At 41.6% G+C, this 72,089-nt stretch overlaps 2 protein-coding genes, 1 non-coding gene and 1 pseudogene across 3 annotated transcripts; 2 read left to right on the top strand and 2 right to left on the bottom strand.

The window, feature by feature from the left end:
- The first annotated feature begins 2,752 nt into the window (after positions 1-2,752).
- Positions 2,753-9,868, top strand: LOC136138862 (glutathione-specific gamma-glutamylcyclotransferase 1-like; annotated as a pseudogene).
- A 1,911-nt stretch (positions 9,869-11,779) lies between these two features.
- Positions 11,780-55,182, bottom strand: LOC136139127 (AP-1 complex subunit beta-1-like). Its single transcript, XM_065898024.1, has 11 exons — positions 55,146-55,182; positions 50,909-51,014; positions 47,422-47,557; positions 45,247-45,492; positions 44,362-44,369; positions 33,961-34,153; positions 21,310-21,351; positions 20,316-20,462; positions 17,224-17,369; positions 14,061-14,190; positions 11,780-11,827 (listed from the first exon to the last, which is right to left on the bottom strand). Exons 1-11 carry the CDS (start codon positions 55,180-55,182, stop codon positions 11,780-11,782), a joined length of 1,239 nt encoding a protein of 412 aa, XP_065754096.1.
- Positions 55,183-67,041: 11,859 nt separating this feature from the next.
- Positions 67,042-69,232, top strand: LOC136138776 (peroxisome assembly protein 12-like). The gene is made up of 3 exons (XM_065897613.1): positions 67,042-67,164; positions 67,458-68,011; positions 68,833-69,232. The coding sequence occupies exons 1-3, from the start codon at positions 67,042-67,044 to the stop codon at positions 69,230-69,232; spliced, it is 1,077 nt and encodes a 358-aa protein (XP_065753685.1).
- Positions 69,233-71,381: 2,149 nt separating this feature from the next.
- Positions 71,382-71,478, bottom strand: LOC136139580 (Z30 small nucleolar RNA). Its single transcript, XR_010657101.1, has one exon. It is a non-coding gene; the product is annotated as a Z30 small nucleolar RNA (small nucleolar RNA).
- Between the last annotated feature and the right edge of the window lie 611 nt (positions 71,479-72,089).

Here is a 72,089-nt window from a genome sequence, read left to right as displayed (position 1 = left end):
GGGGCGCTATAGGCAGTCCCGGGGAGGACAAGGATGCCCTGTCGCAGAAAGCTCTGATGCGCTCTTATAGCAGGTCTGTTCACATTTGGGTACCCGTGACAACGTGGGTGCACTCCTCTCTCGGGGTCTGGTTGGATTGGAGGGCGTGGGATCTAAACACCACCAGCTGTCCCCGAGGAAATTAGGGGCTGCCAGAAAAAAACGAAAGAGCCAAAAACCTATGCTCCTTATTCCGAGGTGACACAAGGCCCTCCAGACAACCACCTGGTGTAACCACTAGGAAGGGCGGATTTGGAGGTGACTTCAAAAGGAGTGGATGGTAACAAGGTGAGGAAAGGGGCTCAGCAGCCGGAATGCTGTGCCACTAGAAATGGGGGTGACTTGGTAAAAAGCGGTATCGTCCAGAGACAGGGTCTGGGAACCTCTTCTTGCTGATTGGCGACAGTCTGGATATTCCAAGGCATACATTGTTTTGCGATTTCAGTGAAAAACAGTGGGGGATTCTTCACTTAGAGAGTGGCAAAGGAAAAGACACCAAGGTTGGGTTCTTCCTACACACTGGCAGCACCGCAGCAGGGGTGGGGTGAGCTAATATCCCCAAAGCTAAGGACCCACACCCTTAAAATTACAAGAGTGGCTTTGGCAGGAGTGCAGGGCCCGGAAATAGGGTGGAAAGGTGCCTGGGGATATTGGAACCACATCCTGGAAAATTTGAGGGTCTTGGCTTTGGGATAGTGTTAGTGGGGGACAGGGACACTGGAGATCAGAGAAGGGGGAGTTTTCTGTGGGGGGCAAAGGTCGAGGGTCCGGTCAACTGAGAGGTACATAGGCTGCTGGGTCTGGCGAAGCTAGCACGAGGCCCAAGGGTGGGAGCTGGTGCCTGGGGTGGGGGTCGTCTAGGGCTTATCCTCAGGTCCGGTGGGTGAGGCGGCGAGTCGGACCAGAGAGTCAACAGCATGTCCTGGTGAGCTAGTGGGCTTCTCCGGGGGGGCCCAGCGCGCTCCGGGAGCCTGCTGGTTTTGGGGTGTCTCCTCCCGGGGCGCCATGGCGGCACTGGCCAGCAGCCTGATCCGGCAGAAGCGGGAGGTCCACGAGCCCGGGGACAGCCGGCCCATGTCGGCGCAGCGGCGCGTGTGTCCCCGCGGCACCAAGTCCCTTTGCCAGAAGCAGCTCCTCATCCTGCTGTCCAAGGTGCGACTGTGCACCCGCCCCCCACAAACAGTGAGCTCCCCTTAGTGAAGGCCCACATTGACCTGTCCTATCTTCTTCTGTGGGCAGGGATCCTGAAAAACAGGGGCAGATGTCACCAGGTCCACCGTCGTGGCAGGTCAGGCAGTTTTTGTGTGGGTCCCCGATGGGCATCCATGCAGGGAACAGGGCCCAACTTCTGCCCGGCTGCCTGGCAGAAGGCTGGGGTTGTTCTAGGGTCCATGAAGGTGGGTCCACATAGAAGGTACCGGAAGAATCTGAGGCTGAAATTACATATTCCCTAATGATAGCAGGCTGCCCCCACCCCCAACCCTTCCTACTCTGGGTCTCAGTCTTCTCCATAAGATGAGCAAACATGCATGCATTTTTATGCCACAAACTCATCACAGCTTGTAATCAATGACAAGCTTAGTGTCTGTCTTCCCCTCTAGAATGGAAGTTCCACGAGGACAGGCTACGTCGGTCTTGCTCACCGTTGTGAGCAGTGGCTGTGGTATCAGAAATATTCACCATATTGTGAAAGGGAGGGAGGAGGGGAAACTGAGTGGGCAGAGGGAGATTGGATTCCTATTATCTAAGGGCTCTGCGTTACAGGGGCAGGGCTAGAGAGAAGAACCGGAACACTGTGCCCAGTCTCCAGAGGAAGCTGGGAGAGTGGACTGAAATCGCTGACCCACATCACCGGAGCAGTGGGTCCTCAGCTCAGAAAAGCAAACTTGTGTCTGTCCTCTGGACTTACTCTTTACAAGCCCCGTGCCCCTTCCTTGTGGGGAGATGGGCAGAGGTAGGAGACCTCCCTGCTTTCGTCCTCCTCTTCCTGGACCCCCACCCCCACCCCAGGCAAGCCTCAGGAGGTGGTTTCTTTCCCCCTTTCTCCCACACAGAGGCTGGCTCGCCTCTCAGTGGGATGGTGAATAAGCCCTTGGGTGACGCTAATTGCCATCAGATGAGAATCATCTTCCTTGACTCCAGCACCTTCCATCCCCAGGGCCGCCAACAGCCCGGCCAGCCCTCCCCACACTGCACCTCCGAGCTCCAGACAGACGTGGGCTATGGGGAGGGGCGAGAGCCGCTCTCCGCAGGCCCCCGTGCCAAGCTGAGGCGGCAACAGCCAGCAACCGGGGAGGAGGGAGGCTTCCGGGAAGGCTCCAAGCCCATTTTCCAAAAAGAAACTGTCACTTTTCTAGATGAAAAGGAAACGAACAGTGTCGAGAGTTCTAGGACTGAGACAGGCAGGTGAGGGACAGAGACGAAGCGCCCCAGCTGGCCTTGCTCTGACCTACCTCTTCCCACACTCTGTCTGGTTGAGTGAAGAGATATGGGGGGCGGGGGGGGTGACCCTGAAGATACACACCCCCCCCGGCATACGAGCTATGTCCATAGGATTGAAGACCCTCTTCCTCCAGAGTAGAGTGGGATTGAGAGCCAGTCCTTGGGGGTTGGGGCGTGATACCCAACGATGCTATAAAATCATTTCTATTGATCCAATGCCTGGCTGACAGTTGACGGTTGACTCGTCTGGTCTGATCTGGGTTGCGCTCGAATGGAACGGGCCTGACGGTGGGAAAGAACGCCACCCCCCAACCCCTCCCCCTCGGCAGGTGCCTGGGTGAGTGTGCAAGAGGACGGTTCCCCACCCCCATCCCCATGTCCCTTTAAAGGCTGGCAAAACAACTTGTAGGAAGGCATGTCCCCTCCTCTTCGTGTCCCTCCACCCCCAGCAGCGGACAGGTTTTGCAGGAGCTGCGTGCGTCCCGGACCCATCCCCAAACGGAGCTGAGCCGGCGAGCTCCGGCGCGGCCCGAGAGGGCCTGGGCGCGACAGCGCAGCTGATTCCCACCCAGGGCTCCGAAGAGCCCCACGCAGACTCTGGGGGTGGGGATAGGGTACCCTCTATGCGCGCTTCTGTCCGAGAGGCTGTAAAACACCTCTGGCGCCCGGCGAGGAGAGAGCATCCTCTGAAAAGGGACAACAGTGGCTGCGGTGGCGTCTTCCGGGGTTGGGGGGGAATGTGGCCGCCGCAGCCGGCCGGCCCCACTGGGGCCCCAGCGCTAGCCTGCTCTGGGGAGGAAAAATAAAACATGAAACAGGGGTTAGCGGAATCGTGAGGTCGGCCCTTGCCCAAGTCTCATTAAGGAGACGCGCACGCTCCCAGGCTGGGGATGCGGAATGGACACGTGGACAGGGGAGGGGAAGCTGGGGCGCGAGGCAGGAGTTGGGGGGCGTCTCCGTGGCGCGCGAATCGTGGGCCGCGCGCTCCGTGGCCACGTGACCACGGGGAATCGGGGAGGGGAGGGGAAGGGAGCGAGCGCGCCAGGCTCCACGCTCGCTACTGCCGGGGTGGGCGCTGAATCCCGAACGAGGAAGGAGGGCGGGCGAGCGCGAGTGTGTGTGTTTCTCTCGAGTCATGAGCAGCCGGCGTGATAGCCGAGGAGGCAGCGGCGGTGGCGGCTTCGTGCAACTGTGGCTCCCCACACCTCCTCTTCCTTTTTGCTCCTTGATTCTTCTTCTCCCATCACACTCGTCCATGGGGAGCCGGCCGTACTGCTGGCACCTCCTCTCCACTCGGCCCCGTAGGCACCAGCTTCCGCGAGCGAGCGAGCGAGAGAGAGAGAAGATGCCCGGCTGCACCGAGACATAGGGCATCCGGGGGCAGGGCGGGGGCGGCGGGGAGGAGGAGACATCGGAGACTCTGAACCCCGGAAAAGTTCAAGGTTTGTGCAGATTCCCCCGGGGAAGGCGGAGCAGCGTGGCCCTCTGCTGAGACAGAGCGACACAGCATGTGGAACCTTAGTTCCCCGACCAGGCTTCGAACCCACAGCCCCTGCAGTGAAAGCACAGAGTCTTAACCACTGGACTACCAGGGAAGTCCCTCAGAATACAGAATTCTTATCTACTGCTTATGTGTGGTTATTCAAGCAGGGCCGTCGCCAATAAACATATTCCTGGGACTTCCCTGCTGGCGCAGTGAAAAACAATCCGCCTGCCACAGGTTCAATCCCTGGTCCAGGAAGATCCCACATGCTGAGGAGCAACTACTGAGCCTGTGCTCTAGAGCCTGCAAGCCACAACTACTGAGTCTGCATGCCGCAACTACTGAAGCCCGTGCGTCTAGAGCCCATGCTCCACAACAAAGAGAAGCCACCGCAAGGAGAAACCTGTGCATTACAACAAAGAGTAGCCCCCGCTCACCACAACTAGAGAAAGCCCACGCGCAGCAATGAAGACCCAACGCAGCCAAAATAAATAAATAAATAAAAATTAAAAAACAAACATATCCTAAAAGAGAGTCCCAGAAGCCAGTAGTTGAGTTCTGGTTATAGAAAGACAAAAGATACTGTCTAGCAGAATCTTGATTATCCAGACAAAAAGGATAAAGAGGGTTCTTACTAAGGCCAACGTAGTGAAAAAGGAACATCTAGTATATAAGATACCCTATTTCTCAGATGAGATTAAAAGAAACATTTATAGTCCTGATGTGACATGAAAAATATATCAGATTTGAAGCAGCAATCAGAAAAAACAATTTTTTCTTTGGTGGTAAAATATTTTCATCTTTCATAACCATTACCTACATACTGCTAATGGAATATTTCAGATTCTGTCCTGTCTACAGGGGTTATTTTCAGCATTGGATCTACCTGGGACCTGGGAATCTCTTATAGTTCTCCTAAGATCCACCACCTCAAGGACTCAGCGTCTATTCAAGCAGCATGTGGTTCCATAAAAGCAATCAGAGTGCACTGTCCTCAACTGTGGATCCCGGAAGACCAAAGGAGGCTTTAATACTGAGGTTGTTTGGCTTGCACAACAGTCAAGAAAAGTCAGTAAATGCCAAGCTGGTTTGCTTCCTTTGATGGAAGCTGCTGAAAAGGTCTTCTGTTTGGAAGCATTTACCAGTTTTTCTGGTACAACAGCTACAGCTGTGGGCTTTCTGAGTGTGAACAGACATATGGAAGACATGAAATATTAGGGACAGGCACCATCTGCAACTGATTGTCTCACAAGCTGGGACTGCAATATAGGAGTAGCAACGGACACACTTTTCTCAGGGCCATACACTGGCAAAAAACCCCAAAAACCAAAAAACAAAAAACTTTTGGGGACTTCCCTGATGGTCCAGTGGTTAAGATTCTGCCTTCCAATGCAGGGGATGCGGGTTTGATCCGTGGTCAGGGAACTAAGATCCCACATGCTGTGGGGCAACTAAGCCCGCACTCTAGCGCCTGGGTGCCGCAACTAAGACCCGATGCAGCCAAAGAAAACAAACAAAAAAACCCTTTTGGCTGACAAAGATCTTAAAGATATGAATAAATGGGATTGTAAGACTGTGTCCTTTGCAGCTAGCATCCTCAGCACTTCCTGCCCTAATCATTCAAAGGTTAAATGAACACAGTTGATGAATACTGCCTTGTTTTAGAAGAGACATTTAAAGAAAAAACCAAGACATTATGGCTTTTCCCGAATTAATATCCATCCTCTTATTAAACTACACTTATGTGGGGTATAAAGGGGATACAAAGGTAGATAATAAAAACCATATACACTAAAGGACCAATTCTTTATCCATAGGTTAACCACTAACCATAAAGTAGTATAGAAGGAAAGAAGAATTTTTATGAAGGGGCCATCAGGCTTTCAGGTAAAGATAGTAGACTGAAAATCGCATTTAAATTTTCTTTCTCTTGGAAGAAATTCTGCCATAATTAAAGGGAAAAAATTTAAAGGTATAAATTCATAAAGATGGGGAAGAGAAAATACAACTGCAACAAAATCTCAGTAACTGTGAAACAAATGGTGTTAGCAAAAATACCACAGAATTCTCAAAGGCTTAGGACTGGTAGCGCCTCTGGAACTGTATGGAGGGGAAATGGGGGGAGGGGATGTTAAAAGAAAGAGGATCAAGAAACTGTTACAGCCCTAGATCCCCCCACCATTCTAAGCTACCTCAGCCCCTCAATAAAACTGAAAGATTGATTCTTTCAGAGAAAATAAGATAGATGGCACTTTGGGACTTCCCTGGTGGCGCAGTGGTTAAGAATCCGCCTGCCAACGCAGGGGACACAGGTTTGAGCCCTGGTCTGGGAAGATCCCACATGCCACGGAGCAACTAAGCCCGTGCGCCACAACTACTGAGCCCACGTGCCACAACTACTGAAGCCTGTGCGCCTAGAGCCTGTGCTCCACAAGAGAAGCCACCGCAATGAGAAGCCAGTGCACCCCAACAAAGAGTAGCCCCCGCTCGCCACAACTAGAGAAAGCCTGTGTGCAGCAACGAAGACCCAATGCAGCCAAAAATAAATAAATATATAAAAAATAAAATAGTAAGATAGATGGCACTTTGAAGGGGATGCCAGGCATGGCTGAGGGGTGGTAAAGGAAGTGAATTTATGCATATACTGAATGCTGAGACTCTCCAGCCCTCTTTCCCAATTTAGCTCCCAGGAGGCTGGTAGAAACTCTTTATATTCTAAACAGGAGAGGCAAGGATAATTTTTTGAAAAATTAAGCCAGCCCCTAAAGAAAGACATGCCAAGTACTGACATAGAGGATTCCAGCTACCCTCGGTGATGGGTAACTGGAGCTCCTAACCTGGCCCTCATGGTTTAGAGGACCATACTCTGATCTTCCTCTGGCCTCCTCGGAACCCCTGTATAGAAGAATCCACACGGCCAAAGAGACATGCCCAGGTAGAACACATAGAATTTCCCAGCTAAAAAGCCCTAACACTGTTTCCAGGGCCTTCTTGAAATACTTCTACTGGTCACTTTTCCTGAGGGTCAGTAAGCATATCCTTAGGCCCAAGGGATGGCCAAAGGGTGGAAGTTGAATAAAGGAAGAGTAGGCTGTGAAACAGGGTTCTTCAGTTGCACTCCTGAGTGAACAGATGGGGAATTTTGGCAAAGAACCAAATGGAAGTCCTAGAACTGAAAAGTACAGTATCTGTTGCTGTTTGTAATTTTTTTTTTTTTTTTTTGGCCGTGCCATGCGGCCTGTGGGATCTTAGTTCCCAGACCAGGGCCTGAACCTGTGCCCCCTGCAGTGGAAGTGCAGAGTCTTAACCACTGGACTGCCAGGGAAGTCCCAAAAAGTACAATATCTGAAACAAAAGTTATACTGAATGGATGTAACAGAACACTGTAGCCTATAAAAGGAGAGTCTGTATACTTGAAGACAGATCAACAGGAATCACCCCATCTGAAGAACAGAAAGGAAGAAAACAATAACAACTAAAAACCACCCTTAGTGATCTGAGGGACAATATCGAGTGCTTACACATATGTGTAAGTGGAGGTCTGAAAGGAGGGAATAGAGATGCTGAGGCAGAAAAAAATTTAAAGAAATAATGGAAAAAAAGATTTCCCAAATTTGGCAGAAACTATCAATTTACAGATCCAAGCTCAGTGAACCCAAAGCCAGATAAATACAATGAAAACACCTAGGTACATAACAGTCAAGCTGCTGAAAGCCAGATAAATACAATGAAAACACCTAGGTACATAACAGTCAAGCTGCTGAAAACCAAACATAAAAGAAAAAGAGAGGGTGCCCATAGATCAGCACTGTCCAACAGAACTTTCTGTAATGATGGAAATGTTCTACTTCTGCACTGCCCAATCTAGTAACCACCAGCCATGTGAACATTTGAAATGTGGCTGATGCAACTGAGGAAATGAATTTTTTATTTTATTTTAATTAATTTCAATTTATATAGCCATAAGTGGCTAGTGGCTATCATACTGAACAGTGTAGCTAAGAAGCCTTACGAGATATCAACCCATCATAATATGTGCACTTTACTGATTCAAACAAACAGTAATAATAAAAACAAACAAAGTTTAAGATACGGAGATAATTGAAAACTTGAGAACTGACTGGATATTTGATGTTAACGAATTCTTGTTAATTTTTTAATGTGCACATACTTATTGTGGTTATGTTTTTAATAAGACACCATCTGTTTTAAACATATATATTGAAATATTTACAGATGAAATAAATGTCTAAGATTCAGGTCAAAACAATATGCTGTGGACAGGGGTATAGATGAAACAATATTAACTATGGGTTGATAATTATTGAAGCCAAATGATGGGCACACAGGGACTCATTACACTACTTTGTTTACTTTTGTAGAGTTAAAAATTTTTCATAAAATGTTTTTAGAAAGTAGAGCAAAAGGAGAAAGAGATGGAAAATAGGACAAAAAAAAAGGGAGATCAGTACAGGAGGGTCAACATTCAAATAGCAAGACTTCCAATAAGAGAGACAGAGAAAATGGAGGGAGATGTATAAAAGAAAAACTCCCAGAACTGAAGGATACAAGTTTCTACATTGAAAGAGCCCAAAAAGTACCTAGTAAAATGGGTGAAAGAGACACACACACCAAGGCACATCACTGTGAAACTTCAGAACATGGAGGATAAAGAAAGGATCGTACAAGCTTTCACTGAGAAAGAACATGGCACAGAAAAGGATCAACAATCAGAATGGCTTCAGACTAGGAAGCAAATTATTTTCCTAACCTAGAATGATATACAGAAACCATCAGACAAGTGTGAAGATAAAAAAGACATTTTAAAACATGTGAAGTCTCAAAAACTTTATTCTCTACACACTTATTCTTAGGAAGCTACTAGACGATGTATTTCATCAAAATGAAACCAAGGAAAGAAAAATACAATAGGAGACCCAACATACCAGACAGGCAAAGGGAATGAATCCCCAGGGCTATTATGAAGGGAGATCCCAGGATGGCAGTTCCAGGTGTTGAAGGAAGTCAGTTCAGACTGACACAGTCAAAAGACTCCAAAAGGAGACTATAAGAAACTGAAACCGATTAAGACTATCTTGAAGGGTCTGATCTCACTGCAATTTGGGAATGAATTACAGTTAACACAAAAAATTAAACAAACAGGAGCGGCCAAGCAGTGCCAGGCCAGGTGGGTACGTCTGTCGGTCCTGCCATGCCCGCACCAGAGACCAGCCCTGGAGGCGGCCCGGGCCCGTCCTGTGGCCGGCACCATGAAGCAGGAGCTGGCAGCCCAGAACACCCCACCCCCAGGACGACGGTGGCCCCCAAGCGCTGTGGATTTCTGGGTACGGCTCCCTGGTGTGGAGGCCTGACTTCGCCTACAGCAACAGCCGTGTGGGCTTCGTGCACCGCTACAGCGGCCGCCTCTGACAGGGAGACACCTTCCATCGGGGCAGCGACAAGATGCCTGGTCGTGTGGTGACCCTCCCTGAAGATCATGAGGGCTGCACTTGGGGTGTGGCGTACCAGGTGCAAGGTGAACAGGTCAATGAGGCCCTGAAGTACCTGAACGTGTGGAAGGCAGTGCTTGGTAGCTATGATACCAAGGAGGTCACCTTCTGCCCTCAAGATGCCCCTGACCAACCACTCAAGGCACTGGCCTACGTGGCCACCCCACAGAACCCTGGTTACCTGGGCCCTGCGCCTGAGGAGGCCATCGCTACGCAGATCCTGGCCTGCCGAGGCTTCTCTGGCCACAGCCTTGAGTACTTGCTGCGCCTGGCAGACTTCAGGCAGCTCTGTGGGTCACAGGCACAGGACGAGCACCTGGCAGCCATCGTGGATGCTGTAGGCACCATGCTGCCCTGCTTCTGCCCCACTGAGCAGGCTTTGGCACTGGTCTGAAGGGCTGAGCCCCTATGTGGACACAGGGGCCAGGTCCCTACTCCAGTGCACACAGACAGACTTGATATAGCTGGAGCCCACTGAGAACACTTGGTGGGCCGACTGGGGCCTCTCTCAAGCCCCTGCCTGTCTGCCAGCCCTCAGATCTCCTACCTGACACTGACTTACTACTTGAAACTCTATTTATTGTACCATGTTGGTGTGGTGGGCAGGGTGGGGGGCCTGCCCTAGATATAGGGGCCCTGCTGAGCAGTGCCCCACCCCAGGCACCTGTTGCCTGATCAGATTCCCCCCAGTGCTGCTGCTATCCCCATACTACCCAGGCCTCCACCTCCCCAGGGAGCCTCCAAGAGCCTTGACCCTCTGCCCCTGACTCCAGATCAACCATTCCCTAGCCCCAGAAACAACACCCGTCAAAGGTCCCAGCCTGCTGGTGAGGGTAGGAGGGAGTGAGGAGAGGGGGCCCTATAAGAACTGAGGCCCCTGCCAGGTGTGCTCATCCCCCAGGTCCCCAGGGCAGAGCTGGATCTGGAGGCCAGACACAGCTGCTGAGGCTGGACCTAGGCCTCTTACCCATTTGGCTTTGTTTCCCTGTCCTTCTGTCTGTCTGTCTGGGCTACTCCTGTCTGTTTGTTGGTCTATTCCTGGGAAGCTCATCACTATAGGTCCTGGCACCTTCCCAGTCTGTCCCATACTATAATCCATAAGCTGATCTCATTAAAACAAAAAAAATTAAACAAAAAGGTATTAATGTGTAAATATCTAATTACTTATAAAAATTTTATGGAGAAAAAAATCATCACACTATATAGCTCAGCTATGAGGAGTATATATAATCATAATGATATAAACAATGAACACTGATTAAAGCAAATTCTAAGACAGCTCTATCAGGAAAACAGGAGGATTGGAAATATGTATGTAGATGACGGCCATAAGTGGTGACAGAAGGCTGGGGACTGGGTTTTTCTCAGCTAACTACAGAACTAGTTGACTCTAAGTTGTATTTTTATAATCCCGATAAAATTAAAATTTGAAAGAACGGTGCTATCCATGTTCTCACAAAAGTTTACAGCCTGGTGAAAAAGGAGGCCAAGCAGCTGTGAGAACACTACAGCATCTATACAAAGATTGGGATGAACACGTGTTATATCATCGTTCTACTGTCTTTTTGCAGACACTGACTTGAAAAAGCAGTCAGCTGCCAGGTATCAAGTTTGAAGGAGTATACTGGGAAAATGTTTCTAAGCAACTGACACAGATGAAATGAAAAACAAGGATATCAAAGTCAGAGAAAACTCAGAGAAAATTCATTTAGACATTTGTTAAGGTTTTTGTTTTATTTAAATAGAGGGGATCAATTCTCTTTTCTTTTTAAGGAATATAATTATATGATATAAATAAACTCAAGAGAAGCTCCCAACGGGGGCAAGCTAAACTTTACTTTGTGTAATATTGGTAAGTTGAATTCACAAAGGCTTTTACAACCAACATTATTAGTACAGCTGAAAAAATTTTCTAGGTCAAATTTCTAGTAGGTATCTAAGGTATAACCTATTTTACATTTTAAGAGGGAACAGTGACTTTCAATAATGTTTCAAAAAGACTATAAGCCAATAAGTAGTTTGACGATGTTTTTAATGAAAAGTTTTTGTACTAAATGTTACATTACAGTTTTGGTGACTAGGTTTGATTTATCTGTCCTACGTTGATATCAAATTAGCCAAAATAGCTAAAACTCACACTGCTTTCAAAATTTCATTTCCTAAACCCCCATTTTTTCTTTCCTGATTTTATGGTCTGGAGTACTAGAAAAGTACTAATTTTTCCTGCATGAGCTCTTGAATTTAAACATTATGTTTGCATAACATTTAAATGCCAATCAATCTTTACCTGGCTTTATCTGGATCTTTATGGTCTAAGCTTGTTGAAGTTAAGATCTGATTCTTTTTGTTCATACTAGGACAAGAGCAGAATGGAAGTTGAAATCTAAAGTAGCCCACCACTTTAAGCTAGTCATTAGTTTCACCTTGCACTAGCAGACACTAAATAGAGCTGCTAGTAGCGGGGGGAAGAAAAACTTCACCTCTTTTCAAGTCTTTGCTTATCTTCTCCATTGGGCAATACCAATTAATGAGAAAATACCCATTATTATGACATCCCTGCAAGAAAAGAATCCATGGGGAAAACATGGAGAATCAATAGTTGACTACAGATGGAAACTGCTTTATTACATTCTGCATAGACAGAAAATTTTTAAGATTGTTTTTTATAATGTCACGTTTGTGAAAATGAAAACTTGCTAGTCCTAATATCATAACAATACTTTTGAGGGAGGGGTTTGGACTAAGATTCAATTTCTTTTATGAGGGTTCCTATTTGGGATGTTCATTTCACCAAATGTGAAATGGAAACGCAAATAGGGAAGTAAACTGACATTTACTTATTTACTGTTTCCTTTTGGTTTTAAGAGTAGGAAATTTGCCCTCATTTCTGTGACCCAAATTCCCTTTCCTAATTCTAAAGTAAAGTATTCTCGTACCCATGCTGACTGTCCTCAAATATTTGGCTTGAGGCTCTATGGGCCAACAGGAGGTTCGATTTCAATAAAAACAGAGGAGATGTAAATTTGAGTTAGTTAGTTTCTTTTAGGATTCTGTGCTGGAAAAGCCCCTTAACACATAAGTCTCATTATAGCAACAAAGCCAATTCCTTCTGCACAGAAATCCTTGTTTTGTTCTTCTAGACTGAGCCAAGTTATACTGTGACTCACTCATTGTCACTCTAAATCATTACACCCTTTGCCGAGAAAGCAGCAGTCAACTGCTGAGGCAGCAAGGTAGTTAGTCAACTGGCAAGCAGGCTTGGTGCACTGGTACGTAAACTGTTGGAGAATGTTACTTTCAACTCTAAGCAATTTTATTGTTGATGTCTCTCACCATAAGTACTAGTATCCCACACTGGTATTTCCAGGAGATTGAGCAATGGGATCCCACCTGTCTTGATTGGAAAGTGGAAGGTTGAAATTTTTTGCTCATCATTTAAAACATATTTTATAGTCTCATTCATACTATTCTATCATTTCAAGTTCTCGATAGAAGGAGATAGCAATCCTCTTTGTTGCATCTTCTGTCAGTCACAGTGCACCTTTCCCTCTTTTTTTTTTTTTTCTGGTTAAATTGTGAGCTGACTTTCAGTAGAGATTTTCTTCTCAGATGGGAGTCCTGATGGCCTTAAAGTTCAAAACCATTGCATAAAGGCCGTTTTGCATTTGCTCTGCCAGGTACCCTGGGTTTCACCAGTTCTGGTCCAATTTTACATTAATTTACTGGTTTGGAGAATTCTTCACGTACACAGTATAAATTTGGGCCCTGGATTTCTCACAAGAGGTCACCCAGAACCCAGGTCAAAGAGAACTCTCTCATCACTTGCCCCTGTGGAAATCTTTTTCTAGTTCCCCTTTCATTGAGGGACTTGCCCTTCCAGGCTCTCAGCTTTGTGCAGGGATCAGTTACAATTCCCCATCTCAGGTCAGCCCAAGGTGGTCTCTTCTGTCCTTGTGAGCATTAAAACCCTCAACTTCTTGGGCTTATATCTGTATTTTATCCCTTGAGGGTTGCTACAGCTTCAGCTTATATGCTTACTACTCTGCCTTCATGTTGCTTGAACCCCAGAAGGCTTATATTTCAAAGAGAAATTCAAAGTGGTGAAAACGAAACGACACTCTAAGCTAGGACCTTAAGCATTCTAAAAAGTCAATATTTGCAAGATCGAGAGGCTCTTATAAACTTCATAAAGTTCTGAGCTCCTCTAAGATGCTGCTACACTTCCCACACACTTATCATATTTAAATGCAGATAACCCAACTATTTATGGCTGTGTATTCAAAGATGACCTCCACACAGCTCTACTGAAATCTATTCTTGTGACATTCAAATTCCCTATGAAAGTCTTAGAAAAAAAATAAGTTTGTACATAACACCTTGAGACGTTTGTTGAGTAAAAAGAAAATAACTTTGTGTCAAGGCGTGACTTCTGTGTGTATTTTTAATGAAAAATAAAAGTCTTCTCCACAGAGTTATTTCAAACCCTATTCCATGACCAAATCTAATATAAGAAAGAGAGGGGTTGCTTTACAGACAACATTGGCAAGACATAAACCTGTACCCCCTGAGTGAAGTAAAAGTCTAACCTGCAGGTTGTTCAGAGGCTCCATCTTCATGACTGGGCCCAATGTGTTGAGAGGCAGAGAGACATCAATGCTCTGGTTTGGCATCAGTGGTGTATGGATGGCCAGAGGAGTGCTGGGGATGACACCAAAGCTAGGAGAGAGGATGAAGAAATCCCAGAGGTTAATCAGGAGGCAGGATTTAGTCACGTCTTTAGGTTTCAATGGCTTTTTACTCCATTTGAAGGAAACATAAGGAATAGCAGGCACTAAAGTGCCCAATTCTAATTTGCTGTAACACTAGTTACAACATAACCTCTTTTTTCCATTAAGAAGATTTGAGGAAGGAGAAAACATTCATAAGCACAGAACTGGTTTGCTAATGCTCCGATTCTGAAAGTTTCTTATGTTTATCATGCCACTAGAGGGACAGGTTTGATAAGCATCTTTTTCTTATACAATATTCCTTTAGATAATCTTTGGGAGAAAGAACACTTAAGAATACCCATCCTGTAAAGTATAATGATATCATTTCACTTGCTTGATAACCTGCCTGATCAGACCAGAGGATGATTTACTGGTAACTCTCATTTTCTTTCTTCTTTATTTACTTACACAGGATACAATCATTGGGAAAGAGCCAGTCTAAGTAAAGCAGAGTTGATTGGCTTAAACATTCCAAACAACACCCCAAAGGATAAGTTGTAGACTCAAATCTGGCCACTTACTTCGCCTAAGGCAGGCAGTGAGTACCCACCAGTTTGACTTCTCAGAGAAGCCTGCCTAATAATAATACAAGAATAGTAAAGAGATGGGAAAAGCCTGAGTCTGAAGTTACAAAAAAACCCAAAAATATATGAGGGGAGACAGACATGTCTTACGTCTCAGAAATATAAGAATACAATTTTAAAAAGATGGAGCAGAAAGGAAAAGTAGGCCCATAGGTGTAACAAATAAACAACTTAATGATATAAATTTATAATGAATTTATGTTCTAATAAGCCTCAGGAAGGAAGATGGGATTTTAATATTTATAAAATAATTATTGAGTTTATATAGGTAGTATCAATTTCAAGAGTCACAGACTAGCAGAAGAAACATTTTCCTTTTTGTAGATAAACTACACTTTAGAGTCCCTAATGCAATAAAGAAATTATTTTGAGTAGACACATCACTCATTTTGGTATCAACATTTATGGGTCAAAAAACCCTTTTGCCCTTTTGCCCTTGCTCTCATTATTTAACTATGTGGAAAACCATAAGGAATCTAAAAAAAGGCTACTAGAACTAATAAGTAAGTTTAATGAAGTTTCAAGATACAAGTTCAATGTACAAAAATCAGTTGTATTTCTATATACTAGCAACAACCAAAAACTAAAATATGCTTCTTACTATAACATCAAAACTATAAAGCACTTAAATGTGACAAAAGATGTGCAAGATCTGTACACGAAAAACTATAAAACACTGCAGAGGGAAGTAAGGATGACCTAGATAAATGGGGAGATATGCTATGCTAATGGATTAGAAGACTCAATATTGTTTGATGCCAATTCTTCCTCAAACTGATCTGCACATTCACTGCACTCTCAAGCAAAATTCCAGCAGGCAAAAGACCTAGAATTGCCAAAACAATTTTTGAAAAAGAACATACATAGTAGGAGGGCTTATACTATCTGACTTCAAGACTTACTACGGAAAAAAGGTTTACTTTGACTCTTAGTTTACACATATTATCTCACCGAAAGTACCTCAAAATGAATTCTAAAAGGTAAAGGTAGGAGCTAAATCTATTAACACTTCTATTAAAAACATTAAAAAAATTGTAACTGTGGGTCAGGCAAAGATTTGTTAAACAGAACACAAAAAGCAAAAGACATAAAAAGGAAAAAATTGCAAAGTAAACTTTATTTAAATAAAAAACTTGGGCTTCCCTGGTGGCGCAGTGGTTAAGAATCCTCCTGCCAATGCAGGGGACACAGGTTCAATCCCTGGTCCAGGAAGATCCCACATGCTGTGGAGCAACTAAGCCCGTGAGCCACAACTACTGAGCCTGCGCTCTAGAGCCTGAGAGCCACAACTACTGAGCCCACATGCCACAACTACTGAAGCCCGCGCTCCTAAAGCCCGTGCTCCGCGACAAGAGAAGCCACTGCAATGAGAAGCCCGAACACCTCAACAAAGAGTAGTAGCCTCTGCTCACGGCAACTAGAGAAAGCCAGCACGCAGCCAAAAAAAACAGTGTATATGTGTCAATCGCAATCTCCCTTAAAAAAATAAATAAGTAAAACAAAAAATAAAAAACTTGTTCTTTGAAAAACACTGTTAAGAAAATAAGGCAAGCCACAGACTGGGAGAAAATATTTGCAAGACATATCTGACAAAGGACTTGTATCCAGAATATATAAAGAACTTTATTACTTGATAATAAGACAATCAATTAAAAAGAAAAAGGAACGATTTGAGCAGATACTTCACCAAAGAAGATATAAGAATGGTCAATAAGATTATGAAAAGAATGCTCAATATCACTAGTCATTAGGGAAATTCAAGTTAAAATGGGATACTACTATACATGTATAAGCATGGCTGGCATTGGTAAGAGTATGGAACAGCTGGAACATTCACACTTATTACCATATGACCCAGCAATACCACTGCTAGGTATTTATCCAGGAAAAATGAAAACATATATCCACACAAAGACCTGTATGTGAATATTCACAGGCGCTTTAGTCATAAAAGATAAAACTGGAAACAACCCCCAGTTCCACCAACTGGTTCCACCAAAGTGTAAACAAATCACGGTATAAGCATCGATGGAGTACTACTCAATAAAACAGAACAGACTGCTGAAACATCTCAAAGCGTTATGCTAAGTGAAAGAAACCAAATGCAAAAGACTCCATACTACGTGATTTCATTTACAAAACATTATAGAAAAGGTATGATTATAATGGCAAAGACAGTTTTCTTATTCCATATGGATGAGTTTTCCCAGCAAAATTCCCTAGGGTCTCCAGTGTTGAAGCTGACCACTGAACAGATGTGCAACAGCCTCCACTCACTCTACATCAAACATCTGCCAACATGAGAGTTTTTACCCACTGCTAAATAGAACACTCTCTTGTTGGACACAAAGTACACTGCTGTGTCAGGATCGAGCTGGGGAACTCAGGTTTCTTACCTATTCTTGTTAAACTGAATTGCAAAGTCTGTCATGTGCTGCAGAGCTTTGCTGGTGAAGTTCATTTCCATATAGATGTGCCCTTGGCGGTGAGTAAATGTTCCCGGAATCTCCAGGCCCTTAGCCTTTACTGCAGGCAGCCAGACCTGAAACACAGTATAAAGCCCAATGAAACCAGACAGAACGCTTCTGAATAAAGATGAAATTAAGACTTCACTTCCTTAGGCAACTAAGGTGATTTTTATACCATAAATACCAAGCCAAATGCAAAAGGCTCTGGATAAAGTCATATTTGCTGAATTTTGAGATCATTCTCAACTATTTAAGAACCAAAAAGAACCCACCAAAAATCAAAAACCAAAAAAACCCCAACCAAACAAAACAAAAACCCAACCCAAAACCAAAGCCAAAAACAAACAAAACAAGAAAAACAAGCCCCAAAATAGTCTATGGGTAGCCATGGCAAAAGGAGAAATTCCAATGAGCATAATATGGGGTTTCTTTGGTTAGTAGCTTTGGTAAAAGGCTTAAAAGGGGAAAAAACTGATCTAATGAAAATCGCATGTTTACAATATTTAAAGACTTTTAAAAATCATTACCAAATTCCTTATCAGTAATGTGTTAAGGGCAAGGACCATGTCTTATGTATAGTTTTAACTCTCGTTATAGTCTCTGGGAAATAGTAAGTATTTAGATGTCGTTTAAGTAATCTGAATGCCTATTTTCTCTATATAATTCATTCGTGACCCACCTCTGGCCCCAGAATCTGTGATACTCCTGGAGTGTACCAGTTTACACACACACACACAGACACACACACACACATATATATAAAACCAACAGGAATTCATGAACTGTCCTGACTAAAGACAGAGTACCCATTAATCAGTGGGTGACTAGTTAACATGAGAATATACTCAACCACATTACAGGAAAAAAAGGAAAAAGAAAAGAAAATGACACTATTTAATAGTATAAGATATTATTTTTCATCTATCAGAGGGTCAAAAATTCAAAAAGTCAGTAATACTCAGTGAAGGAGAATATAAGGAATCTGACACTATTACATTCTGCTTTGGAGAACATAATTTGATGTCACCTTTTTGGAGGGTAAGTTGGTAACGTCTTTTTTTAAAAAAATAATTTATTGTTTTATTTTTGTCTGCGTTGGGTCTTAGTTGCAGTACACAGGATCTTTGTTGCGGCAAGCAGGATCCTTTTGTTGCACGGGCTCTTCGCTGTGGCACGTGGGCTTCTGTCTAGTTGTGGTGTGTTGATCTCTCTCTCGTTGTGGAGCACAGGCTCCAGAGCACATGGGCTCTGTAGTTTGTGGCACATGGGCTCTCTAGTTGAGGTGCGCGGGCTCAGTAGTTGTTGCATGCAGGCTCAGTAGCTGTGGTGCGTGGGATTAGTTGCCTGGTGGCATATGGGATCTTAGTTCCCCAACCAAGGATCGAACCTATGACCCCTGCATTGGAAGGTGAATTCTTTACCACTGGACCACTGGGGAAGTCCCTGTAATGTCTTTTTTTTTTTTTTTTGCGGTACGTGGGCCTCTCACTGCTGTGGCCTCTCCCGCTGCAGAGCACAGGCTCCAGACGCGCAGGCTCAGAGGCCATGGCTCACGGGCCTAGCGGCTCCATGGCATGTGGGATCCCCCCGGACCGGGGCACGAACCCGTGTCCCCTGCATCGGCAGGTGGACTCTCAACCACTGCTCCACCAGGGAAGCCCCTGTAATGTCTATTTTTAAATGCTTAAATGATCAAGCACATTCCAAGTTTATCCTATAGATATGCTTACAAAAATATACCATGATACACATAAACAAGAATGTTCATGGTAACATCATAATAACAAAAAAGGGGGCGGGGATAGGACTAGATGAATAACCTAAATGTCCATCACCAGGAGGAAGATTAACTACGTTGTGGTACACCATCAATAAAGTGGATACAGCCATTCAAATGACTGTGGTAGAGAAAAAACAAGGTGCAAAACAGTATATCCCACTGACAGTATTTAAAGGATACAAACATACAGGTATATGCATGATCTATTTTTCTTCTGAGAAGACACAGAAAAAGTTAATAGTGGCTACTTATGGGGAAGTGGGGACAGAGGGAAACTTAATTTTCCACCTGATCTTTCTACATTATTTAAATTTGTCATTTCTAGGTATTACTGTAATGTTAGTAAACAAGTACGTTACATAATTTCTTAATCAATTAAAAGTCTGTGGGGATAATATCCAATGCAGTAACCTTACAACAAAAGCTACTAAGTTGTGCCAAAACACTATAGCTCAGTTTTGAATCATATTTCTGGTTACTCTATGTAATGGGTGTGTACACAAAGACAAGACTCCTGCGAAGGACAACTGGTTTACTATCTGCAGCAGGGATCCCCCACACCGAGCTGGTAGAGCAGGCAGAGAATTCAGAAAGCAACCAGGCGTGCTGCCCCCTCAGAAAGGCAAAATTAAAAGAAACCTAGCTTAGCCTGGAAGGCACTATTCCCAAGGGCCGAAATATGCTTCATTTACAGGGTGTTTCCCTTTCCCCTTTTGAATTTCAATCTGAGCATGACATCAAGTGAGGCTGAGACTAGAGGGACACCAATGACACTAACCTAAATCTAAACTCTAAAAAGGTGTAGTAAAATGCATGAAAACCAAATCTGAGCAATGGCACTCTAGAATCCATATGCAGTACCAATGGAAAAAGGAGAGTGGAAAGAATGCAAAGTAAAATGTTACTTCTCTATTATGTCTTTTTCCTCCTACTGTTGCTCTGTATATCACATCTACACTAGACTGACTTCAGTGTTGACAAGCTAGGCAATATTTCTAAACTAGAGAACAAATACTAAATGCTTAGTATTTCCAATTTTAAGTCTAATTATACAAATGGTTAATAAGGATGCTATGGTGCTTCTTATTGCTAGGTTTAATTTAAGGCTGCCTTTCATCCTCCTTGTAAATCCTCTAGAAAAAGAGCCCCAACCTTGGATTTATTATCAGTGAGAGTAACACAAATGTCAGATGCTAAATAATTCAGGTCGTGTCCACTAAGAAAGTGTTGTTTTACTTACAGCCTTAGGAGCCACATATCCACCAGGTGCCATGCCTATCCCCGTGGAGAGTTCAAATAGGTCATTCAGACCACTGCTGACCACAACAGGAGTAGGTGAAGGAGCAAAGGTTGCAGGCACTGATGATGGGATGAAGGACTGTCCCCCCTGCAGGGAATAAAAGGGAAGGGGAGCAGGGAGATCAGGAAGAACTGATTAATAGTCCTTAAAATGTTGCTATATATTTTAGTAGTATTGATAAATCAATAAGAACACACCATAATTACAATATTCTTAGGCGTTTAATTCGTATATTCTTTGTCCTTCAAATCATCATGGTTATTTTTCGTCATTGAAAATACACACACTCTGTAGAAGTTCTATCAAGAGAGTCATCAGCAGGATCAGGAACACAGTGATCCAAAGTTTTTTCTGTTTGTTTCCAATTTCAGCTTCCATGATTCTGTGCAAGAGGCCTACAGGTACCCTAATAAAGGGGGAATCTGTTTCTATAGAAAGAAGGAGAAGCATCCAACTTAGACAGCAGTTCCATTTCCACTTGGGCCCAGGCAAGTCTTATTTCCCCATTTAGGCATAAGTATCTAGGAGGAAACTCTCCTGGGGGAGATGGATACTCACACCCCCCTAACTCACGTACGAGGAGAGTCTCACTCTGAGTCCAGCTGACGCTCAAGCTCTTTCTAGACGACAGAAAAGAGTATTCTCTCGTCAAGATCGGAGGTTCCATTTCCTTTAGCCCTTTAATGTCAGGAAGACAAAGAACTCTGTAGACACCAGAGCGCCAATCCCTAAAGAGACCCCTACACCACATGTGGTGTATGGTCCCAAAGATTCCAAGTAACCCTACGCTACTTTCTACTCTTCATACACTGCTACAGAGGTTCTGGTGTACAGGGCTAGATAGCAGCAGTGGCTGGTCTGAGAACGTGTGCATAGGAAAGGCATCAAACAGGGGGCAGTGCATCCCATGGTGAAAAAAACCGATGGCACTGACTGCCAGACTTCCTCCAATGCCCCCGCCAAGGTCACTGCCAAGCTGAAAGAGAGAAAGGAGAGAGAGGAGAGAAAGGTAGAGTTCATTTAGCTAAATACTAGATGCCCATACAGAATCTGTAAATTGCTCTACCAAGTTGCGGGGAATACATGCTATTCAACTTGACTCCCAAAGCCTAAAGAAATTCTAGATTGCAAAGAAATATAACCTAGGAGAACTGAGTAGGGGAAGTGATGGTGTGTGGCAGTTTTGAGAAAACGTGGAAAGAAGATGGAGCTGGGCCATCTCAGGAATGTTTCAGATCCAATCTTTTCACTGGGGTACACAGGCACAAACCCAAACAGGATTTAAAGAGTTTACATATTCCAAGAAGCTATATCTCTAAGTCACAATGTTCTGAATATGTTTTATTTTTTCTTTAAAAGGAAATTTAAGGGGGGGGGAAGAAAAACTAAAATATGTTTTGAACTACAAAACTTGCCACCACACTGAGAAAGTGGGAACCAAACCAGTACTGAGCTGCAATTTCAAGCTTCAAAAATTATAGCTTGAACAAGAGTGATTTTTAGAGTTTAGAACTCTCCTAAGAAAGCAAACGGCTGGGTTAGGAAGATATCCTATCTGGGCAGGAAATGCGAAGGCATGCAATTCTTCAAATCTCTCCCACAGTCAATACAGCTAAGGAGAAATGCTGTGATTTATCTGGAGTAGATCATTTAAAAGGATGCTAGCTATTGGAGAATTAGACTAATGCAATTAGCTAGGTGACAGGAAAATAATTCCACATGGTCTTACTTCTGCCTCTTTTTCCCGTCAGGGCTCTGATATAATTCACCCTGAATTCCAAGACAAAAGCATTAAAGAAGAACTGAAGCTGAAAATAGCTAGCATGAAAAAACATAAAACACACATACCCACAACTAATGGTGCTGTTCAGAAAGCAAACAATACGCTTTTGTGCTACGATTCTATACTGCTACTTCCCTAGTTCTCACTGTGCATCTAACATTCCCCTCTGAATCACCAAATGCCTTGTCTGCTTTACAAAACACTGTTTCCTTTATTGTCTGTCATTTAGTGGTAGAAACTTGGAGAGCTCTAGGCTGTGGTTGTGTTAAAAACAACAACAACAACAACAACTGTATTTGTCTTCAGGATTTGAGAGAGGGGATTTGTTACCTTCTCAATGGACAGATATATAAAACTGGGTTGCCAAAATCTCAAAAATAATATACATACTGAAAAATAATGGGACTTATTTCCACCACGACAGAACAAAAACCCCAGGCGTTTCATAACTGGCATGAATAAGCATGTTCTGCACTAAGCTACAGAACACTCCAAACCTCAAAGAACCAACATTTGCAAAGTCTGGTTCCTGAAGACTATTTACTGGTTGGACGTGGGGCGAGAAATCACAGGCATACAGATAAAAAGGTCATCACAACCAAGAGTTCGAGTAACTGGAAAAGAATGACAGCAAATAGAAAAGATATTACACACCTACCTTCTCCCTGTTTCTAGAATAACACACATCCACAGCATGACATCTGAAAAGCAGGAGATTCCTTTTATTCAAACACACACTCACATTTGCTGGACATACGGTACTATGGGGACTATAAAGATGCCGGGCAATGAGGGGAAAACAATAGATGAACAAGATCCAGGCTTTGCAAACTGGCAAAAAAACAAAACACGAATGCAAAAACCATACAGAATATACTAAAGCAAAAAAAGAAAGTTCTGAATAGAAGAGCCTCCTTTTGGCTGAAGGATAATGAAAAGAAGCTTCAAAGACATGGTAGTGTGAAATTATAGAATGCAAAAACGGGGGAGGTTATTTCTCAAATAGCCTGAACAAAGGTTAAGAAGTAGGAATAAAAGCATGATCAAGAAGGATGAGTAGGGACTTCCCTGGTGGTCCAGTGGCTAAGACTCCATGCTGCCAATGCAGGGGATCGAGGTTCGATTCCTGGTCAGGGACTAGATCCCGCATGCCGCAACTAAGAGTTTGCATGCCGCAACTAAAGATCTCGCACACCACAACTAAAAGATTCCCTCGTGCCGCAACGAAGATGCCACATGCCACAACGAAGATCCCGCATGCGGCAATGAAGATCCTGTGTAGCCAAATAAATAAATAAATAAATACTTTTTTAAAAAAAAAAAAAAAAGGAAGAAGGAGTAGTCTAATTAGACTGGAGCACAGGGTAGATATGTGTTAAAAAAAAAAAGTCAAAGAAAATAAGTTTGCAAAGGTAAACTGATTATGGTTAAGTCTTTAGTTTTCAATTCCTCCATCACAAAAACCTGGAGGTTTCTTAGAGTAAGATTCAATCTTTCTAAGATTACTAATAACTACTTCAATTGTGTTCTATTAACTATGGTTTTCAACCTTAGATACACAACGGAATAAACCACCTGCATGTGTATAACTGTGGGGAGGAGGGGGATTTTTAGAAGTACTGATGCTCGAGTCTCAATCCCAGCCATAGTGATTTAATTGTTCTGAGTTGTAGCCTGGACATCAGAATTTTAAAAAGCTGCCCTAGTGATTCTAACGTACAGACAAGGTTGAAAACCATTGCCTTAGAGAATTAACTATGATTTGGAATCAGACAAGAATATATGTTCAGGAATTACTTTGGCACTAACTCCTGAACTGAAAAGGAAGCTAGAACTTAAGAAGAAAGAAAACCCCATTTATTTATTTTTTATACATTAATTAATTAATTAATTTTTGGCTGTGTTGGGTCTTCGTTGTGGTGCGCGGGCTTCTCATTGTGCTGGCTTCTCTTGTGGAGCACGGGCTCTAGGCACACCGGCTCTAGGCACATGGGCTTCAGTAGTTGTGGCTCACCAGCTCTAGAGCACAGGCTCAGTAGTTGTGGCGCACGGGCTTAGTTGCTGTGCGGTATGTGGGATCTTCCCAGGTCAGGGCTCGAAGCTGTGTCCCCTGCGTTGGCAGGAGGATTCTTAACCACTGTGCCACCAGGGAAGTCCAAGAAAAACCCTTTCTAAGGAAGGGAATGATGCAGAATGTCTCATTTGTCCTGATGCTGGTTTTGATTTAGCTTTATGACTTTCTGATGGGCTTACACATCCTCCCCCCAGCAACTCTCCTCCCTTCTGGCCTATCTCACAACTGAAGCTTGAAAGACATGGAATTCTTTATGGACCTTGTTGGCACTCGATGGCAAGAAAGAAAAACACACTGGAAGAGAAATGGCAGTATTATCAAATATGCTACATTAAATAAAAGGCATTGAGAAAAGGCACTCACTAGTGGTGTTATTTCCAAAGGAAATAAAGCCCATTTATAGCCCTTATTTTCTTAGATTTCATTCTTATTATACTTGAGTATTATATGAATATTATCTTAGCTGGACAGGATCTAAATGTCCTCCCCCCCTCCTCCCCACCATGCTGCTTGTCAATTTTATTCAAAAACATGTAAGAGAAACTGAAAAGTAATTCTGATACTCCTTTGTTTACATTCAGCTTATCAAATACAACTCAGCCGCAACCCACAATCAAGAACTCTTGATCTTATAGAGACAGACTCCAAAGGGTGTTAGAGACATGTAGCCAGAAATATAAAGGTTCACATAACTGTGCTATGTCCAAAGAAAAAAAGGAAAGGACAATTTCAATATGTTTTCTAACTAGCAAAACTATAGCTTACTCAGACTTTATTCAGCATCTTTTCTTTTGACTGAAAAGTTTCTAAGGGAGGTTATCATCTTCCTCTCTGAAAATATGACACAGGTGATAGCACAGTGTTGGGCAAGAGTAACTAACAGGGAGATGTCAGCAAGGATGGGAGCCAATTCCCCAGTGAGGGCCTCTCCTATCTACAGCAACAAGCAGGCTGATGCAGATATTAATCGAGGAGGGGGCGGGGGGAGGCGAGAAAGCTGAACAAAACACAGCAATGTCGTTGTCATGTTGGCCTGAACTAGCCACTAACCATTTCAGTTCAGTTGCTGATATCATCTGGAGTCAGACAAGATTCATCTGTTTGGTAATACTTACTAATCAGGTAGGGTACAAAATCAGTCAAACTGGACTTGTAAAATTTCAGTGATATCTATTATCCAGTAAGCTGGGAGAGGTGAGTGAAAAGTGCCAGAGGCATAAGGCATGGCTTTAATCTCAATCTTAGGTGTCTAAATACTGTGTACATTTTAAGTGTCTTTTGGAGCTGTCCATTTCCCGTTAATCCCAGGACTGCCTTAATGAGGCCACTATTTTCTCCATGAAGGAAATAATGTCAGCTACAGACCAACTAAATCAGGATATAGGAAGATGAAGGAGAGGTGCCAATTTCAGGAAAAGAACACTTCAAATGCTGAAAACTGAGCAGAATTTTCCTACAGGTCCATAGCTGATACCCAAGTCTAAAATTTCTGCTAGTGGTAAAGCCTCCCCAGCCCCCAATCTAAATCACATTAAATGGCACTAAGAATAACATTAACATTTCGCTACTGCCACAGAGTAGGTGCTTTATCATGCCTGAAGTAGTGCTGAAATAGGTTCAGTTCATGTTGAACCAGGGAGATGTGTCGCTGCACTGTTCATTAACTGGATGGAAAGTAGTGATTTCATGGGGACTTATTTTATGGGCTAAAGGGATTTCAGCACGGTTGCATGAGCTCTGCTGCAGAACCAGGCTGAGCCAAAAGTTTGAGAGCTGAGTCTGCATACCAAAAGGAAATACCTTCATCCAATGGCAACATGCTACAAAAGCAGAAGTACAGAGAAAGAACCCAAGACTGAGGTTCTGTAAGGGACCAAGTCTGCCTGACTCCAAGAAAAGGAAAAGTCTTGACATGGCCACCAAGCAGACCGAAAACAAAACAAGAACAGCAACAAAAAAAACCCCACATGGGATTTCCCTGGTGGCACAGTGGTTAAGAATCCGCCTGCCAACACAGGGGACATGGGTTCAATCCCTGGCCCGGGAACATCCCACATGCCACGGAGCAACTAAGCGCGTGTGCCACAACTACTGAGCCTGCGCTCTACAGCCCGCGAGCTACAATTACTGAGCCCAAGTGCCACAACTACTGAAGCCCGCACGCCTGGAGCCCGTGCTCCGCAACAAGAGAAGCCACCGCAGTGAGAATCCCGCGTACCACAACGAAGAGTAGCCCCCACTCACCACAACTACAGAAAGTCCCTGCGCAGCAACAAAGACCCAATGCAGCCAAAAAGAAATGAACAAGTAAAAATAAAATTAAATGCAAAACCCCAAACCCCCCACAAATGTTCACAATCACTGCTCTGGGTTAGCCCCTTTGAGGTCCATCTGACCAATCTAAAATATACCTGTCTGCTTCTGAAACTGGAGCTGAGTATCTGAAGACATTCTCTTAATTAGAGGTGTAGATCTTAAGCTCACACATTTATTTGCTCCTGTCTAGAATTATCACCTCCTTTATTTGACACTTTCCAGAACTGATTTAATTGAAAGGAGTCTAAGGAATGCTTTAGGTCATATAGCTCTGCTGGTTAGGAGTCAAAACAGAATGATGTAAAAATAGTACACAATGATTCCGATCACAAACAAAACTTATACCAAAATCCTACTGGTGTCAGAAACATCAGTCTGTGTTTTTCCTATTAGCTTTTAGATTTTAGAAGGCACACACTATCTTGTCTTTAGGTAAAAGTATGGTTTTCCAGCTCTTGGGCACAAATTTTAATTTAATCTTCAAAAAGCTATTTAGAAAAGCACCATAAAATATAACTAATCAAATTGGTGAAAAGAATCTGTAACCATGCAAAAGCTATTAGACAAACTCATGGTGAGAACAGACTTGATGTGGAATAGCGTAAATGAGTTGAGATCATACAAAATCATCAGAAGACCCCTTAACTTGAAGGAAAAAGTCTTACATCAACGGAAAAATAGGGAGATATAATAGATTACTTCCTGAGATGGGACAGGGAATAGAATGTGACAGAAAGTCCTTAGAATGGCCACTGTTGGTCTCTAGGTCAGATATAACTCAATGTTCAGTGCAGTAAAAATTCACAGGAGAAGCTCTGCATTCTGTCTCATTTTCCTTTGCAGCAATTACTACCTATGTACTTGTTTGTCATTCGTCTCCCCTCACTAGAATGTATGTTTGCAAGGACTCGCCACAACTATATTCCCAGTACATAGAATAGAGCCTGACAAGGAATAAGCACTCAAATATTTACTGAGTGAATGCATTTCCATATAAGCACCACTATGGCAGTATTATTTCTTGGGGAGACAATTTGGAAATGAATCATTTTATTGGTGAAAATTATCACAAAATGGACAGAAGGCTGACACAACTGTTTCCCCAACTGACATAAGAGCACCATATCTGCATCAACACTGCCAACACATATGAATACAACCAATTAGGGGAAAAAGTGACCCCACCCCCTCCGTTCCCACCCCAAGGCCAAAGCTCTTTCTAGAAAGGAAATGTATTGTCTGAGTGGTTTTGATTGCCAGTTTTCAGCACAAGAATGTCCTGTGCATCATTTATTTGCCTTGAAAGTACTTGCTTTATATCACAATTCACCACCAAATAGATGGGAACACAGGATTTTGTGGCTCTACCTGAAAGCAATCTTATTCCTTTTGCTGCGAGATAGATGTATAAACGTATCCAATCCCTCGCCTCATTAATGAATAAACTTCTAAAGTCTTTCTCAAACTTTCAAGTGCCTCCTAATGATAAGCTAGCCCAAACTCACACACAGGGCATCTGGGAGGTATAGCATGGAGAGGCCTAGGGCAAACAAGCCTTGTGTTGTATCTTAAACATTCATGCAATTTTACATTCTAAGCTGTAATACAGTGTGTTTACATTCCTTACCATCAAGTAAGACTGACACTGCAAGATGATGAACCAGGTTTATCCTGCAGCTTCAAATGCACCCTGTACTCTGCTGTGTACTCCAGAGACTGTGTACCCTAGTCTGAGAAGGACCAAAGTTAAGTGAGACTGAATTCTATTCTGGAAAATGACAATAACAAAAAAACTGGAGGAATCACAGGACAGTGGAAAAGTACGTATAAACTTTAAAGTTTTGAAGAAGTCTGGGTTCAAAATCCTGACTCTGAGTCTTACTTGCTATGCAACCTTCAGTTTTATTGTAAAATGGGACCCAATACCAATTACCTTGCAGACTTATTTTGAGGATTAGGAATTATAAAAGTTCTAGCACAGAGACTGGCACAGAAATAGGCACTCAGTATTTGGTAATTATTCCCAACACTGCCTGAGGCCAGCCTTCACTAAATCTATGCATTGATAAAAAAGACAGTGGTTACAAAAGCCACTGAAGAATTTATCAGGCAAAATTAGGCTACAATTTACAAAACTGTCTTCACAAGACTACCAACTCTAAAACTTAAGCTCTTAAATCACAGCAACTCTTTTCCAGAGGAAGAGATATGAAGATGCAAAACTAGTATGTACAATGGATTTCCCACGGGCTAAAAAAACCCTCAAAATCATTACTACAATAGTTCATGAGCTGAAATATCTGGAAGGTAAAAACCTGTAAGAAACAGGGTAGGAGGTTCTAAAACACATACACTGGAGTCAGGAAAAGGCAGTTTCTCCTCTCTTCTACTCCATCCTAGCTGGGCACACTGAAGCACATATCTCTGGCAGGAAACTCTTCGTCAGCACACAGAAAGGGCACCCTGGATAATGCCTCCTTTCTATTCTTGATGCACAATAGCACCATTTTTCTAAATAGAATAACGCACAGCACCTTGGATAAACAGAAGGCCGTAATTTAGCCAAGGCCTGACAGTCTGCTGACAGTCTGAAAGTAATGGCAACAAATAACTGAGATTCAATTATTACTCTAGTGATCCTCAGAGATGTCAAACTCATTATCAGATGCTGTATCTTTATAACATGTATGCAAGATTTACATACTTGGGTGCCGGGTCACCTCTCACACTACACCAAACCAGAAGGATCTGCACCACAGTCAGAAATGTCACACTACCCAAGATGAGCAGTTTCTTAGATTTGGTAGCAGGGGCACAAAAAGACACCTATACTGCTTCTAAAACAAAGAAACAAAAACCCCAATAACATTTAAATAGTATACTATCTTGCTCTATACACAGATCAGAGTTTCATTACCTGAATGCATTCCACATCAAGGTGACAGTTAAGTTTACACTAACAGAAGGAGGAAACTATCTACATTTAGGCAAAAGAGAATACACTAAAGGGCAAGCAAAAACTAAGGAGGAAAGTGAAGAGTATGTAGGAAATCCATTTTGATTTGAGTTTTGTGACGAAGAAGCATCATTTTTTAAAATCTGAAGCTCTGCCTACATCAATGATTTTCAAAGGTACCTGTCTCCAAAAACAAACAAACAAAAAACCAAACAACGAAAAACACCATCTAAGAGTCACCTGGGAATGGTGTGCACGTGTGTGTGTGTGTTTTTTTACATCATAGCAATATACCTACTTCACTCTCTTTGGTTTAAGAATCACAGCTGTTATATATGAGTCACGATTATTGATGGAAGAAGGCTGGAGCCTTCAGGTAGCTTGTGACAAATAATAATAATGAATAAATAAATTGATAAGTATTTCCTGAATGACAGTTCTAGAAAAGTCACAATTCACTAAATCTCAAAACTTCACAAGTGCAATGATGAAAGAGGGCAAACAAGATCTAATGGGAGGGTCACCAGGATGTGAAAATGGAAGAGTAATATTATCCTCTAATGAATATCAAGTTTTAAAGGAACAGAAAATGGGTAGATAATCCAAAATACAAGACAATTTTCAGTCTCCAATCATGGAACATGAGCAAGGGTGAGACGAACCCTGGGAATGAGCAACTAAATCTAAATCGGTCAAATTCAACTCTTGGTCAATTTCCGGTAGGCTGGATCACCTAACAGCAAATCACAACAGGAAAATGTCCTGGGGTCAGGGGGTGAGGGTGTGGAGGGGTAGGAGGCAGAACAAAGGTAAAGTCAGAGAGGTCTGTTTTGTAGGAGGTGCCAGAGGCTCACCAAAATGTAATTCTTCTGCGGAAATCACTGCCTTGGTTTAAAGATCAATTTTGTAACATCTCTGCCTAACTTCACCTGGAGCTTCATTTGGCTCAATATTCTCAGTCTCGGCTGTGAAATTAAAATAACTTCGATTTTTTTTAAAAAATACCAATGTCTAAGGTCCTGTCTCCCAGAAATTCCGTTTAGTTGCTCTAGGGTTGGGTCCAAACGCTGACAATATATATTTTTAAATACCAATTATGCAGCTAGAGTGAGAACCACAAAGCTTGAAATAAAAGGTTAGTAGCTGCCACGCTTCATTAGCAGCACACCACTGACCTCTATGGGTAAGGTTCTGTTAGAAACCAGCGATAAAAGCAGCAAAAACGCTGCTGAGAGCTGTTCTGAGATGAACACCCACGTAACCTGAGTGCTGCTTGCCAGACAATCACATAACTCTAATCCAGGCCATATTTTCAATGGGGACCTGGGTCAAATTACCACACCCAGCAACATTCTTCTTCCTAGAGAGTGAAAGACAGACCTTTAACAAAATAATTTCAAGAGTTTCTTGCCCTCTCTCAATCTGAGGCAGAGCAGGAGCCCCCTTTCCAGGAGTGTGTTTACTACTGAAGCCAAGAGAACAAGGCATCTGGGTTTACCAACAGCTATTCAAACACTAAAGTGAAGTGGTTCACAGTGATCACAGATACTCTATGTCTTTACTGTGCAAAATGTGGTCCACAGACCTGGGTGTTTGTTAGAAATGCAGACTCCTAGGTCTCACCCCAGAGCAACAAGAATCTGTCTTGTTCAAGATCTCCAGTTGATTTATGTACACATTAGCTTGAGAAGCACTGCTGTAAGGCAACAGTTCATTCAAGAAACAGCACTATCTGTATAGACTAAGTAAAAACTTTGAGAACTCTTTTCCTCTTTAAATTAGATAATTTACGTAAGAACAATAAAAGCATTTTAAAACTGGCATAGACTACTGCTGCCACAGAAACTCGTCTCTCACACAGCCAGATTTAGGCCTCTTCCTTGTGATGTTCTCTTAAAAGGAATCTTGGTTCTTTGAGTGATATATATTTAACTACATACAGATCCAAAGCAAAAAGAAGGGCTTTTACTCCTCATTTTGATTTCTGGGACATATTTATATCACAGAATAAGCTGAAGAAACCTGCATGTAAACACTTTCTGGGGCTATAACACCAATTATACCATTTTGAATCCCAAAGTCAGAATAAGCTAAAATTTAGAGTTACACAGAAACATTACTGGGCCTATCTAGCAAAGGCTGTATAATATTTAGAAATCCAATTATAAAAACAATTTATTCTCCACCCCAAAGAGAATATCCTTTGCAAAAAAAGAAAATGAAAAAAGGCCCATGTGTGACTTGGGCTACTACAATCTGACAAAGTTCTAATTGTTTTTCTATCTGATGTAAACTTGCCAGAATTCTGACACATGACTGGATTAAGCTGTGTAAAATATAAGGAGAAAACTCACTAGTTTTAAGGGCCAGCAAGAGCTGATACAAAGCCAAATAGAAATAACATGTTTCTTTCCCTTCCATGCTAAAGTGGGTTAAGAAACAAGACGACAGAATCCTAGGCCAGTCAACATCAAAATATAGAGCCTCTTTCTCCCCTCCATCCTTCAAACTTAATTTCTTTGTCTTCTTAGGTTCAGCAAGTCCACTATGTCGTAAACCACTAGGGAAATAAGCAGGGTTGGTAAGGCATAACTGTGGGGAGGATGTAACATTTAACTTGTAGCTCATGTGTCAACAGAATAGGATCAGCTATTTCAGTGTTTATAAGGGATTTCTGAGAGTCTCCATGAATATTCAATATTCATTTGTCAGTCTCCTGAGTCTATTAAGGAGGTTATACAGCAACGCAGGGTATCACACGAGGAAGCTATTCAGTCAACTCTATTCATTAGAGATATGAAAATGAAAAGCAAATGCTTTTATTCCCAAGGAAGACAAAAGCAGTGCTCATTTTTGTCACCATTAGCTAGAGTCCAGAGCTTGGTCAGTGTATAGACTCTGGAAGCAGTGACTTCCATTAGTAAAACGCATCACCCACAAAGATATGACGGTAACCCTATCTCCTTAGGCTCTCTGTCAGCCAAAAGTAAATGTACCTGTACCAGCTGGCATAAATCCCAGACATAATACTGCTCGTAAAGTAGAAGAGAAAATGCCAGTGTATGAAGCAGAAAGTAAGGTTGTTTTGTTTATGTAATCTCTGAGAACATATATTTTTGTATCTATGGCATTGCCTTCCAATTTCTGATGCTGGGAAATAAATCAGTTTGTTGGGCATATTTATAGTCATCAGGTTGATGAACAACTTATTTTCAAGTGTTCAGCTAAAAAAGCCCCTCTAATTCCACCACAAGTTAAGTATCGAATTTGCAGGGAGCTGTGTGATGAGACCTGCTATTTTTCTGGCCTTCTCTACACAGATGGAAGGTCATCCTTAATATTTCTCATTTATCTTTTACAGCAACAGTAACTAATTGGCTTCCACTGGTGGCACATATTCACAGATACTCTGGACATTGGAGCCTTTTAGTATTAGAATGCTGGAAGCTAATTAAATTGGAAGTATGACAGGGTGGAGTGGGGGGGTGTGGATGGAAAAGGGGAAAAAAGAACCAATCAAGAAGTACTTCTCGGGCTTCCCTGGTGGCGCAGTGGTTGAGAGTCCGCCTGCCGATACAGGGGACACGGGATCGTGCCCCGGTCTGGGAAGATCCCACATGCCGCGGAGCGGCTGGGCCCATGAGCCATGGCCACTGAGCCTGCGTGTCCGGAGCCTGTGCTCCGCAACGGGAGAGGCCACAACAGTGAGAGGCCTGCATACTGCAATGAAAAAAAAAGAAGTACTTCTCAACTATAAGTAAGATACATTAAAAAAAAAAACACACAAATGGCTCCAATGAACCTTTTGGAATTAGACACGGCATAAGCCAACAAAATACAAAAAAGGCAAAAGTTTGAAAGCCTCAAAATAGGGTGATCACTATGAGGTCATCTGAATGATGTTCAGGTCAGAAGGGGAATTACAGGGGCTATCCAGAGTTAAGCAGCAGGAGCAACAATAAGCTCTGGAAAGGTGACTAGGTTGGTTAAACATCAAAAGTTCCATTCAGGGGCTTCCCTGGTGGCGCAGTGGTTGAGAGTCCGCCTGCCGATGCGGGGGACGCGGGTTCGTGCCCCGGTCCGGGAGGATCCCGCATGCCGCGGAGTGGCTGAGCCTGCGTGTCCGGAGCCTGTGCTCCGCGACGGGAGGGGCCACAGCAGTGAGGGGCCCGAGTACCAAAAAAAAAAAAAAGTTCCATTCAGAGGCAGGACAACAAAATAATCATGTACACTTGTAGACATATCCCATACCAATGATGAACAGTATCAATTAAATCCCTAGAAAAAATAATCCTGTCCTTTATCAAAGGACATTGCTCTGCTCATCAAGGAAAGGTCTAGTTCTAAAAAGCGGAATAATTTAAAGTTCTTCAGCATATCAAGAATTAAAAATAACCCCAGAAATTTAAAAATGAAAAGAATTTAAATAACCAAAAGAAAGAAGAAAGATGCTTACCAGACTATCTAGTCCTCCTCCCAAGAGATCCACTGCTCCCATCTGCATGGAGGATACCTGTGGCACACTGACTGGGGGACCAAGGTCAAGGTTTAAAAGATCCCCCAGAAGGTCACCTTGAGAGGGGATAACCTGAGGCTGTTCCAGGTTGGTGGCAGTGGTGGTCCCAACAGGGCTGTCACCCGCATCAGTGCTGCAAGTCACACACAGAAAGAGGGGAAAAGAGAAAAGTCAGTTTCACCTGGGACACAGTAACAAGGCAATGGGTGAAGGTCAGATATACAAAAACGGGAGGGGGAAAAAACTCTTATACTATATAACTTCATCAGTCAGTCAATTTTAATTGAGCACCTACTCTATAAGGGAGCACTGTAATGAGAACTCTGGGAAAATACATCTTTTATTTTAAAAAAAGGAAATATATTTCCTGTCCTCAAATAACTTATATTCAAACAAACAAAAAACCAGCATTCATAGAACAAGTGAAAAGCACACTCACTGTGTAAAAGCAGAAATGAGTATTGTATGTCTGCACACTGATAGGACATAGATGAGAAGCAAAACAGAACCAGGTGGGGCTGATCCCAAAAGATTCTGAGAATGGTTTTATGGCTAGATTTTCAAAAACAGCATAGTTATGAGGAACTACCAGGGAGAGACCTTCAGAAAAAGAAAGGATAGCTTGTGCAAAGGCACAGAAATGAACAATTTGACTTGAGGGGTGGTGAAAAAATTATACTGGCAGGAGCAAACACTGTAATTGCTAAGATTTGGGGGAAGTGAAGATGAGGGAAATACAATTCTGAAAAAAGGTCTGGAGAGTTAATTTTTATATGATAGGCAATGCACAATCACTTTTATTTGTTGAACAAAGAACTAAAATTAACAGTTAGAGGAACATTACCCAAGCAGCTGTGTGTATAATGGACTGAAGTTGGGAGAATGGACATGAAGATGAGCTAAGAGTGACCTAAACCGTTACTGCCACAACACTGTAAAAATAAAAACGAAGTGGTGAGTTCCAAGAGATGTTAAATGGACTAGGCAGGGGGAAATGATCTTAATAGATGGTGCGTGAGACAAAAATGAGCCTTGACTCCTACACCTCACAACATAAACAAAAATTAGAGATAAATCAGACATAAATGTGAAGGGGAAAACCAAGAGGATTTCTATGACCTTGGAGAAGACAAAAGTTTCTACAAAACGCTCTAACCAGGGCTTCCCTGGTGGCGCAGTGGTTGAGAGTCTGCCTGCCGATGCAGTGGACATGGGTTCGTGTCCCAGTCTGGGAAGATCCCACATGCCACGGAGCTGCTGGGCCCGTGAGCCATGGCCGCTGAGCCTGCGTGTCCAGAGTCTGTGCTCCGCAACGGGAGAGGCCACAAAAGTGAGAGGCCCACGTACCGCAAAAAAAAAAAAAAAAAAGCTCTAACCATAAAAGAAAAAAAGTGATGAGCTGGACTTCATTAAAATTAAGAACATTTCTTCTTCAAATGACACCATTGAGTGAGAAAAGGTATTCTCCACAGACTGGGAGAAGTTTGCAAAGTATCCATCTGACAAAAGACCTGTATCCAAATTATATATAATTCCTACAGATCATTCGATCATTACATAAAGAATTCCTACAAAGATGATAACTCATTAAAAAATAACGAAAAGATCAGGCATGACACAAAAGAGGATATACTAGCAGTCTATAAACATGAAAAGGTACTTGCATCTTTACTCATCAGGAAAATGCAAATTAAAACTGTAAGACACCACTACAAATCAACCAGAATGGCTAAAATTAAAATGATTGACAATACCAAGTGCTGCTAAGGATGTGGATCACCTAGAACTCTTATACATTTCTGGAAGGAGTGTGCACTGGTACAATCACTTGGGAAAACTGGCAGTATCTCCTATAGCTAAATATACATCTATTCTATAACCCAGCAATTCCACGAAGTGTATACACAAGAGAAATGAGTATATAGGTCTACCAACAGAAATATATACGAATATTCGCAGCAGCTTTCTCCATAAGAGCCCCAAACTGGAAACAACACAAAGATACATCAACAGCAGATATAAATAAATTGTGGCATATGCAGGCAATGGGATACTATGCACTAATAAATAGGAACACACAACTGATAACACGGCATTAGAGTAGTCTCAGATACTATACTGTGCAAAAAAGCTAGAAACAGAAGAGCAAATGCTGTATGGTTCCATTTACATGATGTTCAAGAAGAGGCAAAACTAAATCTACAGTGATAGAAATCAAAACAGTGGTTATCTCTGGAGGGTGGATATAACAGCAAAATGGCATGAGGAGCCTTCTGGGGTGCTGAAAATATACTATATCTGATCAGAGTGGCGGTTATATGAGTATATGCACACGTAAAAATCTATTGAGCTATACACTAAAGATTAGTGCACTAATACTAAGATTATTATAAATGACATATTAATTTAAAAAGTGAAAAAAAAACAATGAAAATTTCAGGCTCAGACGGCTTCACTGTGAATTATTCCAAACATTTAAGCAAAAAGTAAAACCAGGGCTTCCCTGGTGGCGCAGTGGTTGAGAGTCCCCCTGCCGATGCAGGGGACACGGGTTCGTGCCCCAGTCCGGGAAGATCCCACATGCCGTGGACAGGCTGGGCCCGTGAGCCATGGCCGCTGAGCCTGCGCGTCCGGAGCCTGTGCTCCACCAACGGGAGAGGCTACAACAGTGAGAGGCCCACGTACCGCCAAAAAAAAGTAAAACCAATCTTAGATAAACTTTAAAGTAGAACAGAGAATGACAACTGAAAAACTCTGAAAGTATTTCAGTTTTATTGAATGTTAAGGAATTACCCCTAATTTTGGCTTGATAATATATTGTGATTTTTTTTAAAGTCCTTATCTTTGAGAGATACCAAGTAAAGTACTCACTGGTGAAGTGATATGAGGTCTGGAATTTAATTTAAAATACTCCAGCTCCCTCAAAAAAAAATTGGTGGGGGTGATGAATGAAACAAGATTGGCAAAATATTGATGACTGTTGAAACTGAGTGATAAGTAAACGTGTTTGTTATACCATTCTATCTTGTATGCTTCCTAAGATTTATATAATTTTTTAAAAACTAAAAAACCACTAAAAAAATTCCATTAATAAACAAATGCTTTCTTAAAACACGAAAACCCTAGGTAGGTTCTGACAACACTTGAACAAAGAAGAATGAAGAATCAAACTCAGAAAAACAAAAACGAAGAAGCGAAAGACTAGTGTTGCTCCTTATAAGAGGAATCTGGAGGGATGATGGGGAAAATAATATGCTGCTTTCAATTCTGTTAAGTTTCAAGTGAGAAACACAAGTAGGGAAGTCCAACAGACAGCTAAGGAAAAGGGACTGGCAGTCAGAGTTACAGAAGTGAACTTGGGAAGAAATTCACATACCCGCCTCAGGTGAAATGAGCAGAGTAAGGCGGGGGTGCTGTGCTAAGAGCAGGGCGTATTTAACAGAATGTATCAGTGGTAACTGTGCTTAGAAGATAAACCGCCTAAGGGAATACATAGAGAAGGTTCAGAATGAGCCCTGTGATACAACCAGAGAAGAGAAGGAACACAAAATTGCAACGATTAAAGAGAGAAAAACAATCTAAAAAAAAAGAGGGCTTAGGAGGAAAAAGTGTCAAGGAAGCCAAAAGGAGACCTATCTAGACTGGGGAGAGGGTGGGTACAAATAAAGCCAAAAATTAACAAGGAAGTCAAAAGGGGAAACAATTTCATATACACCTAGCAAGAAATATATGAAATCTCCATAAAGGGTATTCTCTGCCCATGAAATTCTATCATCTCTCAACATGTACCGTTTGGGAAATGTGACAAAACACATGGATTTATCAGCACCTTTAAATAGAAGGCAGAATAGGCACATATTTTCCTCCACTCTAATAGACAGGTAAGAGTATTATGAGAAGACAAAAGTGAGTTAGATGAAAAGAAATAAATGATCTTATAGTTTCTCCAAATTAAGAACATGATAAGTCGTCATCATGTATTTTTTCTAAACGGAAGACACAAGAAAACTAACATGAAAATCTTTCCCCATTGTGAAGGCATGGGAAATAACTGCATAAAACTGTCATCAAAGCAGTATTTTTTTTTTTTTTTTTGTGGTACGCGGGCCTCTCACTGTTATGGCCTCTGCCATTGCGGAGCACAGGCTCTGGACGCACAGGCTCAGTGGCCATGGCTCACGGGCCTAGCTGCTCCGTGGCATGTGGGATCCTCCCGGACCAGGGCACGAGCCCGTGTCCCCTGCATTAGCAGTATGTTTAAAAGGTGAGATATTTCCAAGCTAGACAACTATTTACCATCTCATGCCCACAGAGCAGCTGACAAGTATAGTAAGCAATACTCAACTAAAAAGCACTTTTCCCTTTCCCAAGTGATTTTAAAAGACCTCATGAAGTAAGCATTTTTAAGCCTCTAAGGTTTTATGGTGCAAATGTATTTCACGTCAGAGGCATATCACTTATTACCCTTAGGACGCAGAAGAAAGCTAGGTGATGTCAGTACTCCTACAGACATGCCATTCGCAGCAACATACCAATATTTATTTCAAAGGGGATTTTTCTGCACTTGTGTTTCTCTTTTAAAAACACAAAACAGGGCTTCCCTGGTGGCGCAGTGGTTGAGAGTACGCCTGCCGATGCAGGGGACAAGGGTTCGTGCCCTGGTCCGGGAAGATCCCACATGCCTCGGAGCTGCTGGACCCGTGAGCCATGGCTGCTGAGCCTGCGCGTCCAGAGCCTGTGCTCCGCAACGGGAGAGGCCACAGCAGTGAGAGGCTCGCATACTGCAAAAAAAAAAACAAACAAAAAAAACAAACTCAAGGCCTGTATCTGATTCTAGTGTCTGAGTACTAATCAGTCTGCCCCCTGCATTTATAGAAGTTCCAAGAGCTGTGCACATCAAATGGAGGAAACGGAAAGAAAAATCGGAGCTGGGGAGAATAATATAATCAAAACATAATTTCCAGGCAGATTTATACAAGGAGAAAAATGTATTCTCCTACTTTATCTATTTCAGAGATAATCACATCCTAGCAGCACTTCAAAGAGGCAAGATTTACTATCCAGCTACAAAATCTGATTTATAAGCTACCCCTGTCTCATATGCAGCAATTCTGAAGACATAAATTTGACACTACTTTTTTTATTTTTATTTTTTGGCTGCGCCCTGCGGCTTGCAGGATCTTCTTCCCTGCAAGTGGAGTCTTAACCACTGGACCACCAGGGACGTCCCAGACCTCATTTTTTTTTTTTTTTTTTTTTTAAGGAGCAAGCTGGAGTGGTGGGTATGATTAAAATAAAAATAATCCTGTAAAAAAAGAACTCTAGAAGGAAATCTAGATATACATTGGGAGTGGAGTATCACAGACAGAAGCTCCTTTAGGAGAAATCTCTCACACATTTCCCTGTCCCTTTGAATGATCTCTCTAATTTCACTCATTTTCATAGCCTCAGAACCCAAGAAAGATAGCACTTCCCAATATAGTGACTTCCTCCTATTAACTATATTTAGAAGACTTTCATTTCTAGCAATGACCTTCAAGGTCAAACACTCTGAACAAACACTTCAATTTTCCTGCTCAATTTACAATCCTTTTGGCTGCTGCCCCTGAAGACCTGAATAAATTGAACGCAGCAGAATAACTGACCAAAATTATTATAATGGAAAATAAAGGTGATTTGCATACTTTTATCCTCTTGAAAATCAGCAACAGTTCAGAATCTCACTTTCTTCTTTATGGAGTTGCCTCAAATGACACGTTAAAGCACAGGGCATTTATTCTAAGCATGTTTCAGTCATTATCATCTCCTTAAGAACAAAATGACTGGACTTCCCTGGTGGCGCAGTGGTTAAGAATCCGCCTGCCAATGCAGGGGACACAGGTTCGATCCCTGGTCCGGTTAGACCCCACATGCCGCGGAGCAACTAAGCCCATGCGCCACAACTACTGAGCCTGCGCTCTAGAGCCCTCGAGCCACAACTATTGAGCCCGTGTGCTGCAACTACTGAAGCCCACGCACTGCAACTACTGAGCCCACATGCCACAACTGCTGAAGCCCCTGTGCCTAGAGACCATGCTCCGCAACAAGAGAAGCCACCGCGGGATTCCCTGGTGGCGCAGTGGTTGGGAGTCTGCCTGCTAATGCTGGGGACACGGGTTCGAGCCCTGGTCTGGGAGGATCCCACATGCCGCAGTGCAACTGGGCCCGTGAACCACAACTACTGAGCCCGTGCGTCTAGAGCCTGTGCTCTGCAAAAGGAGAGGCCGCGATGGTGAGAGGCCCGCGCACTGCGATGAAGAGTGGCCCCCACTTGCCACAACTAGAGAAAGCCCTTGCACAGAAACAAAGACCCAACACAGCAAAATTAAATTAATTAATAAAAATTTTAAAAAAAGAGAAGCCACCGCAATGAGAAGCCCACGCACTGCAACAAAGAGTAGCCCCCGCTCGCCACAACTAGAGAAAGTCTGCGTGCAGCAACAAAGACCTAACGCAGCCAATATAAATAAAAATTTTTAAATACGTTATTTAAAAAAAAAGAATACAATGACTATACGGTACCAGTTAATTTTACAGTCATGCTTTAATCCAAGACACTGTCCAGACTGCCAACTAATAATATGCTGACTACATATGACATTCTGTAATGTTCCATTTTTTTCCCCATCTTCTTTCCCAGCATGAGGAAGCTAAGTGAACACATCTACCTAGTGGAGTCAACACATCCCGTTACAGCAAGAGAGTCTGAATATCTGATAACAAGTAAGATTTAAAAATTAGACTCAATAAAACTCATTACTTAGTTAAGGGGCTTACATAAGTAGCTTAAGATGTGTTTTGATGAAATGCGAATATTCACAAAGCTAAAACACTACAAATAAATATCTACAAATGGACAAACGGCACTCCTAAGAAGCCAAGAGTTACTTGGCCCACCAGCCCTAAAATCACACAAAAGCATGCTGCAAAATGAACAAAACAAAAATTTTATTATTACACCATTATCTCCCTTTTGAGAGTAAGTAATCCCCTGCCAAATTAGAGCCTTGAGATCATTTTAAAAGGGACACTAAGAAATGAATAAGCCGTGATCTTTCGGCACACTACTGAATTACTATGTACAACAGATCCAGTTTTCAGGAAGTTGCCTACGAAAACTGCTTTAGGCATATCCTTGAACAACTATCTTTTAAAAGTAATCCTGCAATGATGTGTTAAGTAATACTGTAAATAGATTTACTTCATTTGTAGATAAGCTGCCCTCAGAATCACCCTAAAAAATAATGTCTGGCTTTAAATAATGTATACAAAAGAATTAAATATCTCTGGGACTTCCCTGGTGACATAGTGGTTAAGAATCCGCCTGCCAATGCAGGGGACACGGGTTTGACCCCTGGTCTGGGAAAGTCCCACATGCCGTGGAGCAACTAAGCCCGTGTGACACAACTACTGAGCCTACGCTCTAAAGCCTGCATGCCATAACTACTGAAACCCGTGAGACAAGAGCCCGTGCTCTGCAACAAGAGAAGCCAATGCAATGAGAAATCCGCACACCGCAAGGAAGAGTAGCCCCTGCTCATCGCAACTAGAGAAAGCCCGCACACAGCAACGAAGACACAACACAGTGAAAAATAAATCAAATAAAATTATAAAAAATAATAAAAACAGCTTTAGTTAAAAAAAGAATTAAATACCTTTAAAAAATAAATTTGCCGTTGAAATATTAACCCTTCTAAAATCATTAATAACCAGCACCACGATCACTATACAATAAAGAAACGTTTGTTATTATTACGGGCTTACTCTATACCAGGTTCACTATTAAGTGCTTTGCAAGCCCTCTTTTATTTTTCACAACAATCCAATGATAGAGGCACTGTTTATAATCTCCATTTTGTAGACGAGGATACTGAGACGTTTAGGGAGACCACCAAGCTAAGAATGGCAGACCAGGATACAAATCCAAGTCTGGTTGGTTTCAGAGCCTGAGTTTTAACCCTCATGTGTTAGTACTGGAGCGAAGAAAAAAAAAAGGTCACAGTTACAAAGCACTTTTCTGTTTTTGAAATACTTTCATAAAGAGTGAGTCAACTCTTTATAAAAGGAAGTGATTAAATGAAATTTGGTATGCTGGATTGAATCCTGGAATAGCAAAAGGATATTTGTGTTGAAACAGGTGAAATAAAGTCTGTACTTCAGTTTATAGTGATGTACCAACGCCAATTTCTTAGTTTTGACAAAGGTACCATGGTTATGTAAGATGTTAACATTAAGTAAAACTGTGTGAAGATAGGTATATGAGAACTTTCTGTACAGTCTTTACAACTTTTCTCTAAATCTAAAAACCCGCCCCCAAAATGAGATTAAAAAAAAAAAAAAAACCTAAGTTAGTAATAACTGATAAAATGAAAACTGATCATTAAAATTCCTAAGGTGAGAATACACATAAAAAGATCTCCACAAAGTCTATCATAAAGGAAAACAAAAATTGTTTCCTTCCTCTGCAAGAATTTAAAAACCGAAAAGCACTGAGATGGGCACTTGCCCTTATAACAGAGCAGCCTCCAATGATTCCACTTACTCAACACTCTGATCCTGCAGAAATTACCAGCAACTCATCTTTTAGTACCAAATACAACATTACTTACTTGGGGCATCCAGACACAGACTGAGTGAATATGTTACCTCCTACATCATACTTACCCAGTGCCTACCACATACTGACACTCTCACAGATGCCTAAAATTCTACCAGCTCTGGTACTCCTTTATGGACGCTGGGCATGAAGAGCATCACGCATTTCTAATTTCGCTTCTGTATAATATTTTAATTTTATAACTCTTCTTTTATTTATTGATATATATTTAGGAATAACAGAATTCATATAATTAAAGTACTAAATTAAATGAGGTCATTAAGAGATGATTTAACGTTGCCCACGAGGACAACAAACATATTCTGACAAAAATCCTTCTCAAATTTACAAAGTGATCTAGAGAGACTTCAGTTTTCCAGCATTTATCATCTCAGACTGACAGCAAACCACCACAAACCTTCTAAAGCCTAAACAGAAATTACAATAATCAGAAAGTACATCACTTTAGATTTGTTTCTCAAGAATAGCTGTCATTTATTAAGCATTTACTATATGTCAGGCATTATTTCAGTTTTTAAAACAAATTAGTCCTTCATGTTGTTGTAGGGGGCTCCCTGTGCACTGCAGGATGTTTAAAGTATCCTTGAACTCTACCTACTAGATGCCAGTAGCAACCTTCCCATCAGTTGTGACAACCAAAAGTGTTTCCTGACAATGCCAACTGTCTCCCAGGAAGCAAAATCGCCCCCAGTTGAGAACCACTGTGACTTCTACATGCTGGCTAGCACATGGATAAAATACATACTTTTTCTGAGGAAAAAAATGTTACTTTTCATAAAACAGCTTTCCAAAATAAGTTCATATTAAAAGAAGCTGGCAGTTTAACTAGAACCGTTGCTAAAGGCCACACCGGGCCAAGTTCTGAGAGCATGCTGCTTGTGCAGAAAAACCCTCAACAAACGAAAATATGTTTCTGGGGTTTTTTTTTTGTTTTTTTAACTAATTCAGTAGTCTGTGCTTTGGCAGACAGGACAGAGCAATGGAAGAAGGGCATTCCCAGGGGCAGTTCTTGGAGAGATGGTAGAACTCAGAAGGCTTAGAAGACAAGATCAAAGGGGCTAAGGCACTGAGCCAAAGGATTTAGGAGACCTGAGCTCACAAACAAAAAGCAAAGTACATGTGGTGGGGCTGTCAAGAGAGTCTCTGGAGTGGCAGATTCTGGTGTAAACATTAACTGAAGTTGGAATACCTCAAAATGCCTCTAAGAGAGAAAAGGAAAACTGCAGTAAGGAGGGAAAATCCTAATGCATGGGGAAAAGCTAGAGAATTATCACTATCACCCAAAAGTGTATCTTTCTTGCAAAGATCAATTTAGTGAGACAGAATTTTCAAAACTCTGATTATTTGTGAAGAAATCATAGCTATTTTCCTCTTGTGCCAAAGTGCTTCCTCATTCAGAATACGTTTACTTTCAAAATAATGGACTAATAAATCTGTGTCTGGAAATAAGTTTAGCTTTCATCCCCTCAGAAAGATTTTACCATATGAACCTGTATAGCTATCAAAGGGGTCAGAACCCTTTAAATTAATATTGTAGCAATAATGTTAACCTTTGCCTAATGTCTACTTCATAATCACGGCAGCAGCAGCCATCATTTCATGAACTCTCATAAGCCAGGCACTTTCACAGATGCTTTTTATGCAAGAGCTCAATTAATACTCCTAACGACTCTCTAAGTTGGTACCTCTCACTCTACAGAAGAGGAAACAGACTCAGGGAGGTTAACCTAGAATTTAACAGTGAGAATTTTTTTTACTTCAAACTATCTCTTCTCTTTCAAATAGTATTTCACGGAAAGTCAGTTTTAACTAAAGTTAACATATACACACTACTATATATAAGAGAGATAACCAACAAGGACCTACTGTATAGCACAGAGAACTATACTCAATATTTTATAATAGCCTATAAGGAAAAAGACTTTAAAAAAATTTTTAATAAAAATAAAAATATTGGGCTTCCCTGGTGACGCAGTGGTTGAGAGTCTGCCTGCCGATGCAAGGGACACGGGTTTGTGCCCCGGTCCGGGAAGATCCCACATGCCGCGGAGCAGCTGGGACCGTGAGCCATGGCCGCTGAGCCTGCGTGTCTGGAGCCTGTGCTCCGCAACGGGAGAGGCCACAACAGTGAGAGGCCCGCGTACCGCACAAAAAAAAAAAAAAAAAAAAAATTAACCTAGAAAAATTAAAAAATAAAACAGAAAAGCAACAGGATTTACTGTATAACACGGGGACAATATTCAATATCTTGTAATAATCTATAATGGAAAATAGTCTGAAAATATATATATATAAAAAACAGAATCACTTTGCTGTACGTGTGAAACTAACACAATATTGTAAATCAACTATACTTCAATTAAAAAAAAAACCACCTTGTATTTTAGTACTTGGTTTTCAGCTCAGAAACATATAGGGTGTGAGACAGACCATCTGTGGGACACACAGAAGTCATGCTTCACATAACTAACCTATGGCTCAATGTCCCAAAGATAAAATTTATTTTAAACATGCTTTTTAAAGGGACCCATTTTAAGTACTGCTCTCTTATAAACGCAAAAACATATTACCATTGGATTTGAATCTGCTATGAGATCCTGCAGAGAGTCCAGAAATCCCTGATCTTCCACCATTTGGGCATTGATGTCATTGAGTTTTGCCACACAGACTGCTTTTGTCTTCTGAACATAGGGATCTTCATCCTTTAAGCACTTGCGGAGGGGCTCACAGAGATATTCTGTAATCTTGTCCACCTGGATGCACCCCATGGTTCTGACTGCCAAGGCCCAAATCAGAGGATTGGGATCTTCACAGTCCTAGAAAAAAACAATCATTGACAACTACAGGTGTACATAAACCAGAAAACTAAACAGTCTGGTTTATATAAGCAACAAAAGAATATTTAATTAATGTAGGCTTCCAGTTTCATTCCACATCAGAACCCACATCTCCCATACGATTCCTTTCCTAAGTACAACAGTTGCCTATTTAAGAGTTTAGGCTAGGAATTCATTTAACTGCTTTACATACACAATGAAGAAATGCCCTATAGGATTCATTCCAGAGCTGGGCAGAAGCTTAGATAGCTGGTGTTACCATCCCCATGGCCATTGTTGGACCTGCATTAAAAGCAGAAAAGGGCTTTGGGCTTGTATTCTGGTACAGGATAAAATCAGAAATTGGGGCTTCCCTGGTGGCACAGTGGTTGAGAGTCTGCCTGCCGATGCAGGGGACACAGGTTCGTGCCCCGGTCCAGGAAGATCCCACATGCCACGGAGCAGCTGGGCCCGTGAGCCATGGCCGCTGAGCCTGCATGTCCGGAGCCTGTGCTCCGCAATGGGAGAGGCCACAGCGACGAGAGGCCCGCGTACCGCAAAAAAACCCAAAACAACAACAAAAAAAAATCAGGAATTGGAAAAATATGTCCCACTCCACAAATATTAAGCAGGGAGAAAAGAGGGCTGGATATCTGGGGCCTACAGCCAAGAAAGCAAAGGAGAATCTAGAAGCTGGTTTGGGCCCAACGTAAGTTCCTTGCGCGAAGCAGCAGAGAGGGCCCTCTGAAATCCTGATTAACATACATTCTCCTTTCCTAGCAAGTGCCTCCAAACACAGTACAAATAGAACACTTACCAAGAAGGAACACCCCTTAAATTGCTCTATATTAAAAAATTTATTTAAACGTTATAAACCTATGCACATGCTAACTTCCAAAAAATGTAAACTAAATTCTTTCCAATGATATCATCCATCTATGAATCACCAGATAGAAAGAATGAAATGTTGTAATGATCCTGTACATTGTAGCTAAACACAGAAAAAGAACAAAAATTCCATGAGAAGGAAGAAAGCATGTTTATTTTCCAAAACAATTTAATAGAAGCTAATTTTAGAAATGCTGTCTGATTTTTGCTTTTAATGTAGACTAAATTCCAGGCAGAGGAAAAAGAAGTAAACAAAACAAAACAAAACAAAAACCCTAATAAGAACAACCTTATTACTGTGTTCATCAAATCTAATGATAGGAGAATTCTGACTGGATATCCAATAATATTAAGGACTTTCTTTAATGATCAGCTGATTAAATGATTTTTTCATTCTTAAGATGTTTGGGATTTGCTTTAAAATCATCCAGTAGGAGAGGAGGTGGGGGTCAGGAAAGCACGTATGGAGAGTTTAAGTTAAACAAAACTGGCCATAGGTTGGTAACTACTGAAACTACAAGGTAGATATTTAGGAATTATACTATTCGCTCAACTGAATATGTTTGAAAATTTCCACAATAACAAAAAAGTTAATCAACTATTGTAAGACCTATTCAATAAAACAAAATTAAAAGGCAGCTCCTGTAGTTTCCACTACGTCTGAACCATAAGCATAATTTCTACAAAGATAAAAGAGGTAACCCCAGGTTATTGACACTACAATGAAATGCCCAACCTTTGTCAGCCTTGGAAGATAAAACAGTGAGGTTTCACCTGGCTTTCTTCTCCCACCTGGCAAGGATGCACCAAGCCCAGCTGACAGAAGGCTCACCATATGGTCTGAACTGGATGACAAACTCTGGCATACAGAATGCTTAAATCATAAATATTCCTACTCAATGGCCAATACTTCTCTAGAGGCCCTCTTTTGGAACAGAGGTTGCTTATTTGCAATGCAGACACTAACCATATCAAGAGACACTTCTGAAAAGGTTTTCTGAGATAGAAGAGACTGTTCTTGAGAACCTGGGAAAAAGTTACCTTCACAAAGCTGTTGACAGCCATGATGGCCATGTCTGGCTGACTCTTGGCATAGCTCATCAAGTAGAGATACATGAGCTTCTTTAGTTCCAGGTTGTCAGTCTGCATACAATTCACTACATCTGGAAAGAGACAGCTGAGAAAAGAGGAAGGGAAAGCGAACAGATGTTGGTGCCAGGCTGTTGGACAGAATACAAAGAAACAGCCTTAATTTAAAAAGTGATTTGATGTGAGGACAAATGTCCACTAGTGATAATACTTACCACAGAAATTAATTACTAAAGAATTTATGATAATGGTCCCAAGAAGATGTCTAAAAAAAGATTTTTTAAAAACTTTTACTATGAAAATTTTCAGAGACAGTTTAATGAACCCATGTATTCATCACCCAGCTGCAAACAAATATTGATACATATCCGATCTTGTTTCATACACAACCTCAACCCACTCGCCTTCCCCCAGTCCCTACCCCATCTAGTTGCTCTACACAATTTCTAAACAAATCCTGCACATACACTTCATATATAATATTTTAGTGTATATCTTTACAAACTTTTTTAAAAAATCACTATGTCACACAAAAAAATTAACCATAATTTTTCATATCAGTTCTTTGCAGTTCAAAGCACTACAGTTGTTATGCTTTTTAATGCACATATTCTTCCATCCCTGACCAGTGGGAACTTATTTGATTAGTTTCCTTATTAAAACAGTTCTCAGATAATTAGGACCTTTGTTCAAAATTTTAACCATTTTCAGAAAATGAAACAGTTCTAAACGTATGTGCCATGTACACATTTAGATTCTATTGTATATATACACCCATGAAGGAAGTGACCAGTAACAGGTATTGGGATTCAGACCCTAGGTTAGATTCCTGGCTACATTACCACTAGCTGTATGACTTTGGGATTATTCTTTAGCCTCTCCAAGTATACATTGCTTGATCTCTAACATGGAATAACTTCTAATTCAGAATAACCTCTAGTTCAGAAGATATGAGGACTATAAAAAACATTGTAAGTAAAAGCATCTGTCCCTGTGCCTGACACAGAGTGCACTTAAATTTAAACTTCCCTTTTCTTAATGACATTAGGAAGGTCATCATTAGCCTCAGGACCTTCTCAGATGTTTGAGTTCCTACACCTTACATCCACCACTAGATGCTGGAATTTACTTGGCATTCTTGCACTCATCCATTTCTTATCAGCAGCATTTGACCCAACTAATAAAAGGAAAATCAATGCATTTCATACTAACATAAATATTTTAAAGTAAAAATCTACCTATTTTACTTATTTTCTTAAATTAAGATGACATTGTTTTAATTTTTGCCAATCTCTTTAATGTCTACTTTAAACAAAAACAGCTGGATTCTCACACATGTTCCTGCATTCAACCTGTTGTAGAATGTTGTTTAGCTGAAGTGTAAGAAGAAAATCCATTTGCATACACATATATAAATTGGAAAATGGAGGAGTATTTTAATAGCTTTTTCATATAACTGGATGTTCTCCTTTGATACATTAAAGCTAGACAAATGGTTGTTTTTCTTTTTTAGTCCACAAACGGTAGTTTCTTAAAAGTTAGGTACAATATGGAATCTGAAACATAACAATAAACTTTCTGTACTTGGTTGCATTAAAATCCATTCATTTATCACTTATTTTGAATGGATATTTTACCCATGCATAATTTTGTGATGTAAGCACTGGTCATTTGGAAAATATTGGTTCAATGAGTTATGCAGATCTTCTCTATGGTGGCATATTTCATTATACAGCAGCAAATAATCATAGTCATTAATTTCACCACCAATCTCATCAGAAAAATCTCTAACTATTGGGAAGCTATCAAGCTCACGATGGGAGATACAAGTTTTCCAACACTCTAATTTTTACTTTAAAGTCGAAATTTATCTACTGTCAAATTTTTTCCCTTGAAGTGACAGGTTCACTTTGTTCATTTTTTATAAAATGTCTCCCAAATACCGAAGTCTGATTAACTATAGTTCTGTCTGTCAATCTTTCTTTCACAAAGAAATGGTGTTCCCAAGTCAAACAATTGTGCAAGGGCTTTTTTTCAAGTCAACCGTCACACTTTGCTATGCAGTAGAAGTACTTTATGCCTAATTCCTATTTCATCACACAGAATATTAAAAAGACCTGAACTCAAGGTTCAAGGTTTACTGAAATAAATTTTTAGTGCTTCATGCAAGACAGTCCTAAGCGAAACTGCCCTTTTTTCCTGCAAGCACATGATGGTGAAGAATACAATGACTACTTTTACAGTTTGGCACCACTGCCTTAATTCACACTAAGGCACCAGCCATGCAAATGTCAACACAGTGAAAAGGGTAAATAACACCTAAGTATTATTACAAGAATAGCTTTGACTTCATGGATTTCATGGAAAGGATCTCGGGAATCCTCAGGGGCCTGCAGACAATCCTTATTTATTTCCAAATGGCCTTCCTAAATTACAGGAAAAAAGGGAGGAAAAACAAAAAAGACCCTTTGGATTTTGTTACCACTGATTTTCATCTTCAATTCGGCAGTTAAAGGCAGAGTTGTGGCCTTCCCTGGTGGCGCAGTGGTTGAGAGTCCGCCTGCCGATGCAGGGGACACGGGTTCGTGCCCTGGTCCAGGAAGATCCCACATGACATGGAGCGGCTGGGCCCATGAGCCATGGCCGCTGAGCCTGTGCATCCGGAGCCTGTGCTCCGCAGCGGGAGGGGCCACAGCGGTGAGAGGCCCGCGTACCGCAAAAAAAAAAAAAAAAAAAAAAAAGGCAGAGTTGTAAAGTTGAGGGCACTGGCTTGAGCCAATTAAAGTATACATGGGCTTCTGCTTCTCAGTATATTTTTATCATCTTCTAAAACTACCTCAGCAACAGATTTGTAACTGTGTCAGCTCTCAGGAGGTTTTATGCTAGATCTGTATGCAAGTGAAATCAAACTCGTTTCACTCAAAAAAAAAACTCACAAAAAACTTAGTCACAGAGTTAATATAAAAGCAACTACACTTCCCGATGTTTCCAGTGGGACAAACTCATTCTTATACGTTCTGACTGTAATAGCTTTAAATAAAAAGCAGTAGGGCTTCCCTGGTGGCGCAGTGGTTGAGAATCTGCCTGCCAAGGCAGGGGACACGGGTTCGAGCCCTGGTCTGGGAAGATCCCACATGTCGCAGAGCAACTGGGCCCATGCGTCACAACTGCTGAGCCTGCGCGTCTGGAGCCTGTGCTCCGCAACAAGAGAGGGAACGAGAGTGAGAGGCCCGCGCACCGCAGTGAAGAGTGGCCCCCCGCTTGCCACAACTAGAGAAAGCCCTCGCAATAGAAACGAAGACCCAACACAGCCATAAATAAATAAATAAATTTAAATCATGTGGGCTTCTAAGAAGACCTCTGCTTAAAAAAAAAAAAAAGCAGTAAAAGCCATAGAGTAACAGTCTAAAATAAGCAAAGCAGAAGAGATTACCCTTACCTAACATCTTTCCCCACAGTCATAGCAGCAATCACTTTCTTCACAGCCTCCTTCCTCTTTTCTTTCTTTTCATTGTTGAGTTCATCCTTTAATTCAAAGATTTCTCCTAAAAGACAACAAACGGGTGAGGTCCCAGGATCAGAGAACTAGAGCAGAACACTGTACTATATAGCAAGCAACACAACAGATGACCAGTGGCAGGGCTGCAACTGAAATAAGATTATTTAAAAATTATAGGATAGGTACAGTTCAAATCCCTAGAATATTAACCAACCCATTGACAAGGATGCTATTTTGGGGTTATCGCCAGAGAGGAAGGTGTAAGCCAGATCTCAGGAAGCACAGAAGTGGGAAAAAGGAAAGATATCTCATGATATCTTACTACGATGGGGAGAGAACGGCATCTGAGTGATGATCTCCCGTCAGAATTTCAAAGTCCTGGGAAAAAAATAAATGCAGCAAACAGGTTCACAAATCAATGTTTTCAAACCAGAAGAGACTCCTCATTCACCTACTCTCAACTCCACAAACAACTGAGGCTCAAAGGTCACTAAGTGAGCGAGTGACAGAGCTGGCCTTAGAACTGTTTCTCCCGACTCTTTAATCCAGCGTTTCTCAACGTTGGCTACACACTATTACCCAGGAAGTATCTAGAAATGCCAATGCTCAGGCTCCACTCTGGACCAAATAAATCAGAATGTCAAGGAGTAGAACTCCTACGTTCATATTTTTTAAAGTTTCCTCAAGTGATTCTAATGTATAATCAGGGTTGAGAATCACTGATCTAATTAGTACTTTAAGATGATAATGGGCTTTAAGGCCCTATCCTGTTCAATCAATCTAAGAACAGAAATAATAATCCTGAAGCTTCAAGAATGGTACAAACCAGAGTCATTTCTAAAGGTATAATCTTAAATGACTGACTGCTCAGGCCCTGCACCGTGAAATGCCAGGACTGTCACCACTATTTTAAGGCCCAGGCTCACCTATCTTCAGAAAGCTGGAGCTGAAATAAGAAAAAAGGTTAACCACCCTCAACTGGTTTTAAAAGAAAGAAGAAAATATAGAAGACCACGAAAAAGAAGTTGACTACTGTCACGTCAACTTTCAATCCACAGAACTGCCTCATTTTCTTCCACCTTTATGACTGTTCTTGATGTTCACTTTAACCTCGTTCACCAGTACAGAAATAGTGGGGTCAGCAAACTAGGTGATCTGCTGAAGCCTCTAAATGGGAAGGATGAACTGGCAAGAAGCACAGAAGCTGAGTACTAAAAAAGCCTGTTACATCAAAATCCATCGCTAACAAAGCAAACAAACTGTTACAAAAATCACCCTTTTATTTGACAGCTGCAAAATAGCACAGACAGAAAAGCTGGGCCCTTTAAAGAGTCACTCTCCTCCTCTCCAAGTCCTCTGCTGCCAAATCCAGCTCTTAGGGTTCCCATCATTTACTTCTGAAAACAGTAAAGGACAAGCAGCACGGTTTCAGAAAATCTGAATTGTGCATAGCAGCAGGAGCTGAAGAATCAAAACAGGATATAACTGAAATTATTCTAACTCCAACAGCATAAATTTAAAGAATATGCGCCAGTGGCAGTTCTGGTGGGTGTTACAGGAAGTAAAAGGAACACAGTCTATCCATTTTTTAAAATGTGGTATTTACCCAGCCATGATTCATCTGTAAGTCTCAAACCTTTATAAAAATCCCTGAATTAAAAAAAGGTTACCAAGGACCCATTATAAGTGAAGGTTTGAAAAATCAGGTGAGTTTTAAAATTACATCTTTTTGTGTTATTATAGAAACACCTTGGTCATCAAAGCACACAAAATGTTAACAGAAGAAATAAATACATTTCAGAATGATAAGAGAATAAGAAAAAAAGCTGAAAATGAATGACAAGGGGCTAAATGCTTTTGTACACTATGAGCAGTAAAATCAGCAAGAAGTTGGGTGGAGCCAAGGAGGAACACGGAGGCAAGGTATCTCATACATACTACAGCTTTATTAAATTCTTATCTTTCCCCCCTCCTTTTCCCCTGAATCAAATCTACCAAGCATTGCTAGCAGCTAGCAACAGTTCTCAATCTCGGCTACACATCAGAAAATTCTAGGGAGCTTTTAAAAAACCCGCACGTCTAGGCCATATCCCACACCAAAGAAATCAGGATATCTGCAGGGGTAGGACTGGACATCACCTATTGTCTTTTACTTCACTGGGCAATTCCCATGTGCAGGCAAGGCTGAAAGCCATGGACTAGTAGCTAATGTAATTAAGCAACTCTCTATGGTGTTTTCTGTATTATAATAGAAGTTTACCCTTAAATAACTCCAAACGACAGAAATATGCTTGTGCTTTCTAGAAAATTTTCTGGTGCTCCAGGCCACTATGTGTGCCCTCCCATTTTCTTTTCCTTTTGAAATCATTTTAATCTTAAAGAAAAGTTGCAAAATTCCCCATCTGCTAACATTATGCCACATTTGCTTTATCGTACTTTTTATATATTTATACATTTTTTTCTGATTCATTGAATAAGTAAACTGTAGACATCATGTCTCTTTAGCTCTAAATATGTCAGTGTATAACTTCTAAGAACAAGGAATTATGTTACATAGCTATAATACAATGATGAAAATCAGGACGTTTAACAGTGATATACTGTCATTATCTAATCTAGAAACCTTATTCAAAGATCTTGATAAAGCCTTTTAGAGTAATTTTACCCCCATCCTCCTTGGGCCAGGATCCAATGCAGGATCATGTATTACACTTACTGTCATGTCTCTTTAGTCTCCTGTAATCTGAAACAGCTGGTCAGCCTTTGTCTTTCATAATGACATTTTAAAAAAGTACAGGCCAGTCACTTTATAGAACACCCTCAGCTGTCATGGGTGTTCCCTCATGATTACACTGAGATTATGCCTTTTGGCAGCCGTAATTCAGAAATGATGGTATGAAATCATCGTGTGTGGAAGGGTAAGAAAATATCAAATTTCCATGCATTGTTTTGCATAATCATTTTTTGTTAAAAATTTAAAAAATCATATGTATTAATACATGCATAGAAAAGACTGAGGATACATACCGAGTTCCCATCAGGAACAGGAATAGGGAGGGAGGGAACTTTCATTTTGACTTTTTATTGCTGTATTGCTTTAGTAGTACTCCTTGTAATAAAATGTTTATTTCCAAGTAAAAAATAAAAGAATTTGGCGCAACCACTATGGAAAACAGTATGGAGGTTCCTTAAAAAACTAGAGTTACCAACAAACCCACTCTTGGGTATATATCCAGAGAAAATTCTAATTCGAAAAGATACGTGCACCCCAACGTTCACGGCAGCACTATTTACAATAGTCAGGACATGGAAGCAACCTAAGTGTCCATCCACAGATGAATGGATAAAGAAGATATGGTTTATATATACTATGGAGTATTATTCAGCCATAAAAAAGAATGAAATACTGCCATTTTCAGGAACATGGATGGACCCAGAGATTACCATACTAAGTGAAGTAAGTCAGACAAAGAAAGACAAATATATGGTATCACTTATATGTGGAATCTAAAAAATGATACAAATGGACTTATTTACAAAACAGAAACACTCACAGACACAGAAAATAAACTTATGGTTACCAAACAGGAGGGGAGGAAGGGATAAATCAGGACCTTGGGATTAGCAGATACAAACTAGTATATATTAAATAAACGACAAGGTCCTACTGTATAGCACAGGGAACTATATTCAATATCTTGTAATAACCTATAATGGGAAAGAATCTGAAAAAGAATATATATATGTATACATACACACACACACACACACACACACACACACACACACATACATACATATACACAGACCTGAATCACTTTGCTGTGCACCAGAAATGAACACAACATTGTAAACCAATTACACTCAATTTTTTTAAAAAAGAGAAAATATACTTCTTCCTTTTACCCTCCTCAGATCTATCAATCTTCAATGGATCAATCTGGGATCTCTTCCTTTCACTAAAACCTTCAAGTCAAAATGATGTGCACCACAGCCGTATCTTTTAAAACCCATACTTTAATAATTTACTCAATACACTTTTCTGTAGGATATCCCCAATGAGATGGTCCAAGACATACATGTCTGAAGAGGTCAGGAGCATTCTACTTGGAACAATCTTACACCACAACTTTTGAAGAATCTTCAAAAAGGGCTGTGATCAGGTTCTCATACTTACCTTTTTTATTGGTTGTGAAGTACTTGGAGTCAGTCATGGTTGTGGATCTTTAATGTGCACCTACAGCAAGAGAAGAGAATTCCTTTAACCAAGTTATTTATGTCCAGCAAGGCATTCAACTAATTTTAAGATCATTTATATACAAGAATTTCTGCATTCAGAAAGTATCTTCATCCTTACCACCATCACTGGTGATCCAAAGGGATGCAAGGATAATTAAGAATGTAATCCTTGCCTCAAAAGCTAATTGGAACAAAATCCAAAGGCCTAATGGAATAGAGTGATAATCTGAACCTATCATAGTTTTATGATTTTATCCACAATAATCTCCTCAGAGCCTCCAAGACCTAAAGCTACATCTTTTTACAAATACATCTGCAGTTAGTCACTCCAATATTTAAAATAAGGAAAAGTTTGTTTCAAAAGATCTCCCCATTACTTTCTGTTAAAGCAAATCTGATTTATTTCCCTGCCTCAAGATGGAGTCACTCTAAGACATATATTCTGAAACAGAGTAAAACTGAAAGAGAAAAAAATTTTATCAACCTCTTCACCATTACATGCAACTGTCAATAAAAGGAATTTCTTTCAGAAAAAAAAGAAAAGCCTAGATTAGTAGGACAATACTCTTTCATGACAAACACCTAAAGGCAAACATCTAGAGGTGTTATGCGTGGATTTTTTTTTAATTATGGTTTTCATATTTCCAACAACCTACAATTCCCCCGAGTATTTCCCAAAATAAAAAATATCAGTTTACAGTTAAAAACAATGCAAAAAACTGAGATATTTGTTCAGTCACACTGAGTGCTAAAGAGGATCAGAACTGGTGTTAAAACTTAAAAGAACATGGATCCCAGCTTCAATTTAACTTTTCTGTTCCAATTTCCAGAATTAATCCAGTTGACATAAGCCTCCATCGGTAAAACGAAAACAGCATGGACTGATCACATTTCTCCCCAAATAATGAAACGATGTTTTCTGATTTGAGAAACTCTATGATTTTGTCCAATGTACTTGACTTCTTTAAATACATTAAAACTTTCTTTTAATAATATTCCTGCTGCACTCAAAAATGAGTATCTTCTGGGATTTCCCTGGTGGCACAGTGGTTAAGACTCTGCACTCCCAAAGCAGGTGGTCCAGGTTCGATCCCTGGTCCGACTAGCTCCCACATGCGTGCCGCAACTAAGAGTTCGCATGACACAACTAAGGAGCCAGCAAGCCTCAACTAAGGAGCCTGCCTGCCACAACTAAGACCCGACACAACCAAATAAATAAATTTTTAAAAAAATGATTATCTTCTTACTGACCACCATCATTAATAATACTTATCACCAAATTTTGGACAGATGCCCTGGCACCTACTCATTATTTTCTGGTCAAAACAACATGAGTGATAATATATTTGGCAAACTTGAGCGATAATACCTCCACAAACAATGGTAATTATGGATCTGAGAAAAAAGACCTAAGCACTCAACAAATCAATGCAATTAAGGAAAAAAGCCAGAAAATCACAAAATAATGAAAAAAGGTTGGCTCAAGTTTGTTCTCTAAAATGTACTACTTGGACTATTTAAGGGAAATTAGACTCATCTGTTATCTTTCCAAGGAGCTACTTAATGTTTATAGTACTGATCCTTATACAATAGTGCTTTTAGGTTATACAAGAATTTCACTGAATTTACCTTGTTAAAAGAAGTGAGCTAGGGACTTCCCTGGTGGTCCAGCGGTTGAGAGTCTACCTTCCAATGCAGGGGACGTGGGTTCGATCCCTGGTGGGGGAACTAAGATCCCACATGCTGCGGGGCAACTGAGCCCGTGCGCCGCAACTAAGACCCGACGCACCCAAATAATAAAATTTAAAAAAAAAAAAAAAAAAGAAGTGAGCTAGAACTCACACAAATCATTATAGAATACAGAAATTTCTGATTTGACACTATTTGTTATAACTTAAAGTGAGCCTGTAACAGAGGCTTGTCTTATGTAGTATTTTCACAATGTCTTTTCTACCTAAAATTCAAAGAATTATAATCTTTTAATCCATTTCATCACTTAATCCATTCACAGTGTAAACTAAATGTGAAGTAGGCAAACTAAAGAAAGGAGTCCTTCACATAAAAGACCTGGAATAGGGACTTCCCTGGTGGTGCGGTGGTTAAGGATCCGCCTGCCAATGCAAGGGATGTGGGTTTGAGCCCTGGTCTAGGAAGATTCCACATGCCACGGAGCAATTAAGCCCGTGTGCCACAACTACTGAGCCTGTGAGCCACAACTACTGAGCCCACATGCCACAACTACTGAAGCCCACAAGCCTAGAGCCCGTGCTCCGCAACAAGAGAAGCCACTGCAGTAAGAAGCCCACACACACTGCAACTAGAGAAAGCCCACGCACAACAGCGAAGACCCAACACAGCCATAAATTAATTAATTAATTTTAAAAAAGACCTGGAATAAATGTGAAGTTATCATCTAAGAACTTATATATACAAAGAGGAAAACCAGTATACAGAAATGATTACAGTACTAGAGCCTGACAGGAGGGCCACAGCTCAAGGCCATTATGGTCTATCCAGGATGTTGTTACACCACTCTAATCCTTTGGGATCATCAAAAGTTAAAACTTGCTTAACATTTAAAGACAAAAGCTGCTTGGAATTTCTCAGTTTCTTTGAAAAAGGGCCCCAAAATCGTTCTGTTTTCTAAAGCTCTCATACACATTCACATATATTAAATTTTTAACAGAAAATTTCAGCATGATCTGTTAAACATTAAATTAACCTCGTCTTAAATCGTACCTTTATTAGTGACCCACACATTTCATTACTTCCCCTAACAAATTTCATCATCGAGGAATAGATTTCTGTCCTTTTACATTGTGAGCACTAAGTTCTTAACTAGAGAATAATGTACCAGCCCACAAAATTTCAGGGAAGAGGAGAGAATCAAGTACATGATCTTAGACCCTAAATTAAGAACCCCTGCTTTTCAAGAGAAAGGAGAAACACACCACTCTCTTATCTCACACTGTCCTACACAACAGTAATGAAATATCCCTTACACATATTGGCAGAGCAACATTTTATCATGTCAGTTCCTGACTTAAGCCAAAAGAAACTCCCCCAAAATAAAAATAAACCAGCCTAAACAAAAACAAATGAGAAGAGTCGGGGTTGCACAACACTGTGAATGTACCAAATGCCACCAAACTGCTCACTCTAAAATGGTTAATTTTATGTTATGTGAATTTCACCTCAAAAAATTGCATATGTATGCATTTTTTGGCTGCGTTGAGTCTTCGTTGCTGCACGTGGGCTTTCTCCAGTTGTGGCGAGCGGGGGCTACTCTGCGTTGCTGTGCGCGGGCTTCATTAGTTGCAGGATGCAGGCTCAGCAGTTGCAGCACATGGGCCCCAGAGCACGTGGGCTTCAACAGCTGCAACGCGTGGGGTCAGTAGTTGTGGCGCACGGGCTTAGTTTCTCCATGGCATGTGGAATCTTCCCAGACCAGGGATCAAACCCCATGTCCCCTGCATTGGCAGGCGGATTCTTAACCACTGCACCACCAGGGAAGTCCCTGTATATATTTTTAAATGAGACACTGTTTTTTGGGGGGTTTTTTTTTTGTTGTTGTTGTTGTTTTTAATGAGACACTCTTAATCACACATCAGAGATGAATATGGTCAGATTCTCTAAAACATAGGATGGTGAAAACTGTTGTCTGGGGCTTCCCTGGTGGCACAGTGGCTGAGAGTCCGCCTGCCAATGCAGGGGACACGGGTTCCTGTCCCGGTCCAGGAGGATCCCACATGCCGAGGAGTGGCTGGGCCCGTGAGCCATGGCCGCTGAGCCTGCGCATCCGGAGCCTGTGCTCCGCAACGGGAGAGGCCACAACAGTGAGAGGTCCGTGTACCCAAAAAAAAAAAAAAAAAAAAAACCTGTTGTCTGCTTTAGAAGCCAAAGAAAAAGCAGCCAAGATAGAGTTCAAAGAATAAGTCAAGTATTTTCTGAAGAGCCTCAAAAATCAAGTTCCTTCTGGGAGCTGGGGGAGAATTTATTCCTCAGGAGAGTCCCAGGGCAAAGCCAAGCCATCATGGAGCTGGAATTCACACTACCTTTTTACCAGATCAAACTAGAGAAGTCACCGGCTGTTCAGAGGACCTGAGGTATGACCTCAGGACATTGTTAAAAAATAATAATAATAATGCAGCCACAGTCAAAGGCACAATCACTCTAACTTTCCTAGCCCAGACTATGATGTCACTGCATTTCAGAAAAGGTCTCCCTGTACAGGATTATACATCTAGATTTAACATAACCTAGTTTCTACTAAATATAGCTTGTAAAAGTCCCTTCTCAACTATTCCTCCCTCCTTCCAGTGCCTGTAAAGAGACTAAGGCCAGAAAAAAATTAATAGGGTCTTAATTTCAAATGGCTCTCTGGGAAATGGCAGCTAAATTAGAGTTGGTGAGGCCACTAAATCCCCTCTTCGCATAAAGTAGGACTTTACACAGTTGGTGCTAGTAGGGAAAAAGTGAACAGCTGACCAAATTATAAAGCAGAAAGGTCATCTCAGCAATCTTTCATTACAAGGGTGACAGGTGCTAATCAGATATTTCAATAATGCAAAGACAATGGCATCTTCAGGTATCATTTATTGGCTAAGAAATGACAGCAGACAACTCATTACAACAGACACACCTGCAATTTCCATTTAAAAATGACCACAAAATAATCTGTTAATATTATCCGGTAAGAAAAAAGCTCAAAAGTTTTACATCCAATTCTTAACTGAAATAAACTCTGGAAAACTTACGCCTGGAAGGAGAGAAAAGAAGGAAGAAAGGAAAATGCGTCCTACCTGATTCGTTCCCTATTCAGCTTGGTTCGTAATATTTTAAAATATGGGTGTGTCAAAGAAGAAAAAGAAAAGATGGAAGAACTGGACTTTCTTGAGTCTCTTAAGTCACAGAACGTTAGCTTTGTATTACCTTTACCACCCAATTTTCAGTGAGGCTATTTGCAGAACACACTATACTTTCTGCTTCTTTGGGAGTTTAAAACTACTAAGGTACCTGCAAACAGTTCTCATCTTACCACCACGCTTAGTCATCATTGGAATGTGTCACACGTTTTCTTGTACAGCTGCATCTCCTTCATCTGCTGCTTTCTATTATGACTCTGTACGTGTACCCTGAGGCTAAGCAACAGAATTCTACCAGGGAGGTGATTAATAATTTAAATCGTTCCCCACTGAGACCACTTCCTTTGTCACTCTTCCTTTTCTAAACTTACTGAGTTTTCTTTACTTTCTCTTTTAAACCACATGATTATAACAGTGTTTGGCATTTAAAAAACACTTCTTAAAAGTCAAAGCTTAATGAAGCATTCACACTTTATTCACACTGCTTCATAATGAAGCAGCCAGGTGAGTTGAAAAAAAGTCTGCCCCGCAAATGGGCTCTGTTTTCATGCTCTGAAAACAAAGAACATGAATCAATTCTTTGGATTCAAAGAATATGGAATAACAGGAAGTTCCAGTTTCTTTGCCTCTGTCTTAATCTACAGTCTTTCCTCAAACCAGACCGCTCCTTCTAAGACCAGAAAGAAAAAACTCCGGACTAAGATTTACTCCCACCTGCTTCCCCCTCTCTCACATCGGGTCAATTCTGGAGGTTTCTCTTCCCGTTCTCCAATGTCAGGAATTCCTCTTCTTTCCCCAGGTGGTCAAGATTCTAGGGATATGTTCCTCCATTACGAGGTGAGGGAGAGGTGTCTCAACCTCAAATTACAGAAGACGAGTGAGATCTGCCCATCTATGAGCAAAACTCTGGGGGAACCCCTTTCCCCTTCTGGTACCTGGACACGTCCTAGCCTCTCAGTGAATGACGCCAAACCGGGAAGAAGGTTCTCCCCTCAGCCTCCAGTCTCTACCGGCCACACCCCTGGCCTCTGGCCCTCCTAACCCCCCACTTCGAACATATCTTTTCCCCAGTGCCCCCCAACTCCCAGTTGCCACCCCGCGGATTCCCTCACCCCGCTCCAGCGGTGGAGTCCCTTTCTCCAACCCTCTTCCTCACAACGGTCACACCCGACGCTCACTCCATCTTCAATGGTCACGCTCCTAGGATTCCTCTCCTCCGCCCGTCTCCAACCAAGCCTGGCCCCCTTCCCCAAAAGAGGGACACACCCCAAAGTTAGCCGCCCTGAACTCACCGGAGGCAAGGGCAGGGCTGGCAGCAGCAGCCAGAAAGCACGGCCCGAGCGGTGCTGTAATGGTTTCCTGCACGTCACGACTCCTTCTCCAGGTCTAAGCCACTGCGCAAAACCCACTTTGCCAGGGACAAACATGGTGGACAGGAAACTCTGACGTCAAACAGCCTCGCCGTGTGACGTCATCCAGGCGCGCGGGAGAACCAGAAAGGCGGGCATCTCGGTCGCCTTGGAGACGGAAAAATTTTGCGCAGTCGGGAAGCGACCTGAGGTCCGGGCCTCCGAGGAAGTTCACTGACGATCGGAACGGATCTATTAAGCAAGCTGACATTCCCTGGATTTGTTTCCTCGCACAGGAGTTCTCTAAAAACTTACACATAGGGATAGTGAAACATCCTGTTTTCTTAAAAACAAAACAAACAAAAAAACCCAGCTAATTTCCCTGGCCAGTTCAGGAATGTGGACAATGGTGATCCACCCCAAGACCATACAAGGGCAGTGGGACTGGAGGAGAGTGGTGCAAGGAAAAGAGGTTGACATGGCCTCAGATCTGAGTTTGAATCCATCTGAGATCGAATCCCTGTCCTGAATGTGATTAGGAAAGTTACTTAACGTCTCCTCAACCTTAGTCTTACTTGTGAAATAAATCCAGTGATATAACTCCAGCTTGTGAAGCTTAAAGTAGGTAAGGCGCCCAGCATGTAACAGGCGTGCTTACACAAAAGTAAGTTGCTTTCAGAAACCAAGACCTAGATATCTCTGTACCTTCCCCTCAAAACGAAAACTTCCCACCTAAAACTGCTCTAAGTAATAATAAAGTCTTTAACCAAAACAAGAAGACGAATGTGAAGAATGAGAGCCTGAGGCAGAAGTTGGGAAACCAAAGTGCAAAGGGGACTGAGAAGTAGAGAGGCAGAAGGAAAAGCAGGTGGTCATAATCATTTAGGACGTTTTTAGAGTTCTATGAAAGTATAGGAACTATATACTATATCTCTGAGGCCTAGCCGCCCCCTCCCCAAAATTTGTTGAATGGATAAATGTATGAGTGAGTGGTCAACAACAACAGTTGCTAAAGAGAAAAGGAGGAAGTGCCGAAAAGTGTCCAAGGATTTAGCAGCACAAAGGTCTTCGATGTCATTGCTGAGACCATCAGCAGAGATAATGAAGGCAAAAGCCATGCTGAAGAAGTTTGAAGATAAATGGGAGGTAAGGAAATGAAAACAGATAACTCCATAAGAAAGTATAGCTGAAAGAGAAGAGATATAGGATGGTGTCTGAGGGAGAAAGTAGCAAGCATTTTATTTTTAAGATCTATATTCATACATTTTCTTTACACTAACCCTTTAGCAACACCATGGGTTCAATCATTTTTCCTACCCATATGACTCCAAAATATCTATCTCTAGCCTTGACCTAGTCCCCAAACTTCACCACCAAATTGCTAACCGCACTGATCGTAAGTCTGCACATATGGCCCACCCAAATTAAGTAAATCATATTGGGGGGGTTGTTTAAAACCTGTGGTTCCAGGTACAACTCACAGAAGACAGAGGTGGATTTTGTAGAGATGCCACCAGAAAAATCTTTGATTCATACCTCTCCCTGTTTCAAAAACTTTCAACAGCTCCTCATTTCCTAATTTGTACAGAACCTATCCTTCTCCCAGTTTTCCCCATTTCTTTGCTCTTTAGTTTTCTCATCTACAAAATGGGAGAAATACTAATATCCAATCATAATATTATTACAAGGATGAAATGAATTCGTGTACGTAAAGCACTTAGAACTATGCCTGCACATAGTATGGACTATGTAAACATTTGCTATGATTGCAATTATTTGAACAAATTACACTGCCAGAAATTACTAGCCAGAAATCTGGGGGTCATTCTTGATTTCTCTCTCGCTTAACTGCCACATTCATTCCATCTCCAAGTTGTCAATCCTACCTTCAAAATATATTTCAAATTCATCCAATCCCTTCTATTCACCTCATTATTCCAAGCTACCATCGCCTCTTGCCTCAACTACTAGAAACCTCAACTCTCCTCCCAACCATTATTCATACAGCAGCCAGATTTTTGTTTCACTTTTTTTTTGAAGTATAAACGAACATTCCAAAAAGTGCACACCAAAAATATAAAGCTTGATGAATTTTCACAAAGTAAATGTAACCACATAACCACTACGGGGTCATCTTAAAAATATAAACCTGGTCATGACTCCGGTGTATAAATCCTTCAATGACCTCCCATTATACTTTGACTAAAATCCAGTTTCCTTCCCATGGCCTATGAGTGGTTAGGCTCCTGTCTACCTCTCTTAATATCATTTTATCCTTTTCAGTCACTCCTCATTTCCTCTTCATTTCATCTCTTGTTAGCTTTTGCAGCTCTCAAATAGGCCAACCTCTTTCCCATCCTAGGGCCTTCACAACTACCGCTCCTCCTACCTAATATTCGTTTTCCCCAACTCCACACAGGGCTGGCTGGCTTATAATTTAGGTCTCACTTTAATTGTAATCTCACAAAGGCACTCCCTGATTACCCAGTCTAAAAGGTTCTTCTCTCCCAGGCCCCACTGCCACCCCCATCATAGCCCTCTTATTCCATTTGTAAATTATATATTAGTCTCTGTACTTGTTTACTATCGCTCTCCCCAACTAGACTGTAAATTCCATGAGGGCAGATACCAAGTCTGTTTTTATTACTACTGTCTACCCAGCGCCTAGCATAATGCTTGGCGCACAGCATGTATTCAGTAATAAATGAATAAGTAAATTATTCAGGAATAAATGAATGAATGTCCACAAGCAAAGTACTAAAACTAGCATTTAAGAGCCTCTATATTATGGTCAACAGTATAGACTATGTATTATTGGTCTATTTTCCTCTCTATATTTAAAGCAAGCAATTTCCTCCTCAAATACAATCCACGCTGCTCCCTTAGCCTGGAAAACCCTGTCACCATGACTGTGACTTTCTCCAAATGTACTCATCTTTTGAGGTCCACCTAATCCACAAAACTTTCTCAGTGGACATCTGGTCCTGATATAAGATGCAGGAGATACCAGGTTACATCGCTGTATTAGAAAGCAACTGGCAGAAAGAAGCTGAGATAAAACGCGAGGCTAGAAACGATCTTCCCCTTGGTTACAAAGGCCAATATAGCTTCTGTTTAAGCTAGTTTGAACGGCCTCATTTCTCCCAGCTCTTATTGTCTCTTCCTCTAAACTCACCATATTAACCTATCTGATGGCTCTTCACACCTTTTAACGTAAGTGCAATCAATTTTTGTGTCTTGCTTATTACACCATAAACCTGGGAGTGGGATTTGTGATGAGGTGTTTATTATTTATTGGCTGTAATAATTGACATTGTTATTTTTGACTGCCTTTTTTCTCACATAACAACATCAGTTTACTTTTGGAATATTCTCAAAGGACTATTAAGGTGTCTTGCACTCTTCTGGCTAAGAGTGAAACAGCGAGTGGAGATGAAATCTGAACCAAGGTCAGTCAATAGGGATCTGAATCATAAGTACAGTGACAGAAATTTGTTGAAGCTCGTTCATTGCAACAGCGATGCCTGTATGACACTTTGCTAATTCTTGCTAGAAACATCCAGTAGGACTGTGTAATTCCTGTTCCCTCAGAGCTGGTTTTCCTTATTTTGTTAGCTACTCCATATTTTTCTAATAAATTTTTTAGTTTAAATTAGCCTGTTTTCTGTTGCTTGTAACCAAAGAACCCTAACTGATACCAATGTTTAACTAACTTCCCACTCGTCTTAGGTGATGCTATTTCTCAACTTTGTCTTTTTGCTGTTCACTTAAGAAAAGCCTCTCTGTAAGAGCTACCACTGACCAAGAACCTAAAGCTAGGTGTTTTATATAGATACATTATCTCTACTCCTTAAAACTCTGTAAGGTAAAATCTTCCATCAATGTGACTTCCTCCAGCAGGTATACAATCAGACTATAAAACACTTTTTTTTTTTTTTGGCCACGCTGCATGCAGGATCTTAGTTCCCCTGGCCAGGGATCCAAGCCACGCATCCTGCAGTGGAAGCACAGTGTCCTAACCACTGGACCGCCAGGGAATTCCCTGAAACACTTTTTGGAACCACAATTAAGGTTAATTTGCAAGTTTTTATTTCTCCTATTGAAACAACTAAACCCAAACCTTGTTCCAGCGTTCTCATTATGTGAAACAATTAACTATCTTTATACCATAACGTCCTCTATGGTATAAAGTAAGCAAACTTCTATTTCTAGCTATTTAGCCCAGGGGTTGAGGGGAGAGGTTGGAGAGAGAGGAGATGAACTTTAACTATTATCCAAATTCAGTAAACCTGCAGCTACTCAAGGCAATTGCATACGATGTAAAAGCAGTTTGCAAAAGGTCAGGTTAATTACATTAACTTTGGTATACAATGAAAACTACCTTCTCTGCCAAGCCTCCCCAATTCATGCTACTTAGAATTCAACAGCATCACTCCGTTTTAGCACTGTATTCGTATCGCTAATGTGACGCATCCTACCGTGTTCGAGGGTAGGAACCATTTTCATTTAGTGTAGCAAGTGCCTAGAGTTCCGCTTGAACGTAACCTAACCTAGAAGACAATTAAGGTACCAGCTTGAATGAAAAATAATCGTCCCAAATTCTGAACAACAGCAGGAAATTTTTTTTTGTTAATAATTGGCAGCCATAAGGCTAAAGCTTCTATCTCGGCTTTGTAGCTTCAAATCCTTCCCGAAGGCGGCAAAAATAGTGAGCCACCACCCCCGCCGCAAGCAGAGTGAGCCTTCCATCTCCACATTCGCTTGGGTCCCTCGCCTCTCTCTATCGCCCCAGGGAACAAAGGCCTCAGCAACAGGCCGAGCTCTGGCTCCGGGAGCCAGACGTCAGCGCGGCGACCCAACACCTTGCCAAAAAGACTCTGTAGAGAGATATCAGCGCCTCTGGCTTTCCAACAAGACAGCGATGCAAAACCAGCTGAGAAAAGTAAAACCTACCAGCGGAAAACTCCGCTCCAACCGAGCCCGCTGGGGGCGGAAGCGGAAGTCCCTGTGAGATCATAGAGTTCTCTAGTTCCGGTCGCGGGGCCGCGTTCGGGGCTAGAGCGCCTCTCCACGGCCACCGGGCTCCAAGCGGCTTCTATTTCCGGTTGCGGCTTCTGACATAAAGCCGAGACCTCCTTTTAAACGCGGTGTCGCGGGTTCCTCGCCCCTCGCCTGGGGTCAGCTCGCGAGGACTGGCGCGGGCGGGGGGATTGCACAGCCCACAGCTGAGCCAGGCCGTTGGGGCCGGCCTGCACTGGCACCTTCGATCCCTCAGAGCCGCCTGGCTTTTGAGCCCTCCGGATTGGGAGTCCGTGGTTGGCCGCCTCCAGGACTGCCGCTCGAGAGGCCAGCGCTCCTTCGCCGTACCTGTCCCCCTATAGTCACGCTTTTCCCTGTGAGGTGCAGCATTAATCAACTCACCTCTCCCACACACTGCTTCCCTAACGTGGGTGTCCGCGTTGACTTCATTCTTCACCTTCCCTTGAGGCCCCTCCCCTCTGCCTCCGGAAGAGGTCTTTTTTGCCCAGTTCCTGTAAGATAGCACCCATCTGGTACCCCCAGAAAGTTCATGCTTACTAGAGTTTGTGGGCAAAGTAAAACCCAGTGCACACACGAAACTATGGCTGAGCACGGGGCTCACATCACAACTGCTTCGGTGGATGACCAGCCATCCATCTTTGAGGTGGTAGCACAGGACAGTTTAATGACAGCAGTGAGACCTGCTCTTCATCATGTGGTCAAGGTAAGGATTTAATTCTCTGAAAAGTTTTAGGAACGTCCGGGTAAAAACCAAGCCAATAATCTGAATTTATTTGTTGGCCTAAGTTTTGAAATAACCAATTAGCATATAATGCATATCACATGATTTAATGGTTATGGAGTCTCTTGTTATGTGTACTGAATACCCAGCACTAAAGGGAGGTTAAGGTAGACCCAGAAAGAAGTGTGGAAATTCAGAGGGAAAAAAAGGAAATATAAATACAAGGCATAGTAGCTGTGTAATGAAATGAATTTCATTTATTTATTTTGCTTTAGGTTCTTGCAGAATCAAATCCTGCCTGCTACGGCTTCTTGTGGAAGTGGTTTGATGAAATCTTCACCCTGCTAGATCTTCTGCTCCAGCAACATTATCTGTCTAAAACCGGCGCCTCGTTTTCTGAAAACTTTTATGGCTTAAAGAGGATCGTAATGGGAGACACACACAAGCTTCAGAGATTGGCCAGTGCTGGTCTCCCAAAGAAGCAGCTTTGGAAGTCAGTTATTTTCCTGGTTCTTCTTCCCTATCTGAAAGTGAAACTGGAGAAGCTGATTTCTAGCCTGAGAGAAGAGGAAGAATATTCCATCCATCCCCCTACTTCCCGCTGGAAACGATTTTACAGAGCCTTTTTGGCAGCCTACCCATTTGTTAACATGGCCTGGGAAGGCTGGTTTCTTGTACAGCAGCTTCGATACATCCTAGGAAAGGCTCAGCATCACTCACCACTGCTGAGTCTGGCTGGGGTTCGGCTAGGTCGACTTACAGTTCAGGATATACAAGCTCTGGAGCACAAACCAGCCGGAGCCAGCATGGTGCAGCAACCAGCTGGGAGGTGAGGCCTTAACATTTCCCCAACATATTTGATTAATAAATCCTAAAATCTTATCCCAATTTTATGAAATTTACCCACCTCAGTCCACTTCGGGGTATTTCATAAAATCATCGAAAAATTCTTGTGTCCATAAAACAAGGATTGTCATCCTGGTAAAATTCCTCATCATACTGGCTACATTTTTGCACACACTTGGTATGTACCAGGCCCTGTGCTAGGTGTTTACATATATTATCTCAATCCTCATCACAGCTCAATGAAATAAATGCATTAGCACCACTTAACAGTTGAGGAAACTAAGTTCTAACATTTGAGTACCTTGCCAAGGCCACACAGCTAATAGGCAGCAGAGCTGAGATTCAAGCCAGATCAGTACAATTCTAAAGACTGCTCTTAACCATGGTGCTATCCCACTCCTAGTGTCTGTGTTCTCTGACAAGTTCAAATATATTCCTCAGTACTGCTGAGTTGTTTTTTAAGTGAGTTATTTCTTTTTCTGGATATACTATCTTCCACCCCCATAAAAGGTCTATATAATCAATGGCTCATTAATTTCCTTCTCAAAACACAAAGCAACAAAGCCCTAGTCATTAAAAACGAAGCTTAGCTCCTAGAACTCCTAAAATACGGTAGGCCAGAAAGAGGAATTGTTTCGAATAGACACTTACAAGTGAAAACGCCAGTCCAGCAACTATTTAATCCCCAAGCTGAATCAACGATTCTAATGAAAAGTGTAAGAATTGCATGCGTATTAGTTGTTCTGTGATTGTACCTAAATAAACAGTTTCTCCTTTTGCCTCCTTGTTCTGTTCTCCAAACAGCGTTGGCGAGAAGATGAAGTCAGCTCTAAAGCAAGCCGTGGGAGGTGCCGCCTCATGCCTCTCTACTGGCCTTTCGGTGGGTGTATTCTTCCTGCAGTTCCTTGAGTGGTGGTATTCATCCGGAAACCAAGAAACCATCAAGTCATTGACTGCCCTGCCTACTCCACCACCACCGGTACATCTAGACTACAATTCTGATTCTCCCCTGTTGCCCCAAATGAAGACTGTGTGCCCACTGTGTCGTAAAAACCGGGTGAATGACACCGTTCTCGCCACCTCTGGCTATGTGTTTTGTTATCGCTGTGTGTTTAATTACGTGAAGAGTCACCGAGCTTGTCCCATCACAGGTTATCCAACACAAGTACAGCATCTGATTAAACTGTACTCCCCTGAGAACTGAAAGGGATTAGCACCTTGTCTCACAACGAAATGACTGCGCTATAAGGCCAGAGGGCTGGTTTTCCGCACGGTAAATAGCATTGTTTGATCATCCTCAATTAATAATTGTATGAACTTTAAACAGCCACATGGATTTCTTTAAAAGGATGTACTCGTTGATCTTAACCTTTTAGCTTGCTCCCTAGACACCTCTACTTAGAGTTGATCAAGCTGGTCAGAGTGAGAGAATCAGGACTGGCAGGGGATGTGAGGGTCAGCATAGAGAAGGGGATCAAAGAGGGTACTCGGCACAGAAGCTTTTCCCGTCCCCTTCCTTAAAGGACAAGAGGTATAGAAGCTCTCAGGAAAAACCCAAGTTAGACCTCGTAGAGTGGGTAGTGAAGGGGAAGCAGGCCTTTTGAGAAAGGAAAGCATTTATCTGCCTATTAGAAATAGGTTTTATCGGTTTGCAAACAGTATGAAATATGGACCTGCTTTATTTTATTTTATTTTATTTTTTAATACAGCAGGTTCTTATTAATTATCGCTTTTATACACATCAGTGTATACATGTCAATCCCAGTCTCCCAGTTCATCCCACCACCACCCCACCACCCCCACCACGGACATGCTTTTTATAGAAATACTTAGAAACACTTTCTCCTTCCATATGCTGAGACTCATTTGTTAAGTAACATTTGCCATAGTTTATCACCTTTTAAAGATCCCTTTGTGAACCACACATATCTTCTTTGGGAAACTGGTTACAGGAAAATAGGGGTTGAATGTATATACAGAATAGTCTGAAGACTTCAGTGTGAAAGCAAAGCTATTAATGAAGAGATGAAGTAAAATACTGCCCTAACTATGACTGTGTAAAGACAGGATCTTTTCATAAGCTCTTTCTGCTTGCTGTTAAGAGTTTGCTAAGCTGACATGAATTATTCTGGCTATTACTAAAGTTTCTATGAAACGCTTAAGTAAATTTTAAGAATAAATGTTTTTTGGCAAAGAGCTGTTCCATGTCATGATTATGTAGAAACTGAAAGATTAGTGGAGGTATTTAGAGTAAATTTTTCATTCAGGCCACCTCTGACTTTTTTTTTTTTTTTTTTTTTTTTGCGGTACGCGGGCCTCTCACTGTTGTGGCCTCTCCCCTTGCGGAGCACAGGCTCAGCGGCCATGGCTCATGGGCCCAGCCGCTCTGCGGCATGTGGGATCTTCCCGGACCGGGGCATGAACCCGTGTCCCCTGCATCGGCAGGCAGGCTCTCAACCACTGCGCCACCAGGGAAGCCCCTACCTTTGATTTTTTGAGGCATTCTGTATTAACATTTTGCTTTTTTTTCTAATCCAATATTGGAGAGAAATCCTCTTCTCCAACAGCAAGACTTCAATCTTGAGTGAAATACCTTATTTCTCAAGTGAAATACTGCACAAACACTTAAGTTGCCACTGGATTGGCAGGGTTAAACATACAGGTTAAAAACATACGGGTTAAAAAAAAATCATTACTACAAGAGGAAGGATGAAAATGATTTTTAAGTGCCTCTGCTGAGACAGGTGTTGTCCAATACAACTCATTTTAGCAATTCAAAGCACATTTTCTGATAGCACTAAGATAATAGAACTAAACTTTGAAATAGAATGTCCTATAGATTTTAAAATATTAACACTTTTATGTACCAAGAGAAGAATATAATGGATATTTGCAAAAATTCTTATTAAACCACAAGGTTTTACCAGAACAAATACCATAGTTAAGTAAACTTTTTTTTAATTTAAAAATTTTTTAATTTGTTTCAAAGTTAATCCCAAGACACACTGACTTCACAGGAAATCCAATGAGAAATGTTTTTGTAGGCTGAACACCTGTTTCCCCTTAGTCTCCCCCCAAAAAACATGTACATGTTAATTACTTTCATTTTACAATCACTGCTAAGTAAACATTTTTAATATAGTAATAAGTCAATAAGGTAACCGAACCAGATTCAGGATTGAAATAATGCAGTTTTCCATGAAGATATCAAAGCCATATTTTTCACCTCAACCTACAAAGAAAAACAGGAAAGTATCAGTAATTCAAAAGAATATTAAACACTCTTACACATAATAAAACCAGTATCCTAATAGACTAGAACATTACCAATGTGGAAAAACCACAACCAGAATCAGCTCAGAGAGAAGATTAAGGGGTCACACCCTGGTCAATGCCAACACTGAAGCAATGGCAATGCCAGGTCAGACTATACTTCACTCATCATTGCATCATTGCTTTTCACCTCCTTGTATTATCTAAGAGCAGCCCAACACCCTATTTTCACATCCAAGAAAACTTAGGTTTACCCATGAGAAGAGAAGACTTCTTTTTAGATAAGTTGCAACCGTGGGCTTTCAATATTTGCTCTTCTACTATTCACCTCAAGCAACTCTGCTGTACAAAAATGCAAACTTGAACAAGTTTTGTTTTGGAGGTGCTTTTTTAAAATTTTTGAAATGCAGAGTAGAGTGGAGAAGCGTTTCCAGTTCAAAAACATTTCTTGTTTTAGTGAGTCCAAACACCATGCATGATAAAATCTCAGGGATGTCTGTGAAGGGATTTATAATCTAGTTCTAAAGCAAAATCTTTAGAAAAGATTTTCTCCTAAAATCCTTTATAAAGTAAACTCCAGTTCATTTAACATACAATTTGATTTACAATTCTGCTGCCAACAACGATGAAAAGTATAGTCATAAAAAATTTTATACAAGAGTCTGCTAAAGAGTCCAAGACCCAGGGAGGCTAGGATTCGACAAAGGTCCATAGCAAAATAAGAGCAATGCTGGAAAGAGAAACTGAGGTCTGATTACCAGATTTATATTTTTCTACTACCAGCTAAA

The sequence above is a fragment of the Phocoena phocoena genome, chromosome 19, assembly GCF_963924675.1.
Source record: "Phocoena phocoena chromosome 19, mPhoPho1.1, whole genome shotgun sequence".
Classification (NCBI taxonomy): Eukaryota; Metazoa; Chordata; class Mammalia; order Artiodactyla; family Phocoenidae; genus Phocoena; species Phocoena phocoena.
Note: the sequence above shows the minus strand (reverse complement) of the source record. Positions and strands in the feature narration are given on the sequence as shown.

Coding starts and splice junctions, on each gene's coding strand:
- LOC136139127 (XM_065898024.1), bottom strand. CDS start 55,182: ATGACTGACTCCAAGTACTTCACAACCAATAAAAAAG. Junction 21,352..33,960: donor GAGGAGGACTAGATAGTCTG/GTAAGCATCTTT, acceptor TCTCTCTTTCAG/CTTGGCAGTGACCTTGGCGG. Junction 14,191..17,223: donor ATTCAGTTTAACAAGAATAG/GTAAGAAACCTG, acceptor CCTCTCTCCTAG/CTTTGGTGTCATCCCCAGCA.
- LOC136138776 (XM_065897613.1), top strand. CDS start 67,042: ATGGCTGAGCACGGGGCTCACATCACAACTGCTTCGGTGGATGACCAG. Junction 67,165..67,457: donor CTCTTCATCATGTGGTCAAG/GTAAGGATTTAA, acceptor ATTTTGCTTTAG/GTTCTTGCAGAATCAAATCC. Junction 68,012..68,832: donor GTGCAGCAACCAGCTGGGAG/GTGAGGCCTTAA, acceptor TTCTCCAAACAG/CGTTGGCGAGAAGATGAAGT.